This window comes from Jaculus jaculus, chromosome 2 (genome assembly GCF_020740685.1).
Source record: "Jaculus jaculus isolate mJacJac1 chromosome 2, mJacJac1.mat.Y.cur, whole genome shotgun sequence".
In the NCBI taxonomy this organism is placed as follows: domain Eukaryota; kingdom Metazoa; phylum Chordata; class Mammalia; order Rodentia; family Dipodidae; genus Jaculus; species Jaculus jaculus.
The window spans coordinates 156,103,961-156,176,049 of record NC_059103.1 but is presented as its reverse complement, the minus strand read 5'-3'; the positions used below and the strand labels follow the sequence as shown (position 1 = coordinate 156,176,049).

General features: G+C 40.0%; 1 long non-coding RNA gene across 1 annotated transcript; it reads right to left on the bottom strand.

Annotated features, from left to right (window-relative positions):
- Positions 1-42,831: 42,831 nt before the first annotated feature.
- On the bottom strand, positions 42,832-56,031 carry LOC123458831. The gene is made up of 4 exons (XR_006635800.1): positions 55,894-56,031; positions 48,685-48,768; positions 45,415-45,595; positions 42,832-43,409 (listed from the first exon to the last, which is right to left on the bottom strand). It is a non-coding gene; the product is annotated as an uncharacterized LOC123458831 (long non-coding RNA).
- Positions 56,032-72,089: the final 16,058 nt, after the last annotated feature.

Sequence of the window (72,089 nt, the reverse complement as noted above, 5' to 3'; positions counted from 1 at the left end):
ATATTTACATGACAAAATCGATTTTTTTTTCCTATTTGGGAAGAAAGAGTTTATATCAATTTATATTCTTGATGGGAAGTTTCATCATGGCAGGAAAGCATGGCAGAACAAATGTTGGGCATCACAACTTGCCACAGCAGCTGGGAGGTCGCAGAAAGAGTGAACTGAGCTCTGACAACAGAGAATTGAACTCTAGTACCCCAAAGCCCATCCCCAGCATCATACCTCCTCCAGCAAAGCTCTCCCTTCCAACTTGCCACCAGCTGGGGATTGAGTATGTGGCTTAATCACAAACACATGAGATTATGGCAAACATTTCACATTCAAACCACACCTGACATATACACTTTACAACTGTTTAATAAAATTGAGGATAGTTGTTGAATGTCTGTCCTTTATATAAATAATCATTTTGATATGAATTAAAATATGAAAAAGACATTCTCTATGTTTTCAACCTACAATATATTATGCTTTGGTTATGATTGCATACAATCTTGAAATAATTAGTTTTTGTTCTTATCTTTTTATGTTGGCATACATAGATTTTTGTTTTTAGTTGGTATACAGAGATTTAGGTATCATTCATACAAGCGTATTTCAAACGCACTCTGTTTTTGTTGAGCCCTGTCCCTCTTCCTCTCCTCAACCCTACTTCTGAGTTCCTAACCCCCTCCCCTGAGCATCTTACTCCCTCTGCTCTTTATGTTCACTTTGTTACAGTTCTCCATTTATAGATTTTTGTCTGCATTTGCCCCCTATATATACATACCTATATATATTACAAAATAAGACCCATATATCAAAGAAAACATACAGTCTTGGTCTTTCTGAGTTTGAATCATTTCACTTAATATGGTTTTTTTTTTTCCAGTTCTATCCATTTTACTGCAAATTTCACAATTTTATTTTCCACAATGATGAATAGAATTCCATTATGCATATGTACCATATTTTCATTATCCATTTGTCTGTTGCTAAACATATAGTGTGTTCTATTCCTTGCTACTGTGCAAGTATGTCTGTAGTAGAATAAGGAGTCCTTAGGATATAGGCTTAGGAGTGGTATCACGGGTCATACGTGAGTCAAATTTCTAAGTTTTTGAGATATCTTCATACTGATTTCCACAATGGCTATACTAGTTTGCAATAGTAGATGAGGGTTCCTCTTTCCCCACATTCTTGCCAGCATTTGTTGTCTGTTTTGGTTTTGATGGTAGCCATTCTGATGGGGTAAAATGATATCTCAAAGTTGGCAAAGCAAACATTTTAAATTACAAGTAATTACAGACTTCTTCCTATCAACAGAGAGAGCAAAGGGGAATTATACCCTTCAGGAATGAACATATTTTTCTACATAAAGGAGGGACATCTGAAGAAAGAGACAGGGAATGGGGTGAGAAGTGAATAGAGATTTATATGATCATGAAGATTTTATGAGAGAGAAAGAATGCACACTAAGCGTTTTTAAGTAGCTTAATTTATAACTTGCTGTTTAACATTGCTGCATCCTTCTTACTGAATAAGCCCCATGCTCCATTCCATTTTTGAATGTCTTCAAAACTAATACCATTTTTCATAGATTTTTGAACTTTTGAATGAATTTTGACATTGTATTTCTTTCTTTGAATATCATAACAGATACTGGTCTTAGAGTAGGAATGTTTCCACCAGTTTCACTAAGGATTGGAGAGCTACTGTGGAGTAAGAGAATGAGAAGGCAAGGAGTCAAGCTGTGGGTAAGTACTAGAAGGACCTGGAACTCTCTAGATGCCAAAAGGTGTGTCCTAATAGGTCAGCAAATATGTCTTAGCCAAAACCACTCCAGAAAATGAGTCATTTGGTCTTTTGTGTGTGGGTATGTGTTGGTGTGCCTGAGGGTTTGCATGTTCATATGTGTGTGGACACGTGTGTGCTTGTGTGTGGAGACCAGAGGTTAATGTCAGGTGTCTTCCTCAATCATTTTCCACTTGGTTTTAAGGAGACAGGTTCTCCTGCTTGAACACACAGCCTCCGCTGGGCTAGTCCAGCTGCCAGCTGCCTCAGGATCCCTTATCTCTATCCCCTGAGCATTGGGATTACATATGGGCTTCCATCCTACCAGACATTTACATTAAGCACAAGAATCCAAACTAGGGGCCTCACACTTGCATGGCAAGCTTTTTGTCCACTAAGCCATCTCCCAGTCTTTCTCTCTCTCTCTCCCTCTTTCTTTCCTTCTTTCTTTCTTCTCTTTATACATATATGTCTGTCTGTTTATCTATCTACATATCTGAACTTCTTTCTATATATTCTACTCAGCATTTTCTCTAGATCAACTTTTGGATGGCATTTTTTTAATATGTAAGTTCCCATACAAAAAAAAAAAAAAACCTACCCAAAATTGAAATAAGTGAGAAAATCAGAGATACAGCTCCCTCACTTGCTGACATATGACTCACCATCTCTCACCTTCATGACATACAAAGCCATGGGGTGAAAAAGCTAAGGATGGCTTCATCTTTAGCCAAGAAGGGGGAGAAAAGGCTTCTAAAAGTGGTTCATAATCATCCAAAATATACTATCAGAATCTTCTCTTAGTATTTTACTATTTTTGGTTCTCATTTATAAAATGGAATCACCCAGAAAGCAGCCAAATCTATCTTGTATTCCTAAAAAGAAATTACAGGCTTTCAGTATGAAGAAGTACTTCTGAACATGTCTTTAGCAAGGTTGCAATCTCTTGTGTAACAATATGTTGGAAAATTGGTGGATATTTGCCTAAAACTCACTGAGATTCCAAGTGACTGCTGGAGACTGTAACTGAGATTCCAAGTGACTTCCACTGTTGACTGAATCTAATCCAGACTAAAAGTTCACAGTATGTACAACAACACTTGGACTGTAATGGAACTGAGCTGATTTATAAGATACTAGCAAGTAATACTTATAAGACAATAAGATATGCCTTTAATCCCAGCAATACAAAGGCTAAGGTAGGAGGATCATCGAGAGTTCAAGGCCAGCCTGGGACTACATAGTAAATTCCAGGTCAGCCTACCTCAAAAAAAAAGAAAAAGAAATATGTAAATCTCATAAATAATTTAAACTTTTCAACAGCACCATCCAATAAAAATTTAAATGTTGGAAAATATAAAATGCCAGCTACAAGGTTATTTTAAAATTTTTTACAATATTAAAAAGTTGGCCATTAATCCCATGTGGTAGTACACACCTTTAATCTCAGCACTCAGGCGGCAGAGATAGGAGGATCACTGTGAGTTCAAGGCCAGCCTAGGACTACAGAGTGAGTTTCAGGTCAGCCTGAGCTAAAGTAAGACCCTACCTCAAAAACAAAAAAAAGTTTACAGAGTTAAAAATAATTTTATTAGCCACAGTAAAAAAAAAAAAAAAAAAAAAAAAAAATTAAAAAGCAGGCTGAAGAAGTAGCACAGCAGTTAAAGGCATTTGCTTGCAAAGGTTGATGACCAGAGTTCAATTCCTGAGTACTCACATAAAGCCAGGTGGATAGAGTGGCACATACATCTAGAGTTAGTTTGCAGGGGCAAGAGGCCCTAGTACACCCATTCTTACGTGTGCCACCACACACAGCATCACACTCGTTCTGTCTCTACTTCTTTCTCTCCTTGCAAATAAATAGTAACAATAAAAGTAAACAAAAAATAGAGCCAGGCATGGTGGCACACACCTTTAGTCCCAGCACTAGGGAGGTGGAGGTGGAGGTAGGATCACCATGAGTTTGAGGCCACTCTGAGTCTACATAGTGAATTCCAGGCCATCCTGGGCCAGGGTGAGACCCTACCTTCAAAAACCAAAATAAAAAATAAGTAAATAATAAACAGAATTAAGTAAATAATATACTTTAACCCAGTATATTTGCAGTCATGTTATTTCCACACATAATACAAAAGTTAGTGGAATTTTTTATTCTTATTTTTCTACTAAGTTTTAGATGTCAGAAATGCAGTTTACATTTAAAACACATCTCATGGGCTAGAGAGATAGCTCAGTTGTTAAGGTTCATGCCTGCAAAGCCTAATGACCTGGGTTCAATTCCCCAGTATCCACATAAAGTTGGATGTGCAAAGTAGTGTATGCATATGGAGTTTGCTTCCAGTGGCATGTCCATTCTCTACCTTTCTCTGTCTCTCTTGCTCTCTCATAAATAAAAAAATATATAAAACACATCTTAACTTATAACAGCTACAGGAACAAGCTAATGAAACTACAGAGTAAGACATGCATGCACACATATATGTATTCATATGTATGTATGAACATATATCACCTGTGATACCATATATCACTGATACAACAGTGTCTCAATATCCATGGGAAATTGGATATAGAACTTTCTGAGACTATAATAACCTGGGGATGTTCAAGTCACTTGACAAAATGCCATAGCACTTACATTGAACCTATGCATGTCCTTGGGAACCCATTCAGTCACTTCTGGGTTCCTCATACAATGTGACTATAGTGTAAAGACCAAATGAATAGTTGTTATGCTAGATTTTTAGGAAGTAATAAAAAGTCTTTACATGTTCAGGGTGGAGGCAACTTATTTTTCAAGTATTTTCAAAGTGCATTTTGATTGAATCTATAGATTTTGAACTTATGGCTATAGTGTTCCCAATTTATTTGTATCAATTATTTAATGTGTAATAAAAGAATATCAAGAGCAATAGGGACATAATTTAACACTTAATAGGTTGTATTGAAAATCTTGTTCAACATATGAACTATAGTCAATTATAAATAAACCTTATCTTTACTTCCAATAGCAACTAACACCAGGCTAATTTTAATCTTCCCAATTAATACAGTAAAACATATGTAGGGAACTATGTTTCTAACTTAGTGGCAAGAAAAACATATATACTTAAATAAAACTTTCAAGGTAAGTTAACATACCAACAAATTTGCTTAGATCAAAATTAGAAATCTCTCTCTTACAATTCCAGGCAAAGTTGCTGTGGAGGTTTGATTCAGGTGTCCCCCGTAAACTTAGGTGTTCTGAATGCTAGGTTCCCAGCTGATGGAGATATGGGAATTAATGCCTCCTGGAGGGAGTGTATTGTTGGGGGTGGGCTTATGGGCTTTACACCAGTTTCCCCATGCCAGTGTTTGGCACAGCCTCCTGTTGCTGTGGTCCACCTTATGTTGGCCAGGGGGTGATGTCCACCCTCTGCTCATGCCATCGTTTTCCCCTGCCATCATGGAGCTTCCCCTCAAGCCTATAAGCCAAAATAAATCTCTTTTTCCCAGAAGCTGCTCTAGGTTGGGTGATTTCTACCAGCAATGCGAACCGGACTGCAATAGTTGCCAAACAGTTGATAATATGGAAAGAATACCAATAATATTTAAAACTACCAAGAGATTTATATCTTAATAGTAAAATCTTTCAAGTCCAAAGAAAAAGAAAATGAATAAATACTAGACAAAAAAAAATCACAAAAAATGGAAAAGTAAATAGATACAAGGCAGTTTAGGGGTTAAAAGGGTACCCAGAAGTAAAAGGAAGGAGCATCCTTGAGCCCGAACTTGCAGTTTGTGCTATGGTAGTGGTTAGAGGAGGACTGGCTTCTCCTTATCTACTGCTGCCTAAAGGAGTTCCCTAGGTATGCTGTGCCTCAAATTCAATCTTGAGTCCCACCCTAGAAAGAAAAAATTCCTGAAGGATTAAGACTCCAGGAAGACACCTGATCCCCTAAGGTACAAAGCTGGCTACTGGGCTGGTTAGCTCAGCTCCGTTTCAGAACCTATAAGAGGCTCAAGTTTGGTCTCTATGTGGCTTTACCTTGTTCCTTCTTTTTCTTTGGTCATCTGTACTCTTTACTCCTTCCTTTTGTTAATCTAATAAAATATCTCTGAACTTTACTCTCTAGTTTGTGGATTTCAGTCCTTTGAATTTATAAGACAAGAATTGAGAGCAGCTCCAAAATTCCCATGTCATATCAGCTTGTTAGAATATCATACTGGTATATTGGCAGAGAACCCCAATTCCTGTATCAGGAAAGACATCCTAAAGTTCACTTGTAATTAGTAGAATCAGCAACATTGAGGTGACATATTAGAGTTTCCAAACCAAAACAAATTTGCAAATTTTGGATAATGTCCACTCATGCTGGAATATGAGTGAAATGGAAAGCTTATGCACCACCGACGAAAAGAACAGACTGAAATCCCTCAAGAACCATCTAACAACAAAACACCAAGGAAACTCATGAGCAAAGAGCTGTGGCCCAGCACACGCACTTGTGGGTGTAAATCTGAGAAATGCCTCACAGTCCATTCTGTAACATTTACAAGGATAGACACTGCAGGACATTTGTTTCCTGGAAACCGGAGTCAACTTACAGAACAAAATGCCACATTGTGCATCTAAAATTCTTACATATGCTGTAGAAAGGTACCTGCAAATCCAGAAAGTATGTGTCTATCAGAGAAGAGGATCAGAAATAAAGGGAATCAGAAAGGAATGAGAGATTGGCCTTATTGCACTGATAACAACGGGGTCATAACCAAGTATGTTGCTGAGGTTTAAAGTGAAAAGCTGTACTGGAGAGATGGCTTAGCAGTTTAGGTACTTGCCTGCAAAACTAAAGAGCCTAGGTTTGGTTCCCCAGGACCCATGTAAGCTAGATGCACAAGTTGGTGTGTGCATCTAGAACTCTTTTGCAGTAGCTAGAGGCCCATTCCCTCTCTCTTTATCTGCCTCTTTATCTCTTCCCTTCCCTCTCTCTTTCAAATAAATAAAATATTTTAAAGTGAAAAGCTTACTTGTATAACAAGGAATTAATAAAACCTAACTAACCAAGAATTATGCAGACATGCTAAAAAGTAATGTAGCAAAAATAAATATTGGTATGTTTAAGTGATAAATTGTTGGAAATTTTTTTCCTTTGTTGTTATGATGTGGTTAGTGGCTATAACAGTTTTCTTCACATACAAAACACACCAAGCAGTGAGCACAATTGGAGGCTGACCATAGCACTGAAGCTTTCATGAGTAGGAAACATGTTCCCGGGGGAGCAGATAGACAAAGTGGATATTTGTTGGAACCCCTTTAGTTGTTATTTGTTTCATATTTATTACTTGGGCTGTATCTACTGCCAAAATACTTTTTTTTTTTTTAATTCACCTACTTAGCAAATGTTGTTCAGATTTTGGGTGTAAGTAAAGTAATCCCAGTCGTGATCTTTGAAATTGTGATGGCTGGGCTCGGCTTGACCCAGGGACTGGCATAGCTCATGGTGTAAAGGTTTACCATCTTTTATGAAACTCTGTCACTAAAAGTTATCTCAACGCTTTCTGTTGATAAACCTCAAAACACAAACAGGCTTACTCAAATCTGCTACAACCTGTTTTCCTCATTCACCTGCGGAAGAGCAGGCCTGGCAGATTCAGCCACCGGTATCGGGAAGCCTTTGCCTCTCTCTACACGTCGTGATGTTTTGGTTGCTTCTCTGTGTCCCCTTTCTCCTCACCAACCTCGTGCCTGTACACGTAAATTTCTGTTTCCTAACGCACAGGGATGTCTTACTTTTAGAATGGCCTTTGGCTGCTCGCAAATAAAGAGTGTTCTCTTCTATGTGTGGGGGGAGGGGTGTGGCTCCACTTTGGTTATTTTTTATGCCAATGTCTTTCCAGAGTAACTAACCCTGACACAAAGTCCTGGAATCCAGTAACAAGCCACTGAAAGTATCAGACACAGTTTTATGAAGTCCTGGAGTCTACTTTAAGGACCCCTAGGTTTTAAGTGCCAACATGTCTTCAGTGCCTATATGGCTTACTTTTCTCTAAGCAATGACCACATACCTGACAAAAAGCAATTTCGGGGAAGAGAGATTATTTATGTTGATGAGCTGAGACAGCAAGTGCAGCATGGCAGGGAAGGCAGGCGTGGGGGTGGAGGGAGGAGGCTGCTCGCGCCAGTGCGGGCAGAGCAAGAAGCAGCGAGGCCGGGATGCTGGTGCTGGGCTGGCACAGCTGTCTGCTTCTCTCTTTTCATTCATTCTGGGATCCCATGGGACTGTGCTGCCCACATCCACCATGGGCCTTCTTTCCTCAGTAATACCACTCTGAAAATGCCCTCACTGACAAGAGGTATGTCTCCTAGGTGATTCCAAAGCCAGTCACATTAACAATGAACATTAACCATGGCAGTGTACCTAGCCAGTCTTGAGGATGAACATATTTCTTTTTTTCTTAGAAGGAAGGGGCTTATAGGACCATTGCTTCTCTCATTCCTTCACTCTCTTCATGTCTAAATGAATGGTTTAAGAGCTTAAAGTCAGATGGCTGAGTGTAATCCCGTCTCATCGCTCAGTACCAGGTTCCTCTTACATAAATTACTCACACCTCTCTGTCTTAGTTTCCTCAGAGGTAACTGTAGAATATTATAGTAGTAGTCTCATTCTTTTTATGTGAGTATTGAGAAACTTAGTAAACATTCAAGTTTTTTGCATGTGCATGTATATGTATGTATTCATAGTCTTTTGTATGGGCCACAATCCAGCTAGAGTAGCTAGCAGCAAGCTCTGGGATCCTCCTGTCACTACCCTCCCTTTCCCAGTGCTGGAATTACAGCTGGATGCCATCTACTCCCAGGATCCCTTATGTCTCCACTGTCTTTAAGTTCATCAGTTAGTGCCAAACATTTCAAACATTCCTGATTTTTAATCTCTTATTTCTCTCTCTCTTTTTAATTTGTCTGGCTCCAGAGACTTGATCTTTTATCCTCCAGTATGCTCACCCTCAATAAGGAATTGCACTGGAGCATATGAGAGAGGGCACCTATGAGAATTTGAATCTAGTTTTAAGACCAAAAAATAAAAAGCAAAAATGGTATCCGTCTAGACTGTAATGGTAAATCATCAACTGTAATTGTTACTAGAATCTTCTTGATCAGATTGATGTTAGTGTGTCAGTGAAGAAAGATAAATATAGTGTCATGAATGGAGAGTGAGAATATTCTATGAGATATTCCAAAACTACATTTGGTTCAAGTATAGCTGAAAAGCAGGCAGTCTAACTGGTGTGTCCATAATGTGTAACCAAGGCTCTGTTGAGCTCAGAAATATCCAGGCATAAATCTGCTACCACATGATAAAACTAAACAATACCATGGCATTATTGATTTTTATATAATAGGTTCGTAACAGATGAGAGAGGCAGAAAGAGAAGTCACTGAGTAATTTCAGTGAAGATTGCATTATGGCAAAGGGTGATGATGTAATGCCTTCTGGAATGATGAAAATAAACCTCAGAGGCAGAATATTACCACATCAACTCAAATGGACCTTACACATCTGCTGATATCCACCCCTTGAAAACCACACAGGCAGGTGTAATGTTCAAGAAAGAGGTTGTGTTTGTGTGCTTAAGCCGAGTAAACAAGTTACCTTAATCAAGACTTTGAAATTTGGAGTTTGGATCTCTTGGAGGTCTACTATTTTGCTCTCCTAAACACCTTGTTTGTAAAACTACTTTTCCTTGACAATCTTGTACCTAAAATGCCAACCATTGGCAGTGGCATTTGCTACCAGATGTCAAAAACCGATGAAATATGTAATTTTATATTACATTATGGTGAGGGTGAGTATTCATATAAACCAGCAGCATGACTTATCCTCAGAAGAAAAATACTGGGGTTCTGGGATAAGAATGGAGTTTCACTAGCCCAAGCCCAGAAACAAATTCTAGCTCAAATGAAAGGCAGTCACTATTAGTTCATTCTAGAATCAAGCAGGTAGGTAGAACCTGTGGGATGAGAGAGGCTCAAACTATATAATTCATCTCTTCTATTAATGTAGTAATACTGTCTGGGGTGAGAGATTCGTTTTCTCTGCTGTTTAAAAAAAAATTTTAAAGGGAGGCTAGGGAGATGGCTAAGCAGTTAAGCCACTTGCTTGCAAAGACTTCCATCCTGAGTATAGTTCCCCAGTATCCACACAAAGCCAGTTGGACAAAGTGGCACATGTGATTGGAATTTGTTTGCAGTGGTGGGAGGCCTTGGTACAGCCAGACTCTTCCTTCTTCTCTGCTCACAAATTAATAAATAAAATTTTTTTTAAAGGCAGGAAAGTGTTTAAAAATAAAGCTTATTTATTTTAGAGTAAGAAGGAAAGAAAAAAGAAAGACCAGCTGGGTGGGTAGAGCACACTTTTAATCCTAGCACTAGGGCGGCAGAAGTAGGAAGATGACTGTGAGTTTGAGGCCGGCCAAAGTCTAACTACACAGTGAATTCCAGGCCAGCCTTGGCTTGAGTGAGAGTACATCGGTGCAAAACCAAAAAATAAAAATAAATAAGTAAAAAGAAAGCAGAAAAAAGCAGGCTCCTCCCAGGAAGAGAGATTTCCAGAAGTCAGAATATTCACGGTCCTGATGGGAACTAAACTTTTATTGAATGGGGGAAGCTTGCTCATCCAGAGTCCATGATTGGTCAGCTACAATGAAGGGAAGACACTGGTTGCTCCCTGGTACATCTAGTACTGTGCAGGAGCTCACTACCAAGCCAATGATTTGTTGGGAAAATTCACCCAGTCCAAGAAGGAGGAAGTAGAATCACCTCCTTCATCCTCTGGGTTCACTTACTGAAGGCTTTCTCCTTGTCTGTCTGCCCAGGGACATTGTCTCGCTCCTGTGGCATTTCAGCAGTCCTAGTAGCTGAGAGTTGTCCATGGATGCTGGGGTCTCACCTGAAGTCTGGATTGTCAGAAGTTCATGTACATACATACTGTGCTTAAATATGCTACTCAACCCATAGGCAAGCCAACATAATAGATTTCAGTGTTTAGAACTAACCTGTTCAGATATATGTACGTAATGGGCATGCACTAATACTCAAACATTTACTCATTAATATATTAATAAATTGCAAAGTCCAGAGTTCCTGTATAGTGACTCTGTTTACTTGGAAAGATGCCAAGACAAAGCTACAACCTCCTACTGTGCTACTTTACATTATTGAACAACTTGGTCATGATTTTAAGTTCAAGAACTGTGACCTTTTCTCCCAAGACTAATGCCTTTTTATTGACTTAAATATTTACTACAACAGGTAAACAAGCCTGGAGGATATAATTACACATCCCTGTAAAAGATCAATAAAAGACAGGCAAAGACTTCCATCTAGGTTCCATCTTGCCAAAAGAAATAGCACTAATCCAACCTAGTTGTACTGAAAGGGAGGGGATTTAAATCAGCTAAGAAAATGCTTTGAAGGTTGAAGTATTAAATATGTATGTTGCATGAATGGATCCAGTTTTCAAAATCCTTTCACATTTTAAAATAAAATTCTGCATCTCACTCTATGATTTTATTATATTTTCTCTTTCTCTTGGTTCCATTCATCCAACATTTCTTTTGCCACAACTCTTTTCCCAAAACCCACAGTAACAAAAGCAAATCCATGTCCTCCCTGCCACCCACCCTGGTATGTCACAGTCTACTAAAGACAGATTGGGAAATTTCTTTTGGAGACAGATTCTCACTGTGTAGTCCAGGCCGGTCTCCAAATCCCCATCTTCCTGACTCAGCTTCCTGAGCACTGGGATAACAGGTGTGCACAGCCACACCTGGTTTGGAGATTATGCAATTTTACAGGATCAGATTTTGTTCCTCTTAAATGGTAACTGAGTTGATATGGAAATATATCAGGTATTCACTCTTTAAAATCATTTCCAATTCTCCAAGATAGGGAAGAGTAAAGGTTCAATAAATCTTATTTGAACAGAAAAGTTTGGGCTGGAGAGATGGCTTAGCAGTTAAGCGCTTGCCTGTGAAGCCTAAAGACCCTGGTTTGAGGGTTAATTCCCCAGGACCCACTTTAGCCAGATGCTCAAAGGGGTGCACGCGTCTGGAGTTCGTTTGCAGTGGCTGGAGGCCCTGGAGCACCCATCCTCTCTCTCTCTCTCTCTCTCTCTCTCTCTCCCTCTTTCTCTCTGTTGCTCTCAAATAAATAAATAAAAATAAACAAAAAAATTAAAATAAACAAATAAATAAACAGAAAAGTTTATGACCAACAAAATGCAAACAAAACAAAATATACAACCACCACCAAAGCCCGTGATTCTATGGGTTGTAATCTTACCTCAAGATAACTACATATTTTTAATTATGTTGATAGTTTTTCAACTCTCCTTTTATTTTATTTTTTATTATTTTTAAAAAAAAATTTATTAATTGTTTTGTTAATTTTTATTTATTTATTTGAGAGCAACAAACAGAGAGAGAAAGAGGCAGATAGAGAGAGAATGGGCCCGCCAGGGCCTCCATCCACTGCAAATGAACTCCAGACAGGTGCACCCCCTTGTGCATCTGGCTAACGTGGGTCCTAGGGAATCAAGCCTTGAGCCAGGGTCCTTAGGCTTCACAGGCAAGCGTTTAACCGCTAAGCCATCTCCCCAGCCCTAATTTTTTTTTTGAAGTTGAATCTCACTCTAGCCAAGGTCAACCTGGAAGTCACTTTGTAGTCCCAAACTGGCCTTGATCCTCCTACCTCTTCCTCCAGGAATGCTGCGCCACCAGGCCCAGCTCATGATGTTAATAGTTTTAAGTGTGCTGAAGTGCAATAGAATATGTAGAAAGTGTGTCCATCTGTAAGGAGGCCCTGTGTTTCGCAATAGCAGCTTAAGCGGAAATGAAACCGCCCTCCCATGCAGCAGCATGACCTTTTAGACTGTGCCAATGTTGACCAAATCAGGGAACTCTCGACAATCTAGGTAGGACAAATAAATCAGAAGCTCCAAGAAAGCCAGGTGTGGTGGCTCATGCCTTTAACCCCAGCACTTGGAAGGAAGAGGTAGGAATTCCAGGCCAGCCTAAGACTACAGAGTGAGTGCCAGGTCAGCCTGGGCTAGAGTAAGATCCTACCTTGAAAAAAAAAAAAAATACAAAACAATGACAACAAAAAGAGACACCAAGACATCATACTACGCATTTGAGTTGATTAAACTAAGTTTATTTATATCCTTTCTAAATCTGTGAATTAAAAATCATAATTTTTTATGAAATGTCTTTTTCAACTTTTTTATTGGCAATGGAAATATATTGAAGAGTTAATTTTGTGTTTGATCTCTTGAAGTTGTTTTATGCTCTTTTTAGGAGCTCACCAAGGTTTGTAATTATCTCAACTAGTTCTTTCACAAACATGCATTAAACCTGCTTAGCATTAAAATGTTCTTTGTGTTGACTATGTGTTTGCTTGGATAGAACTGTGCGTAAGTACACTTGAGAATGTATATGCAGGTGGGTACATATGTATGTATTACTGCATGTTTCTTTGCTTGATATATTTATATAAAATACTCAAAAATAAAGTCAACAAATTTAAATACAAAAGAGCCAAGCCACATGCCTGTGTAAGGCAAATTAAATGCAGACTCCCACAGAGCTGATGTTAATGCTGCACAGCTCAAAGTCTCCTCTACAGTGTGTTTAGTTGAATGAAGGCCGCAGGAGCAGAATCCTGTGACTGCTGGGTGCATTTCCTTATCAGCACAGCTTTGAGCGTGACTAATCCTAGGCTCAGTATTTGGATTTGCCCTCTATGAGCTTTCTCTCAGCCTCTCTCCAGGTGTTTGCTGCATTTGTTCTAGCAGCCTAGATGCTACGTGCTACACGTGATTTAAGAAGCAGCCAAGGGTTAACGTGATTTAAACTCTCCAGCAGGATTCAACCTTGTGGGCCACATAATAAAAGAAACTGAAGAAAGTCAGTGTGCCATAAATATTTTATATTTGTGAAAAAAATGGTAGAAGATTTTGGCTCTGTCTGAGTTTTTTCTAAAAGGTTGAGGTTTTAAATGAGAACCATTTTATGTCTCTAATTTTAATTGAAAGTTTACGGGTCTTGATGTTCTACACCGTACTCTTGCGAGTATGTAATTACTACTGAAATTCCTAGGTAAAGGGCCTCGCTTGCCTCTGCCACTTAAAAGTGTCCTGAAGTCCACTTCTGTCTCTGGCAAGGTCGACTTGACAGCTCAGCAGCACATACTCCAGCACTTCACGACAATTCGCTTGTGTTCAAGGAAGAGTACTTTAAAGACATGATGGAAGTAAGGAATTGCCTGCATTTGAAGGAGAATAATTAGCTCTCAACTATTTGGAAAAATTAAGATAGCATACAAAGCTAAGTGTCAGGCTTTAAAATTTCAAAAGAGGGAATGCTTAGGACCCTGGATGCCAGCCAGGTTTTGGTTCTTCCATGAGCTACCTCCTTGTTCAATGCATGTGCACCCTCGTCATTATCATTCCTTTATACCCTTTATACTGTAGTAACAGTTTTTAATGTGAGATCTACTTTTCCAGTAAATTTAAACATACAATGCGTCATTGCTAATTACAGGTGTGATGTTGAACAGCTGATCTGAGGAACCTGCTTGCTTTACTGAAACTTTAGATTCATTGTTTGCTGAGTCCCCAGAAGCCACTAGTCTGCTCTCTCCTTCTATGAGGCCTCTTGTTTTATAGACCACACAGAAATGAAGTGACATTTTACTTGTCATTTTTTATTTCTTTTTTTAATAAAGTTTTACTCTTGTGTATATTTACTTGTTTTAGTTTTTTAAATTTTATTTATTTATGTGCAATCAGAGAGAGAGAGAGAGAGAAGGGGCATGCCAGGGCCTCTAACCACTGCAAACAAACTCTAGATGCATGTGCCCCTTGTGCATCTGGCTTATGTGGGTCCTGGGAAATCAAACCTGGGTCCTTTGGCTTCGCAGGCAAGCATCTTAAAGGCTAAGCCATTTCTCCAGCTCTATTTCTTTCTTTTTTTTTAAAAAAAGAAATGTTATTTGAGAAAGAGGTAGAGAGACAGGGAGAGGCAGGGAGGGAGAGAATGGGCACACTAGGGTCTTCAGCTATTGTAAATGAACTCCAGATGATGTGCCACCTTGTACATCTGGCTTAAGTGGGTCCTGGGGAATTGAACCTGGGTCCTTTGGTTTCATAGGCAAATGCCTTAACTGCTAAACCACCCCTCCAGCCTTATTTGCCCTTTTTGCTGGCTCATTTCACTTAGAAATGTCCCCAAGTTTTATCCACGTTGTCACACATTCCTTTTCCTTTTCTTAAATTTCCTTTTCTAAACAATCTGAAATATATACATATACAGTCATATTTTTATCCATTTATCTATTGATGTACACTTGTGTCCATGTTTTAGCTACTGTGGATACAGTTGTAATAAATATTGGAGTATAGATATTTCTTTAAGATCCTGATTTTTAAAAAATATTTTTGCTTATTTTTAATTATTTGGGAAAGAGACAAAGAGAGAGAGAGAGAGAGAGAATGGGCATTCTAGAGCCTCTAGCCACTGCAAATGAATTCCAGATGCATAAGGCACCTTGTACATCTGCCTTACATGGATACTGGGAAATAAAACCTGGGTCCTTAGGGTTCTTAGGTAAGCACCTTAACAGCTAAGCCATCTCTCTAGCCCAAGATCCTGATTTTAATTATGATGGATAAATTAACGGAAGGGAGATTGCTGGAGCACATGGTCCTTAATTTTACACCTACTTTCACCTTCATCTGAAAAATCCTACTCAATCACTAGGTCTCACCTTTGCTGTCATTTGCCACAGAAATCTTCCTGACTGTATTGCCTACTATAAGGTTTGGGAGTGACCAAGACCACGCAAACCACTCTGAGGCAAAATGAAAATTTTATTCAGGAAAAGCATGCGCTGCCAGGGCTGACTCACAGGAGAGGAGCACAGCCAGCCTGAGTTTTCAATTAGTGGGCTTTATAGGACTTGTTCATTTGGGGGAAGATGAGGAAGGGAAAAAAAATAGAAAAGTTCCTTTAGGGGAGATCATTACATTAACCATTTAAAATAGCTAGGGTGTGACACCAGAACAGTGACCATGTGACTTACCAGATAAGGGGGCAGGAAACCATGACCTGGGATATTGTTAGACAAGGACGGGATAATAACCAGGTTGTCTCTTGAGGAACGTGGCTAATCTACTTTCCCATGCCTCTGTCACCATTCTGCTGACCATGGTGACTCCATTTTGAGAGCTCATCTGGACCTAACACATCCCAGAGGGTCACAGACTGTTCAAAGTCATCATGCTCAGGACTCAGCACACTCTACCCAACCAGTGTGTCCTTCTCTTTGGTCCCCATTACAGGCATCTGTGCAGTAGCCCAAAGCAGCAAGTACATTTTTGGTTCTCCTACCCTCATTTCCAACATCAGAGTGGTCACCAGAATTCTTGATCAACCCCATCCAATTCTTACCATCCCTACCCGGATACTTACGATTTGAGTCGCTGTTGCAGTCAGGTTCATATTGCTGGTAGAAAACACCAGACCAAGAGTAGCTTGTGGGAAAAAAAAGTTTATTTTTCTTACTGACTCAAGGGGAGGCTCCATGATGGCAGGGGAAAATGATGGCATGAGCAGAGAGTGTAAATCTGGCCAACATCAGGTGAACAATAACAGCAGGAGAGTATGACAAACACTGGCAGGAGGAAGCTGGTAATAACATCCATAAACTCACCCCCAACAATACACTGCCTCCAGGATGGTTTAATTCCCAAATTACCATCAGTTAGGGACATGGCATTCAGAACACTTAAAGTTTATTTAGGGACACCTGAATCAAACTACCATATTCCTCCCCTGACCCCCATAAACTTATAGCCATACAAGATACAAAATACAATGCATTTAATCCAACTTTAAAAGTCCCTATAGTTTTTATCTATCCCATGATGTTCAAAATCCTCATAGTCCAAGGTTCTTTAACTGAGCCATAATACAAAACAACAGCAACAACAACAACAAAAAACTCCTCAAAAAACCCATAATGGCACAGAATAAACACCTTGCAAAAGATGGTATTGGGTATAGCAAAGAAATATTCAACCAATACAAGATTTAAACAGGGTAAACATCAAACTCTGTAGGTCCAGGTCCAGCAACTGTAGCTAATGACAAGGCTCCAAGTCTAACCAGCAATAAGTCTCTGGAGTTCCCATTCTGCCCCTCCAGTTAGGCTACTCAAAGTCCTGGAAAATTTCATCTGTGGCCTGCAGACCTACTTAGTAGCCTTCTCATGATCCTGGCATCTCCACTGGGTCTCTACTGCAACCCAGAGTCCATCCTCACCGCTCCATCGGGTCTCCATGTAGGCAATCCAACAAACCTGTTTCACACTGTCTCATAGTCCATAATACCAGGTGGGGTGCCAACTTGTTAATCTAAAGGAATAAAGCAGACTTTGAAGAATAGGATACTCCATCAACATTCAGACCCCTTCAAAAGACTCTGCATTCCTTCTGTTGTTCCAATACAGGTCAGCTGGCCCAATCTCAATGGTTGTAATCTCTCATATAATTTCAGCTGAACAGGTAGAAGCTTCAGCCCAAAAATTTCTTCCTGTGCCATATCCCTCTGCACATACCAGTCCATTTGTATGCAATTCAACCCTGCACAAGTTCTCAGGACACAGGCATAACAATAAGCCTTTTACATAAACTGTTTCTAGCCCAAAAGCAAAGCTTTTTCTCACCTTACAAGCCAAACTTCACAGTCCATAGAATTTACTGCCTTCAGGTTGTTCAGTATGACCAGAGTAGTCCATTAAGCTGTACTTATAGCACTGCAAAGCACCTTTTAGGCCAAGGTTTCAAATCCTTCCATATTTCTCTCAAAAATCATCTCCAAAGGGCCAAAAGTCATATGCTCAGGTGCCTAGCAGCAATGACATCACTTCTTGGTACTATCTTTATTGTTGTAGTCAGGTTCACATTGCTGGCAATATGACCAAAACCAAGAGAGGATTGTGGGAAAGAATGTTTGTTTTGGCTTACAAACTTGATAGGAAGCTCCATGATGGTAGGGGGAAATGATGGCATGAGCAGAGGGTGGATATCACCTCCTGCCCAACTTAGATGGACAACAGCAACAGGAGAGTATGCCAAACACTGACAAGAGGAAGCTGGCTAAAACAACCATAAATCTGTTCCCAAAAATATACTGCCTCCAGTTGGGTTTAATTTAAAGTTGCCATAACTTGGGTCATGGCATTCAGAACACCTAAGTTTATGGGGGACACCTGAATCAAGCCACCACATTCACCATCATCTTTCACTTGCTTAACAGCCCCATCCTTGTCTCCATGGTGTCTATCTCTCCCTCTATTTCTAGTCATTTTCCTCACATGAATAATCAGTTATTCTTCAGGTTTACACTCTTCACCTATCAACATTGTCTTCAGGATATCAACCAATCTCCATATAACTCATAAAGCCATTCACAATCCATTTACCTTTTACAACTGCCTCTGAGTAATTCCACTCTGCAAATTGTATATGATCAAATTAATTCTCAGTGATGTTGAAAGCTCTATTTAGAGTCTTATAGCCATGAAATTATGGTATTAGAACTAAATTCATTCCACAAGTATGAATAAAGTTCCAGAAATGTAATTCACATATAGAAGTTTAAAGTCATTCTAGAAAGGTATGGATCCTGGAGTCCCAGAAAACATTTCTGATTTTATTTGCAGCATAGTATAGTTCAATTCCACTAGAAGAATATTTGTATTAGTACTGACTATCTCCACCTGTTTTCTTAGCTGAGTTCTGAAAACAGGGCCTAAAAAAGGCCTTGCAAGTAGGCAGCTTATGTTGCAGCTGATTCCAGGAAGAAGAGAATCAACAGAAGGGTGTGCTATAAGCTGAACATTATGGCAACAGGAGTCAATTCTTTGAGAACTTCTGAGAAGTCTACTTGATGTCTCCTAGAATTGCTACCTGAGGGGTGAGAGATGAGGACTCTGACCATATGGGTTGGTAGTTTTCCTCGGGGATGTTAATTTCTTAAAAGTTCTCCATTGTCCATGTGTACCAACTGAACAAGATCTGTCAGCATCTGAGAGCTATAGAGGAAGAAGTATGTTCTGTGAGTTAAAGCTTGTATAGATAGGCCTAGTATAGCCTCTATTATGCCTACAGCCAGTATTACAGATGATGGCCTCAATAATGAATGTAGACCAAAAAAAAAAAAAAAAATGAATCTGGACACCTTAGCCATCTAAGCCATCCCTTCTCAGGAACTGAATGATTTATGAATAAAATGCTATTCATTAGGTATTGTAGACTTGCAAAAATAATTAAAAGGAATGGATTATGGATGAGCACAAATACTTTTTACACTGATTTTTCTCCTCTAAGGAAAACAAAGATAATTGAATTATGTGTAGCTGACCTCATTAAGTGACTCTTTTTTTTATTTTAATAGTTCTAAGCATACTGAGAAAACTAGGGCTTAGTCATTAGATTATTCTCTCTGGAAAAGGAGAAAAGTCCTCAATTTCTATAATAGTCCATTTATAGAAGAATTAACTATTTAAAACTCCGTCCCCAAGATTAATAACATGGAAAGGAATGCAAGCCTTTTGTTAGAACCTTAAGTATTATATACATGATGGGCAGTTCACTGCGCTTTACCTAATGCTAGTGCTCAGACTCTGGTTGAATTATCAAGGCATCATGCAATATGTCAGGATAATCTATAACCTTCAAAACTAAAATCCTTCACACAAAAAGACATGAACTCTTCTCTACTTTATTTCATTTGAATATAGGTTAGTTGATCTATAACCTTAAGGTAGGGATAGGGTGACTAACAATAATTATGAATGAATGCTGAGATTAGAAGGATTTTAAGTTTCTTACTTGTATTATTTACAATTTTCTGAGTGTTTACTAGTTCTTATACATAATTTTTGTGATTAAGACAATCCTATACTATAAATTTCTGAGTTAAATGAAAGTACAATACTTTGATACTATTTTTAACCCAAATGTGGCTTATGATACTTTTCGGGAACACTTGCCACAGCATACCTCATGTGTGTAGAAAATTTTTCATCACAAGAAAATGAAGTCAACCCTCTGTTAGTTAGTTTCTTTCCCATTTTCCAGAGATGTTAATACTTTGGTTTGGGGAACAAAGGTTTCAAGGCAAAAAATGGTCCAAGAACTGGTGAGTAATCAGTGAAATCAGTGTACAGAAAGAAGCACCGGAGGGAGAAAAGATCTTACCTCTTTTGCCCAAAGCTAGACTGGAGGAGGTCCAGCTGGGCGGAAATATGGGAAGGATCACAATATCCTGCTGAACTTTACTCTGACCACACAGGGAGAAACAGAGCATCATATTACTTCTGGTTTCATGTCCTGTCTTTCTACATTGGTGATGACCTTGTAGTTTTTAGATAGATTTATAGCATAGTCTCCTGTTAGGTATGTTTGCCCTATTATTTCTCAGTATCTCTCTTCCTTTTCAGATGGAGAGTTCCAGAAAGGTACGGGAAATATTTCACTTGAGCGAGTTGGCAAATGTATTAATTGTTAACTGCTACAGACTCACCAAACCAGCTGGTGAAAAAGGAAGCCTGCAGGCCTGCTGAGCTGACAGTTCCCTTAGGCTCACTGCTTGCCACTGGACAAACCCAGGTTGATCTTCGTTAGTTCTGGATCATATTCCAGGCCTTTCTTTTTTCCAGAAGCTCCTGAAAAAACTTTAGAACCACAGCTCCACGCCCTGCTCTTCTCCAGGACAGCTATGCAGGGGACTCAGCCTTTCTCTGATGCTGGGGTAAACAGCTAAGGGTTCAGTTTGTTTTGCATCAAGAACTCAACATGACTGAACAATCAAGAATGAAGTTGGGTGTCTGATCATCACGGTCATGGCACTACAGTGCTGATTGTGTCAAGACATTGGAAGAACTTCTCTGGATGATTGACCCATCCCTAGTGAAGATTGAAAGTAACTGGTCTAGAGAATTTAATAAACTCATAGGTCATTGTTTGCATGGCTATAAGTAGTCACTGTGTCTTTGGCGGCACTAGCATAAGGACCATCTCTGTTCAAAAGTGTGTTCAACTTCTCTTCTTTACACATTGTAGACACATACTAAATACATATGACTTGATTAGTAAATATATGCTGTAGCTTTCTTTATGATTGCTACCATAATTCTGAAGGAATTAGTGTCTATATCATACCTTATGAGGAAAATGAATATTCTGGGTATGCAAAAAATGACATATACAAACAAATGTTATTTAAATGACATTTGGGGAGACATAAAGACAACTTTTTTTTTTTTTTTTTTGAGGTAGGGTCTCTCTCTAGCCCAAGCTGACCTGGAATTCACTATGTAGTCCCAGGGTGGCTTTAAAGTCATGGTGATCCTCCTACCTCTGCTTTCCAAGTGCTGGAATTAAAGGCATGCACCACCATGCCCAGCTGAGACAACTTTTTTATTTATGTGGGAAAATTTATATGTATAAAACCAACATGGTTCAGGGAAATTCATGCAAGAGGGGGCGGACAGATTTTTAGAGCCACAAGTTGGGTCATTATACACAGAGACATCTCCTGGCCCCATAACTGATGGCCACCCCTACAATGCAACACCCATAGTCTGTTGGGGGGCCAGTGGAGTCAGGGAGAAGGCTAATGATGATACCACCATGGCTGCATACATAACTAATAATAATTTTTAAAAAAAACCTTTAAAGTTTCTTCAAAATTTCTTAAGGGCTGGAGAGGTGGCTTAGTGGTTAAGGTTCTTGCCTGCAAAACCTAAAAACCAAATTTGAGACCTTAGTACCCACATAAAACAGATGCACAAGGTGGCACATGTGTCTGGAGTTCATTTGCAGTGGCTAGAGACCCTAGCATGCCCATTCTCTCTCCTCTACCTGCCTCTTTCTTTCTCTCAAATAAAAACAATTAAATTTAAGAAATTTTCTTTAAACTCTGTTATTCCATGAGTTATGTGCAAATGTAGTTTAATACTGATGTTAACTTAATACCAATGTCAGAATGATGATTTAATTTTCTTATATTTTATTTTTATTTATTTACTAGAGAGGCAGAATGGGCATGTCAGGTCCTCCAGCCACTGGAAAAGAACTCCAAACATATGCGCCCCTTGTGCCTCGGGCGTACATGGGTACTGGGGAATTGAACCAGGGTCCTTAGGGTTCTGCACCTTAACCACTAAGCCATCTCTCTAGCCTTATTTGTAAAATTTTAATTGAAAAAGTTAAATGCAAATTTATTCACTCTAAAATATATTAAGACTTTAAAATAAGCAGGTAAATTCCTCTAACTTTCGATAATTTTTCTAGTACCCCCTACAGTTTAAAGTGATTGTTTTAGGCTTTATGCATTTATATATTTATTTATTTATAAATATATCTATATACATTTACTCTATCTTTAAATATTTTACCCAAATGTGTATATATATTTATTTTAAAATATTTTACTGAAATATGCATATATTTACTTTATTTTAAAATATTTCACTTAAATATTTATTTCTTGTAACTTGTTTCTCTTACCTAACAATATTTCCAGGACCCATGTAACTTTAGGTCATTCTTTTTACCTGGTACATTCTAGTTCATAATATGAACCTGGTAACTTTTTAAACAATAAAAGTAAGTATTAAGATAATAATTACTGACAGTGGTTACCAATACCCCTCAAGAGCAGTATGATTTGAGGCCACCAACATTTTGACATGGAGGAGGAGAAAAAGAAACAGAAAACAAAGCAGGGAAAGAGGAGAGTCTTCGGGGTTGGGGGGAGGAGGCAAAAAAAACAGATAAAGGACTGAAAAAATGATCAATTACTGTGTGTTCAAATATTAACTTTCTCAATTTAATAAATAAATGCAATATTAATGACAGTATCTTCCTCATGCACATACTTCCTAGCCCTTGCTCCCTTCAGTGAATAGCCCCCATTACCTCAGAAATGAAATAAATGAAACTTAAGTATCAAAGTGAGCTCAAAAATTATAACAAAAACATAATCAAGAGGGACTTTGTTAGTTTCATAAAGAGAAAATACTTTTTAAAATTTTAGTTTGGGGCTGGAGAGATGGCTTGGCAGTTAGTCAGATGCACAAAGGGGTATATGCGTCTGGAGTTCGTTTGCAGTGGCTGGAATCCCTGGCACACCCATTCTCTCTCTCTCTCTCTCCTTCCCTCCTTCTCTCTGTATGTTGCTCTCAAATAAATAAATTTAAAAAATAATAAAATTTTAGTTTGGAAAATCAAAAGTAAAAATTGATCAGAGCTTAGCAAAATGGGGAGAAGAGGCTATAAAGACTAGTTTGGAAATAGAATAGCCAAAAAAAAAAAAAAAGAAAGAAAAGAAAAAGACATTTATGGGAGAAAGAAGTTCACCAAAGTCCCCTGAGGGCCACCTTGTGACTTTTAGAATACTGTCCATTTCCATCTCCACCCTAAAGCACTCAAGTTAGAGCTACTGGTAGATGCTAGAATGGTGTTGAGGGTCACAGATGCTCGTAGGTGTCCAGGAAGAGAACACTTTGACCAGGGGCCACCAGATTAATGATGGAGGCTCCATATGCTAGTATAGTCTAAAAAATGACCACAAACCTTTTATGGCTTAAAACAAAAACAACCATTTTATAATCTCTCACAGTTTCTGTGAAGCAGGAATTTAATGGACTTGGCTGGAATGTCCTGATTTGAGAAAGCCAGCATATTTACTAACCATGTGTGAGAGTGTCATCAAACCCTCAGTAGACACCAGTGGGAGCCAACATACAGAAGCAACAATGACCCACCCTAAGACTGGTGTTCCCTGCAAATAGAAGGTCTTACATTACGTCTCAGGAACAAAAGAGAAAAGTCATGAGCCAGATTTTGTTTTCCTCCATCTGATCAAATGAGAGTTCAACATATAATCTCTACCTGGTATCACAGAAATTTAATGTAACCCATTTTGCTATTAGTCTTCAAAACTCAAGGGTAGTAGACACTGTTCCTCATCCAGTTTGCACTATGAAAATTATGTTTCAATGATAATAAGTACAAGCCTGTTTCTTTAGAAAAAGAGTATGAAGTAGCATATAAGATTCTTTTATACAAGAAATTATCCCACCAGACTATTCATTGCATTGGTAAAGTGAGCTACTTAGGAACAAGGATATTTGTTCTGTATTTCATTCCACAATAAGTCCTAATTGAACAAAAAATTCATATCTGTATGCCTAAATCTCTGCTTTCTTTTAGTACATTTATCATTGATAAAAATCTCATGAGCCACCTGCGCTCAGAGAGCTCCATGTTTTCTGTATAAAATTAGTCCCAGAAGTATTCTTATGAACCCTGTAGTAGGCTGAGTGGGAATTTAAAACAGGTGAGAACATAAGCTCTGTCACTTACAATTTTACAGCCTAATTTTGAGAGGTCTTGCAGAGGTATGAACCTTTACTAAGCACAGGTGCTGTCTGTGTTAATGAACTTGTATTGTGAACTTGATTGACAGGATCAAAGAAGGCCCATATTTTTTTTTAAATTTTTATTTATTTATTTGAGAGCAACAGACACAGAGAGAAAGACAGATAGAGGGAGAGAGAGAGAGAATGGGCACGCCAGGGCTTCCAGCCTCTGCAAATGAACTCCAATGCGTGCGCCCCCTTGTGCATCTGGCTAATGTGGGACCTGGGGAACTGAGCCTTGAACCGGGGTCCTTAGGCTTCACAGGCAAGCGCTTAACTGCTAAGCCATCTCTCTAGCCCAGAAGGCCCATCTTAATTCAGGCTTAGAGAACTAAGAAGGCCAGAGGGAAGAAAGGACAGCAAAGACATGAGTCCTCTAATTTCAGTTTAATAGGCCTATCCTGGATGGAATGAGAGGTGACAAAAGTCATACTTTGAGCTTCATTTGTTTCAGTTACAGTTCATTTGTCAGTAACACTCATTCTTTGTCATTCAGGTTGTCCCTCACCACTTATCCCAGGTGACAGAAGTCAAGCAGATAAATGTTACAGAAACTTATACTTGATATTTTAAGAGTGACACATTATTAGGCTTCAGTAAGAGTCAAGCAATGTCAAGATGTTGCCATTGAAATGTTGACTTTGTCAGTTAATTTTTTTTGTTTTTCATCCTGGACAACAGTGTTGACCTCCTTGGTCATAGCATCTACAATGTGGAAACTTTGTTTTAAAATTCCCAAACAAATGACTTAACAGCAACAAAGAAATGCTGACCATGCTCCTCACACCTGCCTAGACATATTAAAATTCCAGATTATTTGATCAGTGAGGTTAGATTTAAACTTTAAAATAAATATATTTATGAAACATGTACATCTGGAAGAAAAGATAGGTATGGGGGAAAAGGGAATTAACAAAGTGCCCTCAAGGCTGAGCGTTAGAATTTTAGGATTATACAAAGCATTATGTTCTGTTTCTGTCAATAAATAAACAGAAAATTTCTTAGCAAAGTATTTTCAGAGGAAAAAAACAGCAGGCTTAATGAGATAAATCAAAGAAAAATGCATATGAAAACAAATTGTTTTCATTCCTATTTCACATTTAAAAAAAACCTTTTTTGTTTATTTTTACTTGTTTATTTGAGAGCAACAGAAAAAGAGGCAGATAGAGAGAGAGAGAGAGAGAGAATGGGTGTGCCCGGGCTTCCAGCCACTGCAAACGAACACCAGACATGTGCACCCCCCTGTGCATCTGGCTAATGTGGGTCCTGGGGAATTGAGCCTCGAACCAGGGTCATTAGGCTTCACAGGCAAGTGCTTAACCCCTAAACTATCTCTCCAGCCCCCTATTTCACTTTTTAAAAAATGTATTTATTTGAGAGAAACGGGGAGAGAGAGAGGAAGACAAAGAGTGAGTATGGGCATGTCAGGGCTTCCTAACACTGCAAACTTCAGATACATGTACTACCTAATGTGTTTGGCTTTACATGGGTACTGAGAAATCAAACTCAGGTCCTTAGGCTTTGCAGACAAGTGCCTTAACCACTGAGCCATCTATCTAGCAACAGTTTGATGTTTTCCCTGTTTACATCTTGCATTGGTTGAATATTTCTTTGCTATGCCCAATGCCATCTTTTGCAGTGTAAATGTTTATTCTGTGCCATCATGGGTTTTTTTGAGGTTAGTTTTTGGTATTATGGCTCAGTTGACCTTGGATCATGGGGATGTTTGAACATCATTAAGATTGATAAAAATTATGGACACTTTTATAGTTGGACTAAATGCATTGCATTTTATATCATGGATGGTTATCGGTTTGTCAGGGTCAGTGGTGGAATGTGGTGATTTGGTTCAGGTGTCCCCTATAAACTTAAGCATTTGGATGCTAGGTTTCCTGCTAATGGAGATTTGGGAATTAACACCTCCTAGAGGTAGTGTATTGTTGGGTGCAGGCTTATGGGTATTATAGCTACTTTCCCATTGCCAGTGTTTGGCACACTCTCCTGTTCCTATTGTCCACTTTATGTTGGCCAGGGTGTGATGTCTACTCTCTACTCATGTCATCATTCTCCTCTGCTATCATGGAGCTTCCCTTTGAGTCTGTAAGCCAAAATAAACCTTTTTTCCCCACAAGCTGCTCTTGGTTGAATGATTTGTGCCAGCAATGTGAACCTAACTGCAACACCTTTCTCTTTCACTTTTATCCACCAGCTAGGCAACAGCAAGTGTATATATAATACACTGACAGGCTAGGAATTTAATTTCTTTTTCTCTAGGTTTGGGCCATAGGTGTATTTTTAGTGAAGGATGTTCTTAGCATTTAAAAGGTTATTATTAGCTTATGTGTACTAATTTGAAGAGACTCTCTGTTCTTAGGACTCAGGCAGAGATGTTGTTTTGGTTAGGTAGAGGCCACTAAAGAACTATGGAACATCAGTGCACTCAGTGCATTTACCATGTGCCTCATAATTTACAAGGCTGTTACTTTCCTTTCCTAACATTTGACTTAGACACCAATATTGCTTAATTTCAGCACAGAGGAGGATGCTGAAGCTCATCATGCTAAAGTCATATGGTCTTAGCTATTCATGTGTATAGGACTAAAATGTAGATAGTCTTGCACCAAGGATTATGCTTAAGTATAATATAGTTAATCCACATGTTTAAAACTATTCATATGGGCAACTATGGGTGCTAGGGCTTCCCTTAGCCTTCAACTTTAAAAATATTCCTGACACTGACTATTTGATTGCCTATTTCTCAAGTAAATTGAAAGCATGAATTTATTTTTAGTAATAGATATATTGCTAGGGACATAGAACAGAAGAAGAAACATTTTGAATGAATAATTTTTCTTCAAATGATTATAAAAGTAAAAACTTCTCAGAAATAGGACACCAGTGTTCCAACTTCCTTGCTGATACTTAGTGTTTTGTGATCATAGGAAAGTCACTGATCTTTTGTCACTTGTCCTAAGACATAACTATAATTCCTGCTTTGTGGGATCTCTGTACAGATTAAGGGCTAGAAAGGGAGAGGCTAAAACTTTGTTTGGATCACAGAGAACAACTTCCATAAGTATAGGGCATGATTGTACCATGATCAGAACCACCCTACCTTTTCCTCCTCCCACCCACCCCTCTGCCTTGAATCCCTTCTTCTTTCCATATAATCTCTCTCCTATTTTGATTCATCATTTTCTTCCTATTATTCAGGTTCTGTGTTGGTAACATCAGCCATAGTGAGGTCATGAACATCAAGGCTACTTTGTCTGTGGATGAAAGCATTGCAAGTAGTCCAATCCTTCCTTTTGCTCTTACATTCTTCCCACCACCTCTTCTGCAATGGATCTTGACCACTGGGGATGTGATAGAGGTGTCTCATAGTGATGAACAGCTCACTGTCACTTTTTATGACCACTATGGTGACTTTTGAGTCACCCTAGTAGATCATACCATCTAAAAAGAGAAGCTTTTCTAATCAAAAGTGGAAGTTTCATTAATATATGGCCATAAACATAAGTGTTTGGAGGGTAATTTGGTGGGCATAATATATGTGCTTCACCATACATCAGCAGTTGTTACTCTCCTAGGGCTTATGGCCTCCCCTGGCTTTTTACCAGGGTTTCAGTATCAGGCATGTAATCCCTCCCATGGACTGGACTTCCAGTCCAGTCAGTGAGAAGTTGGCTTCCCCCATAAAAGGCATGCTTTACTTGGCACATTTGACCTGACTGGCTAGACACAAGGCTTGCAGAGTCCACTGACAGATCAACTTCTTGAATGAAGTCAAGACACTAACACTAAAGAAATATAAGTCTCATCAATCAAAGGCTTGATGAGATTCCAAGGAAGATCACTGATGAATGATAGACAAGAAGGACACCTTACACTACAGGTGAACATTTTTTGTGGGGGGTTGGGGGCTCAAGGTAGGGTCCCGCTATAGCCCAAGCTGACCTGGAATTCACTATGTAGTCTCAGGCTGGCCTCGAACTCATGGTGATCCTCCTACCTCTGCCTCCCCAGTGCTGGGATTAAAGGCATGTGCCACCATGCCCAGCCATGTGAACATTTTTCACCATCTAGCTATTGGCAGACTCTTACATAGGTGGCTGTGCTTTGTGGCTTAGGAATATGCTTAATGCCATCACACACCAAAAAAAACCTGCCTTGAGTAAATTTCAGAGCATGTACTAAAAGCTTCTGAACTAAAATTATAACTTCTGACTATTTTTTACATGTACACATTTCCTGGTCTTACCCCAGAAACTCCAGTTTTTTAGAGTTAGCATTTGGTAACCTGATGAGTCCAGAAGCTGCACTATGCTCCCTTCTTAAACTGACTTTTGGAGGAATTCCAGCAAAAAATCAGACCACAGCTGACAGATCACCCTCTATCAAGTTGGTCCTGGGTTTCACTCACACTGTTGCTCTTGTCCTCTTTGGGAACTCCAAATGATCATGACTAGCCCCTTCTATTGGACTAGTCCTTTCTGTTGAGGGTTTTGAAATATTAAAGATTTTTAAAAATACTTTATGAGAAATATTTTAATAACCCATTACTGTATTTGGCCAGTAATTAAATCTATGTTTAAAATGATTAACTCAAACCATGCCTATTGATGAACACTGAAAAAGTCAAGTAAGGTATTCACATCTGCTAGTCCATGGAAATAAACATTCACTGAGCAGCTTCTCTGTCTCTCCCTCTTTTAGACACAGCCTTACTTTTCCCTGTGTCAGATCTTTTATTCTTCATAATAACTCTGTGAAGCATCATCATTTTACCATAAATCAAGTTATGAAACTTACCCACAGGGAAGGTGAAAAACTTGTTCAAATTCTCATGACCAGTCAAAGGTTGAGCTTGGGATCATACCTACACTTCCACAGCCCTATTCAGAGCCTGATGAAAAATTTCTTTAGCTATCATATTATCAATTTATCATAACACAGTTGGTAACCCTACATTTTCCACTATCAGTCTTTTCTGTTAGAAGCATTCCACAGCCCCACAGTGAGTAGGCAGGGAAATTGGCAGCACAGGCCAGAGTTGAATTAGTCAAACATCAATCTACTTGTAAAAGTCCTTGGAAAACAAAAATGTCTTTAATACTTTGCCAAGTGGTGGAGGAGAGTTGCCATGCAACTTGTGTGAACTTTCTCTTTACATAGTGTTTATGGAGTGTGTGTGTGTTCATATGTGTGAGTGCAGGTGCAAGCATGTTACAGTGCCCATGTAGAAGGCAGAGGACAGCATCAGGTGTCAGTCCCTGCCTTCTACCTTGAGGCAGGGTCTCCTGTAGTTTCCTGGCTTCTTGTACTCAGGCTATCTGTTATGCAGGCTTCTAGTGACCCTCTTGTCTCTGCCTGTCACCTCAATGTAGAGACACTGGGATTATAGGCACAGGCCACTATGTCTAACTTCATGTGGGTTTTGTGAATCCAAACTCAGCCTGTTATGCATGTGCAGTAAGTGAGTCATGTCCTCAGCCCTTGTTTGGTCATTTTTAATGCACTTAGAAATGTGTATTCACCAGAGTACACACAGACTGGCTGGGTGGCCCTATGGGAGTCTAGAGTGGCATGTCTGTCATGTTAGGCTTCCCATCTAGCCCAGATTTTGGTGTGTCCCTGTAGCTTTTGTGACAGCCAGTGCTACCCTTACTGGCTCTGGCCTTTATGTCTTTCCTCATTTAAAGTCTTTGCCACAGTCCTCTTGGCAAGATGGAAATTCTCAAAATGAGAGACAAGTATTTCTGATCCATGAAAAAAAAAAAAAATCTAGGTAGGGATGAAGGGGCTTCATGCCCAGGGTCATTTTCAGCTTTATTCTGTTTCACTGATTCATTCATTCACTTTTCACTGCATGTTTTCCAAGAGCAGATATGTGCCAAGCACTCCATGAATTCTGGAGCTCTCTGCACCAAGCAGCCAGCCAAGAGAAGATTCATGACAGAAGCCTGCAAAAGGTAGTGGGAATGCCCCAGCACGCAGGCTTGTGTATGCAGTCTTGCAGTGCGGGGAAAGGAGTAGGCTGAGAGTGGGTGAGGGAAAGCTTCCTGGAGAGGTTAGATGTAAGATGGGGGAGGTGGTGGTTTGGGATTAGACCAGGAATACTCTAGATAATAGAGATATCTGAAGAGAGGCTTTGAACAATAAAAATGAATGTGTGTGTGCTGAGCATATGCAGGGATGTGAATGTGAGTGGTAATGTTTGCTAGGGAGGAAGGAAGGCTATGTTCTACATACTTGGAGTGAAGAGGATGAGGTGGGAAGTAGAAGATGAAATCTGAAATGTGGGAGTAAGGGCACTTCAGCATTCCAGATAAGGTGAATAAAGTCAGTTCATTGTGTCATCAGGTAGCAGAGCAGGGAAGTTTGGAATAAGACTACACTCAGGGCTGTTTTTTACTCCTTTCTTTAGACTGATCAGAAGCCTTACTTTCTTGCTTATATGACATGGTTTAAGGAAAACTAAGTGTCTGGGAGGAAGAGATCTAAAGGGAGAAATAAGAGAGGGTAATGAAAGAGAAAAAGAAAGATGAATGTTTTCTTTCATATATAGAATGTAGATTTAAATACATTTATTTATATACATAATATATGTGGGCATGGAATGAGAGGTGGGAGAGGGATGAGAGAGGACAAGGCACACAAATATGAGCAAAGTACAGTGACATTTATGTATGAAAATGTCATAATGAAACATTATTTTGTATACCAATAAGAAAAAAATAGAAAGAAATAATTTCTTATTTTTTGAAAGAGAGAGAAAGGGGTTGGAGAGATGACTTAACAGGTACAGTGCTTGCCTGCAATGTTGAAGGACCCAGCCTCAATTCTCCAAACCCACATAAGCCAGATGCACAAGGTGGTGCATGTGTCTGGAGTTCACTTGCAGTGGCTGGAGGCACTGGCATGCCCATTCTCTTTCTATCTGCCTCTCTCTCTCTCTCTCTCTCTCATAAATAAATAAATATTTAAAAAGAAAGAGAGAGAAAGGAAAAAAGAAAGGGAGGGAGGGAGGAGGAAGGAAGGGAGGAAGGAAGGGAAAGAGGAAGGAAGAGAAAGAGGAAGGAAGGAAGGAAGGAAGGAAGGAAGGAAGGAAGGAAGGAAGGAAGGAAGGAAGGAAGGAAGGAAGGAAAGAAAGAAATCCAATTCTGGGCTTAATAAAGATCTAGAGCCAGGACTTTGGGGACTGGGCCCTCTCAACGTGCTCTACAGCATGTAGCAAAGGCTCCACTGTCCTTTAGTTTCCAAAGTGTAACATGAACAGCTGGACTAGGGTGGGGGAGGGAGAGATTGGGCCTAAGGGTTAAGAGATGGATAGATTGAGTCTAAATCCTGATTCCAGTGGCAATTTCTGTAAGCTGAGAGCAATTACTGGAGAATTCTGTCCAGTTTCATGTTTATCAAATAGGGTAGAAAGTGGATTTATGTGTGTGTGTGTGTGTGTGTGTGTGCGAGCGCGCACGCGTGCGCGTGTGTTATCTTGCACATTGAATATTCATTTTAAAAACTACAGTCTTTCTTTGCACAAAAGAAGCCTTCAGAGAGTTGTAATTACTATAAATGTTTGTCCTAAATCTGATTGTTTATGATTGTTTATGATCTTAGATATTTACTACTCAGTTTATACTATGAAACACCTAAGCATGTTCAGAGAAAGAAACAAAGAAGCTAGCATGCCCTAACCTGTCATACATAGCTATGGAGGAACTCGGGGCCTCAGTTTTCTCATAATGAAATGTAATTTGTGATACTGATGTTCATACAGTTGCTTCAGTTTAAAATGAAAAGTATTTAAGGCCCTGGAACTCACTGTATAGAGAACTGATATGCATACCAGATCAAGCCCCCTTTCATGCATATGTTTACTATTTAAAAGGGAATAGTAAAATGAAGCACAATTAACTTTTTAAACTTGTATCAATTTATTTTAGTGTTTTAGAGAGATAGAGAGAGAAAAGGACAGAAAGAGAAAAAGAGAAAGAGAGAGAATGGGTGCACCAGGCCCTGCAGCCATTGTAAATGAATTCCAAATGCATGTGCCATTTTGTTCATCTGGCTTATGTGGGTACTGAGGAATTGAATGTGAGTCCTTAGGCTTCACAAGTAGGTGCCTTAACCACTAAGCAATCTCTCCAGCCTTCATTTAACTTTTTGATGAGAAGAAATATAAAATTAATAAACATTTCATCAGAAGCAACTTAAGTGGAAGTACTCTTCTAACCACTTTAGAAACTGGGGGCTTTGCTAGCCACAGAGCTATATTTAATGAATGGTGGGCATCTATATCATTTTCCCATTGTTAAACAAAATACTTGGGAGTTGGTTGGTAATTTATAAAGAAAATTGTTTATTATACCACATCTACTCTGAGTCTTCTGAGCTATCCAAAATCATGGAGAAAATGAGAGGGAGAGAGCCGAGAGTGAGGCAGGAAGCCAGGGAACCATACTGTACTGTCTGAAGAATGATTCGGGAATCCCATGGAACGCTCTGAACCCTTATGGAAGCCAGTGCCCTCAGTGACCCAATAACCCCCCATTAGGCCACAGCCCATAAAAGTTTACTCCTTAACATCACCAAGCTTATCACCAAGCTTCCAAACCACTGCCCTGAGAAAATCAAGATGTGTACCTAGAGTGTGGAGAGAAAAATCTTCTCTCTACCTAAGGAATGGATGAAAAGAAGAGTGATCAAGAAGAGGTGCTGAGACATTCAAGTAGCAATCACCACACAATAAATATCTTAGAATGCCATGGAGGTCTCCATTCATCCCAACCAAGGTATACATCCATGCAAATCTAAAGCAGGGGCTGCACAGGAGGAAGCACTGAAAGAACCCTTCCCCCTCCTGCTACTAACATTCATGTTGATGACAAGAGCAAGGGGCTCATGTCCTAAGCCCTTTCTATTTCAGTGTCTCTGTTTTCTCTCAAGCCAAACATTTATTTTTATTCATTCTTGAACTTAAATCTTATTTTCAAGACACTTGCACCCAAGCATACTAAATAACCATCTCAGTCTGCTTCACATGAAGACAGCTTCCAATCCCACTTTCAGCCACATTAATGGGGAACTTTCTACTTAACTAATATAAAACTCACGCTATCAGTCAATAAATACTTGCTACCTTTCCAAGCAGTGTAGTTCTGTCCTGGACCTTTATCACTATTACCTTTAAGCCATCCAACATGCTCATTTAGATCCCACCAACCCCTTACCACTTTGAAGATACCTAGAAGTCTTCAGATGTGACTGGAAAAGGAGACGAAAAATAGCAATTAGTAAGAAAGGTAAGAAAGTCTCCTTTCTGTTGCTTCCCTCTTACCTCAAACAGCTTTCTGAAATGTCACATAAGGTAACCACAGCAATGTGGACCCACACAGCCCTGTGTTGCCTGTCCAACCCAGCAGCCATCACAGGGATATTCAGGAATTTAGCATTGGGTTTCTTGCTCTCTTCTTATTTCTGTGGTGAATATTTTCTAGTGATTGCTGCAAGATCTAGCTACACACAGCCTTTGAGTCCACATTAACTATTGCTTTTCATTTGTTTCTCCAAGGAAAATAAATCTCTTCAAGAGACTCAACACTTTTTTTTAAAAGATCAGGTTACCTGAATCATGTCTGTGTAACCAAATTAGTTCTTAAGGGCCATTATATGGTTTTTAAATCATGACTTTAAAGTAAATTAATTACAACTCAATGTGTTCTGTTCTGAGACTGTTTCCATATTCATTAAAACTAATTCCTGCTCTGGGTCAAGTGTGTGCTTGCTTTGTATTTGCTGAAGTTAACACTTCAGACTTCACAAATTATTTTTGAGTCTTTTTTCTCCCTAAATTTCTAAAAGAAAATTCTCTAAAAGAGTTTCTTGCTTCACCTTAGCATTGAGATTCGATGAAACTGTGTATCACATACTCCCCTCATCCATTTAACTAAGTCTGGACCAATTCTAGATATGGAGCTATACTACAGATCAATAAAAATGTTTGGTTTCCCCCCGCCCCCAATGAGAGACAAGAGTCATAAATTTATGGCTATGGGAATGGGTGGGGGGGACCAATAAATAGTATGATGATGTGGCCCCAAGTCAAAGAGCTCCTTCTCTAGAAGACGCTGCACCAGCTCCCCAGCCCTTCTTTTTGTTCTTTCTTTCTTCTCCTTCCTTCCTTTCTTCCTTCCTTCTTTCTTTTTATACTCTTTGTGTTTTTGAGGCAGTACCTCATTCTAACCCAGGCTGAGCTAGCGCTCTCTGTGCATCCCACATTGGCCTCAAACTCATGGTGATCCTTCTATTTTGCCCTCTGCGGTGCTGAAATTACAGACATGAGCCATCACAGCTGGCTTGCTTCATTCTTTTTTATTGCCCAATTCCCAAACTGAGATTAGTTTCAACAGCCCAGGATGGCTATTTTTTAGTTGTTCATCTGTTAAAGAAGCCTTTTTACATTACCTTGTTGTGATTTACCCTATTTATGAATCATCCCAAGAGCTGTTTGGTGAGAAAAATCTCCTTTCAGACAGGTCCTGGCTGGAAACAGAGGCGAGCACCCATTGGTAAGCTGTTATAGTAGGGAGCTTGTCCTTCTGGAAAGTATGGGCATGATGTGCAGTTTGCACAGGGTAGTCCAGCAACTGAGGACAGGTGGGAGCAGGAGGTTCTTGCCTGGGAGGCAAGGGAGCAGAGCAGTGACTAGACCCCAGGGGAGGGCTTTGAAGAGCCAGCTGGATGGCAGGAGGCGATGAGCTGAGGGCCAGGAAGGCAGGGCCTGGCACTGCTGCACCACCAGAGTGATGCTGCAGCAGGACGGGAAGGGACACCAGGAGGGTATTTCCTGTAGACCCATATGTCCAGAGAGAAGGCTTGGCAAGCTGGGCAGGGCAGTGAGTGAGCCAGGGAGATCAGTGGATGTCATTCAGTTCCCGTAGTGCTGCCCACAGACTAGTAAGTTGCGAACACCAGGATACCCTTGCTCAGAGGATCTGCCCCATTTTTCTTTATCATGGAAACTAAAAGACTAATCTAAGAGATCAGTTTTGTACTATAGAAATACAAAGATGAAAATCATATCAGAAACTCAGAAATCATAAGAGAGACTTCTCATTTTCCTAACTCATTCGGATCTCCAAGGAACCAAGAGGCCACAGTGACATCCACTGTGGCCTGTATCCACTTACATCTGGAAATGGGGAGCCTATCCTTTTAGGTGGAAATATCATAATAGGATGAAGTGGCCTTAAATGTGTTTTCCATGGTCCTTACTATCTCATTGCCTCTAATGAGATCATTTTTAAAATATGTATCTTGGACTGGAGGGGGATTGCTTAGTGGTTAAAGCGTTTGCCTGCAAAACCAAAGGACCCAGGTTCGATTCCTCAGGACCCACGTTAGCCAGATACACAAGGGGACACATGCATCTGGAGTTCGTTTACAGTGGCTGGAGGCCCCGGCGCACCCATCTCCTCTCTCCCTCTTTCTCTGCCAAATAAATTAATAAATAAAAATTAAAAATATGTATCTCATGACTTCTTATTCAATATTTTATTTTTTTCTCTTGTTTGGTTACTAATGTGCCATAATATTTCTTTTTTTTAATTCTTATTCATTGTGATGGAACAGTACCACAATTATATTGTTATTTTAAATTTTGTTTATTTATTCATTTATTTATTTATTTAAGAGCGACAGACAGAGCGAGAAAGAGGCAGAGAGAGAGACATACAGAGAGAATGGGAGCACCAGGGTCTCCAGCCACTGCAAATAAACTCCAGACGCACATGCCCCTTTGTGCATCTGGCTAATGTGGGTCCTGGGGAGTTGAGCCTTGAATCAGGGTCCTTAGGCTTCACAGGCAAGCGCTTAACCGCTAAGCCATCTCTCCAGGCTCCTATATTGTTATTTTAGAAAACCACAACTTTCATATTTTCTCTTAGAAATGTGCACTTTAAAATTTTCAAGACAAACTTTTATGATGTACTCATGTAGATTGGACCTGTTGATTTTAACATAAAAAAGAAATAAAATACAGATAAAAACATCTTTTCATAGAAAGAGAAATAAATTAGCAAAGACACCAGTCAGTGGGAGACTTGTAGGTGATGCTGATCTAAAGGAAAATGTACTGTATCAAATGAAGACAGCATAGTAGTTCAAACATGCATCAGTGAATTGCGAAGATCATGTTTTTCAGCAAATCATTGAGACAAACTAAATAAAGAGATTTTTACAACCAACCAAAGTGAGGCAGGCCAAGTCCACAGTTACAGTTGCTCCGAATGGAGAGAGGTTCCAACTAAATCCAAGGCACTTGCCCCCTCCCAGTTCTCTAGCACAGTCTTCCCAATCTTAAAGATTTTATAATAACAAGATCACATGCAAATGAAATAGCCTTCTTTGGAGCTGGAGAGATGGCTTAGCGGTTAAGCGCTTGCCTGTGAACCTAAGGATCCCGGTTCGAGGCTCAACTCCCCAGGATCCACGTTAGCCAGATTCACAAGGGGGCTCACACATCTGGAGTTCGTTTGCAGTGGCTGGAGGCCCTGGAGCGCCCATTCTCTCTCTCTCTCTGTCTGTTTGCCTCTTTCTCTCTCTGTCTCTTGCTCTCAAATAAATAAATAAACAATAAAAAAAATTAAAAAAAAAGAAATAGCCTTCTTTGGATTAAGGTCTAGGGAGGAGAATGTGAAAAGTGAAGGATGAGATCTAGCTCAAATGTTTCTTTTTCTGTTTGTTTGCTTTTCCAAGGTAGGGTCTCACTATAGCCCAGGCTAACCAGGAACTCAGTCAATAGCTCCAAACTGGCCTTAGGCTCACAACAAGCCTCCCAAGGCTTCCTCCCAGGTGCTGGGATTAAAGCATGCACCACCCCACCCCATATAGTTCTTGCAAAGTGTTTATGATAGCACTCTACAGTTTTTTCCATTAATTTGCATATACATCCCCTGGAAGGCAGATGCCAATTCAGTAGGTATAGGGAGATATCTTAGATTCTACATTTCTAAAAGAAAATTCATGGTCCATGAATTGAGTGCTTACCCTGGACCAATGGCTCAGTCTGACATTTTTATCAGTGAATCAGATGTTCATGAATCCCTCTTAACCACACTGTCAAGCAGCACAGCTATGTGGAGGAAGCCTGGTGAAAGCCAGCATTGGACTCTTTCTCATTGTGATTTATGAATTTGACTGTAAAATGTGGCCACTTCTATCTTGACTAATGTCTCCACTTTTATGACACCATTCATCCAAATGTATTAGAAAATCCATAGTCACCAAGGCCGCTGGAAAGATTATTAAGTGAAAAACAATTCATACATCAACCCTCCTCAACTAACAAGACAAGTAAAAAAGGAAAAAAAAAAAAAAAGCCAGAAACTGAGGGGCAAAACCAAACTGTGAACGCTGGTTTTTTATTTTGTTTTGTTTTGTTTTGTTTTCTTTAAAGCTGGAGGAAAATTTATTAGCTATTAGAGAAAAACCATAGGGCAGGAAGGCTGCAAGTCTCAACAGCTGCTGGGAGGAAGGCAAGGGATAGCAGGGAAGAGAAAAATCACTCTGCGTTAGGGTCTAGAAATTAGGCAGGTTTCACAATGGAGTTGCCAAGCAGGAGGTCTTCAAAGAAGCAGTGAGAAAATTCACGGTACATGAGAAAGCATGCTTAGGATTTTGGCTAGGATCCAAAGAAGAAATAGAAAGGGAGAAAAGAAAAAGTTCATACACACACACACACACACACACATATACACACGTTGGAACTCAGAAAAACAGACAGGCTTAGCACTGAGGATCTGCAAGCAAATGCCAACACTTATAAAGTGATACTTACTGTTTCCTTCATTCCATGTATTTTAGTCTTAAAGTCTGAATATTTCACTTTATTCTTTTAAAATAATTATTTTTTATTAGTTTTCTATTCAGCAAATACAGGCAGTTTGGTAGCATTATTAGGCTCATCCATGACCTAACCCCTCCCCATTGGCCCCTCCTTGTTGAGGTATATGGGTCATGCCTTGTAGAGTTAGCCCACAGTTATTGGTACGATAAATGTCTCTGCATATCCTGACCCAGCATGTGGCTTTGACATTCTTTCCGCCCCCTCTTCCACAAAATTTCCCTGAGCCATGTTGGGTTCATTTTTGGTCTGCTTCAGTGATGAGGTGTTGGGGGCCTCGGAGGCTCTGGCTCTCTGATTTGGTAGGAGTTGATTTTTCTCTGTGTTGGTTTCCTTCCCCCTTGTGCTGGTATCTGGTTCATCAGGAAAAGAGCACCGTTGCTTGTTTCATTAATTTTCCTTAGTTTCTGCAGGGGCTTTTTTTTTTTTTTTGGTTTTTCAAGGTAGGGTCTCACTCTGGTCCAGGCTGACCTGGAAGTAACTCTGTAGTCTCAGGGTGGCCTTGAACTCACGGTGATCCTCCTACCTCTGCCTCCCGAGTGCTGGGATTAAAGGAGTGCGCCACCACGCCCGGCTAGCAGGGGCTTTTTTGATGGGGTGGCTCTCTCCTTACGATCTGCATCTATCTGAAAAAGAGAAGCAGATTCTCCAACGGAAAGTAAGTTAGTTCCAGGACAAATGAAATAACCCGTACTTTTTTTTAGAGAGAGATTAATAGGTGTAGGCCCTCTTGTAGCCCATGATTGATGGTAGCTTGATATTGGAGAGAGGGCTTATGTTTGGATATGCTTCTGACTTATTTCCCAGCTCCAGCTATGGGTCCCATACCACTGAGGGGATCAGTTAGCCAAATCAAGAGCAGTTGGTTCCCCACCATGGCTGTGTGCCACTATTGCACTTGTGTGGGCATCACAACCGGTTATTTGTTGCTAAGTAGGTTAGACCATGAGTTGCTTGGAGAGATATTGGTTATTTCCCCCAGTCGCCCCTGTAGCACCTTCTGGCACTAGACACGCTGACTGTCTGGGGACTGACTCTCTCCTGGCTTCCAGCCATGCCGTTCCATTTTATGTGTCAGCTGCATATGGAGTCTTCAGCAATAGAGTCTTACCACTAACGTTTGGTAGGTCATCAAGTACTCTGACAGAAATCTGTCATTCTTTTAGGAAACCTTGTAGGTTTCTCTGATCAAAAGCTCATTGTGGATGATTATTTTTAAAAATATTTTCATTTATTTATTTATTTACAAGAAGAGAGCAATAGAAGAGGGGGAGATATAATGGGCACAGCAAGGCCTCCAGCTACAGCAAATGAATTCCAGATGCATGTATCACTTTGTGCATCTGGCTTTACATAGGTACTAGGGAATCAAATCTGAGTCTTGGTTTTGCAGGCAAGTGCCTTAACCACTGACCCATCTCTCCAGCCCCCAATTTAATTATTTTTAATTATGAGCAAAACACTAGCATCAGGATATTCTTGGAGTCTTAAGTAATTAGGACATATTTGTAATAATCTCATCAGAGAGAATTTGTGACTTAATATTAATACTTAATGTTGCATATGGTGGGAGTTTATGTTGTGAATTATTTCATTGGCCACATAGCAAATGGTATAATACAGTAACTATTGGTCAACACATTGAAACAGCTTTCAAGTTTTCTGAGGAGGAATTTTACCGTTGTCGCTACCCACCTTTTATTGTGAGCTGGCCAGTCTTCCTACAAATGTGCTAAGGGGAGTCTTACACAGCCTGTGGGCTCCTTCATCAGTCAGTGGCTGACTTAGCTTCTGGGCAACTTTAATTGCCTCTTACACAGTCCTCCCACCTCCTCACCCCACCCCAGGAGAGCTGCCTCAGTAGAAATGCCTGCAGGATATGATGCTCTTCTCATCTCCCAAAGAAAGTCACCATCCTTGGAGCACTCTGTCAATTGGCTCTGCCAACATTTACCTAGTCCTGTGCTTATAACAGCATCCCATGAACCCATGAGTTACCTTTGCTTTGCAGATGAGGCCAGCAGGAGTGGTTCTGGGGCAGACATCCTGTGGTTAGTAAGTAGACTAGTATTCACTTCAGTGTGCCTGGTCCCAAAGTGAGTCCCATTGTCATGACAGTTAAATGTTCCCTGTCAGAGAATTGCATGTGTAAATTGCACTACTTCACACCATCAGGAAGTATTTTGCTTAAATATGGCTTAGTCTAATTTTGCCACATGGTATTGTAGAGTGCTTCAAGAAATATCCATATCACACTGGTAATGCTGACAATAGTTGTGGTATACATGAAGACCCAGGACATGGTCCCTGGGAATGCCAGTCAAGAAAGCACAAGATACTTCTGAATAACCACTTTTGTTTGGTTTCAAGGTCACTGAACACTATGCAATTGATTTTGTTTTCTCTTTTGCTTGGGCAAAACAGTGATAATTGATGCTAACCTCTAGCATTTATACACCAATGTTGTGTTTGCCATTTTCTTTCCAATACTTTCTTTGTTTTATTAATCTCATTTACTTATGTTAGTTTTTTATTGTAAATATATATACATGAAATATTTTTACTTATGTATTTTCACACAGAGAAAGAGAGAAAGAACAAGGTAAAGACTAGGTATGCCAGGGCCTCTAGGCACTGTGAGAAAACAAATGCATGTGCCACTTTGTGCATCTGATTTTACATGGGTACTGAAGAATCGAACCCAGGTCACTAGGCTTTGCAGGCAAGTACCTTAACTGCTGAGTCATCTCTCCAGACCCCTGTTTATATAGATTTTTCTGTCTAAATTAGAATTTTTTTTACTTGCAAGCAGAGAGAGAGAGAAAAAGAGGTAGAGAGAGAGGAAGAGAGAATGGGTGAACTAGAGCCTCTTGCCATTGCAAATGAACTTCAGATGCATGCACCACTTTGTGCATCTGGCCTTTACATGGGCACTGTGGAGTCAAACCCAAGCTATCAGAACTGAAACATCAGGCTTTGAAAACAAGTGTGCCTTTAGCCACTGAACCATGTCTCTCTAGACTCCTGTATATATTTTTCAAACTGACTCAAGTCCTTGGTGGAAATGGACAGACCATATCAAAGAAGTCAATACAATATATTCAATGTAATCCTAATTATTTATCAATAATTATTAAAGGCTTAGTTTATTATCAGATGTATTTCCAATATTCCAGATGTATTGAAACCACAAAAATTAAAAGAAAAGAATGCATTCTATATTATTAGTTACTTTTTAATTTTTTTATTTATTTAATTGAGAGCAACAGAGAGAGAAAGAGGGAGAGAGAGAGAAAGAGAAAGAGAGAGAATGGGTGCGCCAGGGCCTCCAGCCACTGCAAGCAAACTCCAGACACGTGTGCCCCCTTGTGCATCTGGCTAACGTGGGTCCTGGGGAATCAAGCCTCAAACCGGGGTCCTTAGGCTTCACAAGCAAGCTCTTAACTGCTAAGCCATCTCTCCAGCCCTTATTAGTTACTTTTATCACTGCAATGACTGAATACTTGAGGACCAGCAACTTGAGGGAGGAAGGGTTTATTTTAGCTTAGTGTGAGACCTTGCATACAGTCCATCCTGGAAGGGAAGTCATGGCAGCAGGCGTGTGAGACCACTGGTCATGTCGCACCACCTTCAGGAAGCAAAGAGAGGTGAGCTCTGCTTCTCAGATCACTCTTCCTTTCCGTGGTGCTTTGATTCAGGTGTCCCCCTAAACTTAGGTGTTCTGAATGCTAGGTTCCCAGCTGATGGCGATTTGGAAATTAAAGCCTTCCCCATCCCCCCCCCCCCCAGGCAGTGTATTATTGAGGGTGGGCTTATGGGTGTTATAATCAGCTTCTCCTTACAGTGTTTGTCACACTCTCCTGTTGCTGTTGTTCATCTGATGTTGGCCAGGACGTGATGTCCACCCTCTGCTCATGCCATCATTTTGCCCTGCCATCATGGAGCTGCCCCTCTTGTCTATAAGCCAAACTAAATCTTTTTCCCACAAGCTACCCTTGGTTGGGAGTTTTCTGCCTGCAATGTGAACCTGACTACAACACCTTCTCACTCAGTCCCCAGGCCATCAATTTTGCTGCTCATATTAAGTGATTTCTCCCTTTCAGTTTTACCTTTCTGGAACCACTGCCATAGATACATCCAAGAGATGTGTTTTCATGGTAATTCTAAATCCAATCAGGGACTGGAGAAATGGCCTAGTGGTTAAGACTTGCCTGTGAAGCCTAAGGACCCATGTTCTACTCTCCAGATCCTGCATTAGCCAAATGCACAAAGGTGAGGCAAGCACAAGGTCACATGCCTACTAGGTGGCACAAACATCTGCAGTTTGATTACAGTGGCTGACCAATTCTCTCTCTTTCTCTAAAATAAAATTTTTTAAAAGAATAAATTAAATCCAATCAAGCTTACAAAGAATATTAACTATTTTATCTATTTTTCAATCTAATTTTTAAAATAAAACTTTTTTTTTTCTACTCCTTACTTTACTGCCTAGGCAGTATCTGGCCAAAAAATATCAAATGAAGATTTGTAAGAACATCCTGACTCTGAGATTCTGCTTTCTTATGTCATAACATACAAAGACCTTTTGATAATACATTTTCCACATGAAATAATATCAGTTCACACAGTTTATTGAAGAAGACATGCAGATCTGTTAGAGCCAAGTCACAATGGTGAAGTCACAGTGAAACAAAGAACCAGCATTGTCCCTACCATCTGTACAGTCATTAATTAATCTTCAAAATTTTTCAGCTAAATAATGAGCTAACATGTCTAGGCCCGAAAAGGGGAATGTACTCGACATTATACATGTAACCTTTTCCAAGCACTGATAGAACCCAAATTCAAGATGGAGATTTTGTCATGACTGCTAGTTCTATTCTGCAGAGAAACCACCAGATGAGCCAAGGGATTAAGTCAAGATTACACAAAACAGCGATGTGTAATTCAATTTTGTTATCCTTAGTCAGAGTCTGTCTCACCCACTGAGTGTGCTGGCCACCTCTGAGGAGGTGAATTAATTATTAAGCAATTTCTGTGAAACGACTTAAGTCAGCTTCTTTCCACCTTCAGAGAAGTGATGCAAACAGATGCTGTAGCGTGGGGTGCAATTAAAGACTCAATTGATTTCAACCATCGACCACTTCAGCAACCTTGTGGGCTTGAGGCTCATTTCCCCAGGTAACTGATTTCCTGTAAAAAGTGCAGAAGAGTCTTAAACTTTTTGACTATGTCCTTGAGACGTGTTTCAATGCACTTTCCAAAACCACAGTAGTGATTATTCACCATTCTCCCACAAACAGAAAGCTTGCTAATACACGTTGTTCATAGTTAGCTCAAGAAAGTATTATTGTTTCAGTCTATAAAGAGGGAACATAGTTTCCAAATGCTTTGAAGAAAGGAAAGTGGAAGTAAAAAGCTAATATTAGAATTATTGATCTTCTCTGGAATATGTTCAATAATGTTTTTAGTGTTTTAACCATTTGTGCTTGCCTGGTAAAATAACCTTAGAATTACATAAGCTGTATCTCATTAATATTAATAAGAAACTCTAGATCCACTTACAAGAGGAATCCGATTGGAATGTTTTCTTGATGTGCGGAAGTCTGTGTCAAGTTTTCAAATATTCCGTGACCCTGCTATGCATATTTAAGGTGGGGCTTATGCTTCAGACCAGTGAGTTTTTGTGTGTGTCATTTGTACAATGCTTTTGATTGGTGTTGCTGGCAAATAAAAACTTAAAAGTATGGATCTTTCTTTCTTTCTTTCTTCCCTTCCTTCCTTCCTTCCTTCCTTCCTTCTTTCTTTCCCTTTCTTTCCTTCTTTCTTTCTTTCTTTCTTTCTTTCTTTCTTTCTTTCTTTCTTTCTTTCTTTCTTTCTTTCTTTCTGAGGTAGGATTTTGCTCTAGCCCAGGCTGATTTGAAATTCACTATGTAGTCTCAGAGTGGCCTCGAAATTAGAGCAACACTCCTACCTACTCAGCATTAGGTGCGTAAGCTTTTCCAAGCACTGACAGAACCCAAATGCAAGCACTGGAATTACTACAGATGTGTTCCACCATGCCCAGCTCCCTTTCTTTCTTTTGAGGGAGGGCTCACTATGTAGCCCAGGTTGGCCTAGAACCTGGAATTATAGGTGTGTGCCTACAGCTGAAATAGGTATCTTAATCTCAATGGTGCATGTGCTGCTGTGGGTCACTAACAACTTCCCACAGTGGCTTATGCAGTGACAGAGGATTGACAGGCTTGCATGCTGATATCTACAGGAGTCAATGGTGTCAGTGTTCCTGTTCCTTCTTGTGTTACCTTCAGCTGTGTCCTCCCATGGAACCCCTATGTGGAGGCAAAACAGCTCCCACTTTCTGGGAATGGCATCAAGGTACCACCCAGTTAGGAAGAGATTTCTCTGAGTAGCTTTCCCAAAAATCAAGCAAGCCCTTTCCTACACGAAGCACACAGCCATTAGATTCAATAGGGTCATATACCCAGAGGGTTGAGACTGAGGGCTTGGACCAACCATGGATCCACAACACTCATGGAAGAATGAATCCCATGAGGCCACAGGTGCTACACAGAGCAAAACCCAAGGTGGCACATTTAGAAGCTACAAGGATGGCTTCAATTCCTAAACTCTTTCTCAGTAATTTTGTTCCACTTTATCCATAGTTGAAGTATCATGCGTGTGGTGGGGCAGGGGGTGAAGTAGTTGAATAATGTGAAACACAAATATACACAAAATAATCTAAAACAGCTGTCATAGACAGAAGCTTACAACTCATTGTGGATCCCAACTTTCCACTTGTGAGATTGTAAATCCAAACATTGAAACTTACTTAACTCTTTTTAATTTTTTTTTTTTACTTATTTGAGAGAAATAGAAAGAAAAAGAGAAAGAGAAGAGAGAGAATGGAAACATCAAGGCCTCCAACCACTGCAAACAAACTCCAGAAGCATGCACCACTTTATGCATTAGGCTTACATGGGTCCTGCAGAATTAAAGCTGGATCCTGAAATTTTGCATGCAATTGTTTTAACCACTAAGCCATTTCTCCAGCCCTACCTAACCCTTGATCAAAACAAATGACACTTTTGCCGTATATTTTCATGATTGTTCAAAGACATTTTGCTAACAAGACTGTTTCAAACAGCCTGGTAATTGACTCTTGTCTGGGGAAACTTACAGACCTGAGGATACCTACTTTCTTGACAGCTTCCTGAGAGGCCCCAGCTTTTCAGCACTCTCTTCACTGTGTTAGAAGGGCAAAGAGGTGGTGAGACAAGCTAAAGCCTCCACTGTGGCCCAGAGTTTGGTAATACATCCTTGTCTCAGCCATGGAGACAAAGATCTGCTGAGGCAGCATCTCTCCCTCTTCAACAGCCCTGGAAAATAGAAAGATGAGGAAGAGCCAACTGAACAAAGCAAGTACTGTCTCATGAGTCCAGAGGGGTGGATCACTTCTGGTCAGTCTATAGTACCACTTATTTGATCAGTACCTCTTACATCTTTAATGACTATTTGAAAAGACAGTAACAGATTATCAGCTCTTGACTTCTTCTATTTTTGAGGACCTCTTCATTCTTTCCTTCTCTTAAGCTATATATTTTCTCTGCTTGACTTTCAAACAAGAAAAGAGAAAGCAAAAAGGAAAGAATAGCAATGGTATCCAAGCATCTCATATGTTTCATAAACATGTTGCTGTAAACATGTTGCTGTGTCTTAATTCATTGCACAACTCACCTATTTGCTTATTCTTTGTATATTCTGTGTCCCATGACTAATATGTAGATTTCATGAGAAAAGAGGCTTTATTCACCATTGTCTCCCAGAGGCTGAAACAGTGACTGACAATGGCAGGACTTCAATACTTCAGAGAAATAATTAAATACTAACTCCACCGGACACCTGAATGGAGCAGATACCCTACAGGCAGTGCTGGTATAGTCATTCAGACTTATATCTTATATCAGCATCAAATCATCTCTCTCATGTCTAATGGAAATTAAGTAAGAGAGAATCATTAACGATTTTTACAACTCCAGATGTTCTTTTCAGAACCATAATTATAAAGTTGACAAGAGCAAAGGAATGAGATAGTAGCCAAATAGGACAAAGCAGGAGCTTTATTTTTTGCTTAATGACGTTTGATGAACTTAGACTAGGATGATGTAAATTAAAAGACAGCAAACTCAGCATAAGGGAATATAATTTTCTGTGTGATTGTGCTAATAAAAAACTTAAGACTGGGGCTGGAGAGATTGCTTAATGGTTAAGGTGTTTGCCTGCAAAACCAAAATATCAATTCTCTAGGACCCATGTAAGCCAGATGCACAAGGGGCACATGCATCTGTAATTCATTTACAGTGGCTGGAGGCCCTAGCGTACCCATTCTCTCTCTCTCTCTCTCTCTCTCTCTCTCTCTCTCTCTCTCTCTCTCTCTCTCTCCCTCCCTCCCTCCCTCCCTCCCTCCCTCCCTCTTCCCTCTTTCTCTCTCAAATAAATAAATAAAATATATTAAAAAAAATAAAACTTAAGACTTATTTCCCTGCCAGTAGAATCCATTTTCACAAATCTCCACTGCTACAGCCATTCTTTTGCTTAAGATTTGCATGACGTTCCCTTGTCAGTTCTGTGGCTGCCTGTCCAACTCTCAACTCCACAATGTTTTTCAATGCTCTTCACCTTCAGCTGGGCAAGTATTTCTGAAGCTCAGCTCTGAGCATAATAAAATCCTCCAGTCTGATAAAGACCTCTTTGGCATGACTTAGGTGAACATTTGAAAACTGACTACAACTTGCCTCTCTGCCATCGCAGTCTCAAATTCGTGGCCTGGTCTGAAATGATTATCCAAAGTGCTCCCTTCATTGCACACTGACTCCCCTCCATCTATTTATTCTCCACATTATCCCTTCATTTGGGGGCTTGAGATGTCACCTGTGTGAAATGCCCCTCTGCTGTCCAACTCTGACTATGCTGTGCTGTAAACTTTCTGATTAAAAATTTTGTCACATTTCCCAGCCAGTTCCCAAAGTCAAGTCCAGAACTATCTCTCTCTTCTGTGTTTCCCACAGCTTGGCATCCACTAACTTGTGGAAAAAAATGGTGAAGTGATGGATAAAATATACACAATTCTGCCTTTTGTTGTTGTTGTTTAGTTTTTTGAGGTAGCATTTCACTCTAGCACAGGCTGACGTGGAATACATTATGTAGTCTCAGGGTGGCCTGGAACTCATGGTGATTCTCCTACCTCTGCCTCCTGAGTGCTGGGATGAAAGGTGTGTGTCATTGCCTGGCTCAATTCTACCATTTTTTAGTCAAAGAATTTTGCCCAAAAAGGAAGAACTATCATTTGGAATATAATTTACTACAATAAACATTAAAGTCATAATTTACTTCTAGTCAAGTGATTCTAAGTGTAGTTCTTAAATACAGCTGCTTCAGATCTATGATTTTAAAATCACATTATTCATGGATATTAGATCTTCACTGATATGCTAGTACACATGAGCCAAGTAGGAGTCCTGTGCCCTCTCATATCATGGGGGCTTATGTTCTCAGTACCCACAACCTGAGTAACTCTGGGTTGCAGACAAGAAAACTGGGATTGTTGAGAGGAAGCCAGATGGGTCTGTTTGTCGTCAAGAAAGCAAATTATCCCCAGAAAATGATAAGAATGGGTAACTTGGGGTTTTTATCTTATTTATTGATTTATTTGTGTTGTGTTTGATCTTAATTACAAATTTAAACCATGTGTATTTTATACCATCTCATGTCCATGTGTAAAAAGATTGGAATAAGTTTAAGATAAGTAAGGGTGTAACACATACTAGGAAACATGCTGATCTATTTGTTTCATAGTCATAAGATTAAATTGATTTTGCTACCTGCAATATCAATAAACTTTCTTTTCATTTACAAGAGATTCAAAGCTTGTTACTTAAAGGTTAAATGACATTATGACTAATTGATTCACTTAACAGCTCTGATATGAACCAAGTGCATAGCAGAGAAGTATAATTGAAAATGTATACCTCTTCTAAGATCTGGAGAATATAAAATTTTCTTAGATACTTTTAAAAATATATTTTTATTTTTATTTATTTATTTGATACAGAGAGAGGGAGAGAGTGAGTGAGAATGGGCATGCCAGAGCTCTAGCCACCCTGCAAATGAACTCCAGATGCATGCACCACCATGTGAATCTGCCTTACATGGGACCTGGAGAATCAAACCAGGGTCCTTGGGCTTTGCAGGTATGCTCCTTAAGCTATCTCTCCAGCCCTCAGATACTTTTTAAAATAGTTTAAGCCTTAAATGTCGCAATTCAAATTACAATTTCTTTTTACTGTCAGTGTTTTTTTTTTTGTTTTTTTTTTGGCTTTTCAAGACAGGGTTTCACTCTCGTCCAGGCTGACTTGGAATTCACTATATAGGCTCAGGGTGGCCTCATACTCATGGTTGATCCTCCTACCTCTGCCTCTTGAGTGCTGGGATTAAAGGTGTGTGCCATGATGTCCAGATACTGTCAATGTTTTAGCATTTCCTTACTGCAAGTCTGAAAAAAAAAGAAACAGAGTTGGCATCTCTAACAATACATGTTTTTGATGAAATAATAAAAGACCTTTCAGCTCTAAAGGACATAAGACTTTGTAAAGTTATCTTGTGTTTGTTATTTTAAGAATAAAGGGAAAAATATAAGCTTCAGGTTCTGTAGGTGTCTATTTAAAAATAGTACATGCAGCCACTGGGCCACGAGCTTTCTGCTGAGGTCTCATTTGCTTTCTATGACAATGTGGAAAAAATGTGTTACTTACTTTTTGTTGCTAGAACAAACACCCAACCTGAAGTACCTTATGGGAAGAAAGGGTTTATTTCAGGCTTACAGAATCCAGGGAAACACCATCAGTGGTGGAAGAAGGTATCTCACTTCAGCATCCACAACAGAGACAGAAAAACCAAACCAGCCAGCAAGCACCAATAGCCAGAGCTCAGACTGGCTCTGAACATGCCTTTAGAGCTGGACTACAAGGCCCACTCTCAGTGACACCTCCTCCAGCAAGCTGCTGGAGACTTAAGTGGGAAGTTTAGCCTTAATCAAAACTCAGGTTATGAGGGACATACATTCACATTCAAACTACCACAAAAGGTGTTTTTATGAGCTCTGATTTATGGATGGGCAACTGAGACAACATGTGTATAAGCAAATTGCTTACTGTTGTTTGGGCTTTCAGATGTTCCCTAATGGTACTTGTGTTAGTCTTGGTTCCGAGCCTGTAGTAAAATCTTTAAAAGGGATACAGGGTGGAGTGGGAGAGCCTTAGGTCATTGGGCGTATGCCCTCAGAAAAGGATTCTAGAATTCCAGTCTATTTTCCTTCCTTTTTCCCCCCATCCTGGCTATGAGAGAAATAGCTTTGTTCTTCCATACTCTCCCCACAATGTTCTGCCTTGCTGTTGACCCAAAAGCAAGGAGGCCAGTCTAAGGGTTAAAGCCTCCAAAACTGAGTCTAAAAAACTTCTCTTTATGAGGTGATTGTCTTCAGTATTTGTTACAGTGACAAAAAGCTGACTGAAACACTTAATGTCACATATGCAGAATGGAAACGTGCCACAGGAAACAAAGTGCAATATCTGTGTCTTGAATCAGATGAACAATTACTTGATGCAGACAAATGCCTTTACACACAGAAAGGCAAACATGGCCAAATGGCTCATAACTGACATTTGGCCGTGCATGCACCTCTTGACTGGCATCTGCCCGCAACCATGTATTTTTACTGGTTAGTATGTACAGAAATGCAACAGTTAAGAATTGTGAATCCTAATTTTCACTGTGTTTATGTATTGGACTGTAACTTGACTTTAACCTCTTACTTGTTTAGACTTTCTCCTGCTCATAAAAAGGAAATTGCTCAGGTGTCTGTACTAAAATGGTATTTGTTTTCTATAAAATAGCACACTGAAATAAAAAAGCTTATGGGAAGAAGAGACATCAGACAGATTGCAGCAAAGTCAGGGAACTTTTCATCAAGAGTGTCAGGGAGAACAATAAATAATTCTGAGGGAAACAGGGCAACAGCTAAACCCCCACTGCTATTTAAATCAGTGTCCTGTGTTCCTTAGCTGTGTGCCCCTGCTTCTTCTCTGAGATAGGAATCCTGAGAGCTCTCTGTTCTTCTTATTATAATTAGGGCATATTCACTAGACAAAAGCATTAGTTTCATTATGACTTTTTTATAAGTGTGTGCATATGGGTGTGTGCATCTGCATCAGTGCACATGTGTGCACATGCATATAGAGGTCAAAAGACAACTTCCAGTAGAATTCCACAGAAACACTGTTCACTTTTTTTGTTGGTTTTTGTTTTTTGGTTTTTGAGGTAGGGTCTCACTCTGGCTCAGGCTGACCTGGAATTAACTATGTAGTCTCAGGATGGCCTTGAACTCATGGTGATACTTCTACCTCTGCTACCCAAGTGCTGGGATTAAAGGCATGTGCCACCACACCCGGCACACCGTCACTTTTTTTCTTTCTTTTTTGAAACAAGTTCTCTCATTGGTCTAGAACTCACCAATTAGGTCAGACTAGAAGGCAAGCAATGCCTAAGAATCCTTCTGTCTTTGCCTCCCCAGATCTGGGATTATGAATGCATACTATCAATTAAACTTGGAATTTTTATGTGTTTTCTAAAGATCAAACTCAGGTCCATGTACTTTGAAGGCAAGCATTTTTCTGAGTTATCTCCTCAGTGCTCATTCTGACTTTTCATACTGGGACATATATTTTGCTTAAAGTTACTCCCCTTTATCCTTTTTGCACCATGCCTCCCTTCTGTTGGGCCCTTTCCTCTTTTATGTCACATATATTTTCAGTCTGGATTCTGCAGTTGAAAGAAAATATAAGGAAGCTGCTTATTTCTCTTAGCATTTTTATCTCTGTGTCCATCCATTCTCCTTTAACTGACATCAGTTAATTCTTCTTTACGGCTGAATAAAATGCCATTGTGCATATACACCACATTTTCTGTATCTATTCACCTGCTGATGGATATGGGTACCTTCTTCTATTAGAACATTTGCTGAGGGGAAAAAAAAGGATCCAGAGGAAGCATTGTAAATTTGCCCTATTGTTTTAAAACAAGGTTAGTGTTTTTTCAGCTTCTTCATCTATAACACTGATGGTGGTAATAGTGATTGTCAGCTTGGCAGGATCTAGAATCACCTAGAAGACAAATCTCTGAGCATGTCTGTGAGGGAGTTGCAGTGAGGTTAACTGAGTTGAAAAGGCCCACCAGCACCATCCCAGGAGCTAAAGTCCTTCACTGAATAAAACGGACAAAGAGCTGAGCATCAGCATTCATCCCTCTCAGCTTTCTGACTGCAGATGAAATGTTCCCAAGTATCTAAGCTTCTGCTGCCAGGCCTTCCCCACCATAATGCCCTGTATCCTCAAACTGTAAGCCCAAACACACTCTGCCTTCCTTAATCCTCACAAATAACAATTTTTGTCACCATTTTCTCCCCTTCCTTCTTTCCTTTCTTTCTTTCTCTTCCTTCCTTCCTTTCTTTCTTTCTTTCTTTCTTTCTTTCTTTCTTTCTTTCTTTCTTTCCCTCTCTCTCTCTCTCTCTCTCTCTCTTTCTCTCTCTCTCTTTCTTTCTTTCTTTCTTTCTTTCTTTCTTTCTTTCTTTCTTTCTATTTTGGTATACCTTTCTGGAAGATAACTAGGGAGACTTTTCAAAACAAACAGTAAATTTCTTTCAATGTAGAAGAGGAAATGATGAAAGGAATTTACTGTCGGTTGTGGGAAGTCTCTGTAGCTACCTTCCAGAAAGGTGTATGCTAAGTATGTCAAGGTAAAAATGAGGCGTGCTTAATCTTTACTGGTGGAGTCCTTTTGTTCTTTTTCAATAAATACCAGGCTGACTGCATGATTTATAGAATGCAGTTCTAAACATGGCAGCTGAAACTGCTTCCTAAGTAGACTATCATTTTTTCCCCTCTGGGACAACATCTAGAGTGTTCCACCATTTTATTCCTTTTGAACTGAGAATCAGAGTGGTTGGTCATTGCATTCCCTCTGAGATGAGGATATCTAAGAACCACTGGAAAAGACCTACAAAGTTAACAATACTTTCTATACTTAAAAAGCTGACTCAAAAACGTGTAACATTAACAAGAGTGATACTGGAGTACATTATTTTCCTTAAGTGAAAATTGAAAATTATTTTCCTTAAGTGTCCCATATCAGAGTGAAACTTTAATTTTTTTTTTCTTTTTTAATCTCAAACTCTGTTGTTCTTCTGTAAAGTGGACTGGAAGTACTTTAGAAAGACCCTTTGTGGAACTACTGTTTCAAAATATGTATGTAAAATCTTACCGTGGCTTTGTCCTAGCTCAGTCCTATGTGTTTATAATCCATCTCCTCAAAGATCTGCAGGTTAGAATACATTGTACCTTAACAATTCATTAAGAGCAGCTCCCTTGCCTGAGGCTTCTGAGGCCTGCTTTGGGCCTCTTGGGTTTCTTCCTCTCTCCTCTCAAGTTCAGGCTAGACAGGCATCAGAAGTAGATTTTATCACGTAGGCATGCTGCAGCAACTAGTTCTGTTTGGATGGACAGCCTGAGGATGTCCCACTACCCTAGAGAGCCAGGATATAAGCCTGTTCCAACACTGGGCACAGCTCCTTCCCTTCCTGGAAAGGCTTGGAGCAGAGCTGCGAGAAGGCCTGTTGGGGCCCACGTCACATACGCAGCCTGGAAGCCAGTGCACGTGTTTTTCTGGATCACAGGGAACCCAGGTACCCGCAGAAGATGACAACCAGGCCATGGACTCAGAAGACATGGGGTTTTTTTTGTTTTTGTTTTATTTTTTTTTTGTCTCTGGCCTTACTGTCTGACCTGACTCACCTGGAGGACATTGAAGTGTGGCCGTTAAAGGAGATACTAGCCCACAACTTATCAAATACAAAGGTTGCTGGAAGAAGGAGGAGGACCACCACAGCTTTACAAGGAACAGGAAAGACTCCAGCACCTGGCTGCTGTGTGGCAATGAAGATCAAAGTGGGAGAGCACTGTCGTCTTGTCAGCATGAAATCTGCATGGACTCACACATTCACACGTTCACTGTGTTCTCCTAGAATGTGACCACGTGGTGACCAAGTGTGGCACACACAGAAATGAATGTCCTGTCTCCCCATAGTATGTGGTAGTGTACATATTCGGGTTCTGAAGGTCTGCTCTGGCTTATCCAGTGCCTTACCGAATAGCCCAAGATGTCTGCACTCAGCAACAGCCAGTGGAGAAAAACAGGCTTTTGGAAGAAACTAGCAATGTTTTCAAGAACAAAGCAAGCAAAGAAGCCTGGCATGCTTTCTTGCGTGGGGGTTCACCTCTTGGCTGGCAGAGATCCCATGACTGACAGCCTGTTTCTGTGATCATGGGGTGATAATAACTGATGAACAGAGAACTTTCCAGAACCTGGGCCATGTTTTGTTTCTTTCTCTGAGAGTCTTATATTCCACGCATCCTGTACACTGTTGGTGCCCTGGACATGCTTGCCTCCATTTTGTCTTGCTAGACTTTTTTTTTTTTTTAATTTTTTTGGTTCAGTTTTTATTTATTTATTTGAGAGCAACAGACATAGAGAGAAAGACAGATAGAGGGAGAGAGAGAGAATGGGCTCGCCAGGGCCTCCAGCCACTGCAAATGAACTCCAGACACGTGCACCCCTTGTGCATCTGGCTAAGGTGGGACCTGGAGAACCGAGCCTCGAACCGGGGTCCTTAGGCTTCACAGGCAGGCGCTTAACTGCTAAGCCATCTCTCCAGCCCTCTTGCTAGACTTTTGCTAGCAGTCCTCTTCCACACATTTGGATTTAATTGCCTGGTCTTTCTGGCTCTCTGTGTTTTGTCATGCCTTTAAGTCCTCTGTTACATGGCCTAAAATCCATTTGCTTCTTCTGTAGACCAAAAATAGGTGTTTATCATACCAATAGTAGTCCTTAGAACAGAATTTGGATCAGTAAACTTATCTCTGGTGAGATGAAACAGAAGTGCTATTAAAAAAAAAAACAACTCAGCATTGTTAGGAGTCATCTCTGTAAGAATCCTGATCTAAGCCTGGGAGCCAACCTAGAACTCTGGTCCCTGACTGCTCCAGGTGCAGTTTGTAGGAAGCTGTGCTACTTCTTTGGGGACTTTACTTTGCACCGTCCTTAAGTTGAGATTGTGATCAAAGAGAAAACGTAAGTGGAAGCAGTGTTCTGCTCGTCTTTGGATTCTGATCCTACATTTCTTCCCTAAGCCCTTTCATTGAATTTTCCCCTTCCCACTTTGATTTTTAAAGTTGGTCCCAAGAAAAGCAGACAGATGTATGCAAAGCACCTTACTTTTCTCTGGCATGACTTCTCATGATATTCCCAGAGAACAGACTTGTAAGATAAAGTGCCTAGGAGGCTATGGGAAGTGTTGTATAAAGTTGAATTCTGACATGACAGCTACTTCCATTTCCTTTCTCTGCCTATTGATATGGGGGCAGGTCAGGGTGAAGCATTTTCTAGTTCCATTAATCATGGGTGATTTTTTTGGCCTCTAAGGTCTTCACATCACTGGAATGGCTGAGAGGTTTGAATCACGTTCACTGGAGAAGCCCAAAGCATGTGCGCTGTCAGAAGAGCAGCATGACCCATGTAATCCCTAAATACTAGACACTTTGACTGACTCTGATAGCCCACTCTGAGCACAAGAAGAACCAGTTATGACTCAGGAAGTTAGAGGAAAACCTCTGAGGAGACCTAGTAGAGCTTCATATGCAATCCCTCCATCATCTACCACTAAATACTTTCACAGAAATTCAGTAATTTTATTAAGCAGCTGTTAGTGGAACCCTGGGCCACTTACCTCTATGTTATACCAATTCCAGATGATGCCTGGTTGCAGCCTTGGTGGAACTTGGGTGATGAGATTCTCCTGTGAAGACTACCTTTCCCCTTTCTGCTAGATAGCAAGCAAGTACTATAGCTTACAGAACCAGTCAGATTTAACAAAGGCTTGCTGATTCTGCTACTCCTTGGTCCCACTGGGAAACAGGCATGCCAATGCAGCTCAGTAAGATCTACCAATCACTTCACAACACAAACCTGCTCTCCCTCTTTCCCACTTCCTCTCTGTTGCAGCCTTACCTCCTAACTTCTTCCCAGATAAGAATTGAAAATATGCAGACGTTAGTAACCTAAGTAAAAACGTAATGTGACTTTAAAGTATAACATCTGGTAAAGTTTGCATTTTGGAAAGGAAGAGACACCAAACAGCCCAGATCTCTTTGTGGCATAGTTATTATACCTGATAAAAGGAGTGCCAGATTCCTTTCTAGTTAACAACTAATTTGGGTAGAAAACCCAATTTATTTATTTTTAATCCTTGAGCCCCCTCTGTCCCTTATGGATCCTTGGTCTTAATTATCATGAAAACATCTAATTCTTCCAATTATTCTGTGGAATTTTGCTGTGCTGGCACACAGAAAAATGTAAATGTCTTACCATTTAAAAATATTCCTTATAACTTGTTTTTCTTTGGGGATGGAGGCAGGAAGAAATTATATGCCAGGAAAAAAAATAAAAGTAATAATATATCTTTTGATATATATTAAACTTTGAGAAGTAAATTACCCCATATAAAAATTACCTAATCCAGTCAGGGAGCCTCAGAGGAGACAACTGCCCATCTTGAGTCAATTTGATTAAGCTTATTGTCTATTGATGCCGATTACATGGAAGATGCTGCATTATCTCTCCAGATACAAAGGCAAGGAAGAGAGGCAAACATGACAGCATTTGTCCTTGAAATCAGCCTGAAATTACTCTGAGCCCTTGCTCTGATATTTATTAACTTATTAATAATTTAATTATTAGCTTATTAACTAATTTTAACCTTGGCAAATACTTAACCCCCTCCCCGACTTTCAGGTTTATTAGCCTACGAAACTAGACAATGTTGCTTGCCTTGTAAACTTTCTTTAAAAAATTGGAGAAAAAGCTGAGTGCAGTGGCGCATGCCTTTAATCCCAGCACTTGGGAGGCAGAGGTAGGAGGATCACTGTGAGTTCGAGGCCACCCTGAGTCTCCATAGTGAATTCAAGGTGAGCCTGAGCTGGAGTGAGACCCTACCTCCAAAAAAAAAAAAAAAAAAATTGGAGAAAAATAATCCACCCTCGTGTATGCAGTTGCACCAAGGGTCTCCATATTTACCTGTCCTGGATCTGGAGCCCAAGGAGCTCATAACACAGCAGGAATATGTGAACTGCCATGCACATGCTTACAGAAATATGCTGGGAGTATAAAAGCACACAAGTATGAATCTATGCTTCTGATGAAAAAATACCAAATGATGGAAAATGAGGAGAAAGCATTTGATGGCAAAAAAAAAAAAAGCTAGGAGATTCCTGGAAGTGACAATAGCAAGGGGTTGGTGATGAAAATATTTAGGGCACTTTTATCATTAACAGAATATAACTAAAATGGTAGAACATAGACTACTTGGGCATAGTTCACCTATTTACCTATTTAATTGCAAATTTGAAATTTTAATGAGCTAGCTTCATTAAGCCAGAGTGCAAAAGGACAAGTCTAGGGCTGGGAATATAGCTCAGTGATCAAACACTGTCTGATATGCATGAGGCCCTGGGTTCAATCCCTACTAAACAAAGAGAATGACACACAGAGACCAGCAGGAGGGACCTGATGCTGAAGTATCAGTTGTGCACAGAAGCTCTGCTGCTGAGAAGTCCACAAAATGTCCAATGTTTATTCACTAAATATGTGAATGAATGGATGAATTTTGAAAAAGTTGAGTAGTTAACTGAGATATTGAACAGAAAAACAGTAGGGTTGTATAAACACTTTATATAAAGCAATTGTGAAGCCATCTGGCAAATGAATTGATAGGCAGGAAGGAAGAAAGATATCAACATGTGGTAGCAGTCAGGGTACTTTTACAAGAGCATAATACTAGAAAATCTGAAACTAGAGTTTAGGATAGTGGTGAGGAGAGGCAGGTTTGAATGGGAGTGACAGCTAGCTTGATTTCCTAGCAGTAACAGTTATTTTTCATCCAAGTAGCTGAAAGTGTGTTATTTCAGAACTTGAACTTTATTTTGCAGAAAACAGATAGGTTATGAAGACTTGCTGATTGGAATTTATGTTACATAGATCATGTAAGTGACAGTATGGAAGATAAATTTAAAAGCTCCCAAGAAGTAAAGGAAAGGAGAAAGCTATTATAATTCTCTCATGAAAAATAATGAGTAAGTAAGATTAGTGAGAATTAAGCAAAGGTAGGAGGCTATTGTAATATTCAGGGTGAGAAAAACAATGAGAAAATGAATGAGGGAAGTATTATCAGATTTATAAAAGGAACATTGACTCAAATTACTTAGGGGATAGAAGAGTCTATGATTATTCAAATATGTAGAGAGGGAGGAAGAGGAGGAGGATTTTAGGATGATTCATAAGTCCTTGACTGGGATGACTGAGCCATGAAATGAGCAAGAAATCTGGGAGGAGTATCAGATTAGGATGATAAAGGTAAATCAGGGGCTGGCCAATGGCTCAGCAGCTAAGAGGGCTTGCCACACAAGCCTGAGGGTCTAGTCTAAGAGAGCCTGGGACTGTTGGAGTTCAATTCCCCACACAAACAACTGGGTGTGGCTGTACATGCCTATTAATCCAGTCCTTGCCTAAAAAGTCTAAGGACCTGAGTTAGATTTCCAGTGGCCATGTAAAGCCAGATGCATAAGGTGTCACATATGTCTGGAGTTTGTTTGCAGTGGCTAGAGGCCCTGGTATGCCCCCTTTCTTTCTTTCTTTCTTTCTTTCTTTCTTTCTTTCTTTCTTTCTTTCTTTCTTTCTTTCTTTCTCTCTCTCTCTCTCTCTCTCTCTCTCTCTCTCTCTCTCTCTCTCTCTCTCCCTCACTCGCTCTCAAATAGATAATAAATTCATAAAATATTTTTAAAATCTTTTGTGATTGAGAAGTGACTAGAAGATCAGTGAGACAACTTACATGAAGACTGTGAGCATTTGCACCCCCACTGTTGATGTTACTGTTGTCTCTCAACTGAGTCTTTTTATCCTAAAATTCATGAGGCTCCTATGGCCTATGAACTTAGTTATGAAGTGAAAGGAACAGATGAAAGATGGGTTACAGACAGGAAGTTTGAAGAAGAATAGGTTGAGATAAGAGAAGTCCAATGACTCTCCAGGCTGGTATTTGGGGAGACTGAGAATTACTTCAGACTCCCATAACTTGGAAGACATGGAAGACTAGTGAGAGTAAAACCATTTTAATGTGACCCTTTTATGGATCCTATACTTAATAGCTACAGACTTTCTCCCAGACTCAATATGCAAAGTTATACCCCAACAAAGGGTAAGAAGTAGTTCTACATGGAGACAGAGAGATTTGCCATTAGAGAGGATAGCTGCTGAGAAGGTAAGCTTTGCACTGAGCCCTTCTGGAGAGATAGTGGGGTATAAGTAGTTCGGAGGCCTGGTGTGAAAGGATTGTACATACAGTGTGCCATGGAGGAGGAAATGTCATGTGGGATGCAAAACACAGGAACACATGAAAACTTGGCAAAGAGAACTGGAGCTCAACATGGCAAGCCTGAGAGACAACATGGAAGCTCAGTTAAGGGTATGTTTTATTTCCTTAACTCTCCCTGCAAGGCGGGGATGAGAAGTCAAAACATATCCTTTGGCTGACAGATCAGTTAGCAAGAACAGAGAAGAAACAAACTTATCTTTGCTCCATTGAAAGGGTCTGCGGTTTCTCACAATGGCAGTCACTTCTTCAGAAGGACTCCACCACCATCCTGTGTGGATGTGAACCAGACATGCAGGTCAGGTCATCACAGGACAAGTCTTTGTAGAGTACCGCTATCCCCACCCTGCTTCCTGCCCTCTTCCCCTCTGTGGGGGAAAACAAAAAACAAAATACAAAAAGCAAAAAAACCTCTCTGGCAATGGGCTGGAAAACAAATTAGAAGAAGACAGAAATGCAAGGTGCCACTGGCTGATGTGCTTCAGGAAAATGGTGTGCATAAATCAGATTGCTGAAGGTAAATAAGGAAGTGGGGTGGTCAGCCACATGGTTATTTCTAAAATAGCTGTAGAGGAAGAGAGATGAGAATGAACCTTGAATAGAGATAAGAGTAAAGGAAACATATTTGTACATGTGAGGTATTTTTGAACACATTTTAGAAGATAAACATTGAAAATTCATAGTAGTGTAGCAAGATGAATCAAAACAATTATCATCAATGTCATTGTCACTTTCACTATCATTCTTTCCATTGTTTCATTTTTCCAAAGTATTTTATGGCTATAATATTTCATCAGATTTAATCTCTGTATTCTTCCTATGTGTTACTGAATTGCATACTTTACTTATACATGTTTAGGCCATTACTATATCTCCAATGTTTTGTATTTTCAATAAAACTACTCAGTTTCTCTACTTGCATTTATAAAATAATGAAAGTTAGTACTAAAGCCTCCCTGGGTAGGTTTCATTTGTTTTAGTGAAGAGCTGGGGTGTGTCAGAGGAGTAAAGGGAAGAGGTTAAAAAGAAGGTAAGAGGGCTGGAGAGATGACTTAGCAGTTAAGGTGCTTGCCTGCAAAGCCTGAGGACCCTGGTTTGATTTTCCAGAACCCACATAAGCCAGATGCACAAGGTGGCCCATGCACCTGGAGTTCATTTGCAGTGGCTACAGGCCCTAGTGTGCCCATTCTCTTTCTCTCCCCCATCAAATAAATAAATAAATAAAATATATTTTTTAAAAAAGGTAAAGTGGCTGGAAAGATTGTTCAGTGGTTAATGTGCTTGCTTGCAAAACCTAACAACCTGAGTTGAATTTCCCAGTACCCACATAAAGCCAGATGCTCATGGTGGCACATGTGTCTGGAGTTTATTTTCAGTGGCTGAAGGCCCTGATGTGCCCCCTTTCTCTCTCTCTCTATCTCTCTCTCTCTTTATTTTATTTTATTTTATTTATTTGAGAGAGAGAGAGAAAAGGATAATGGGCACTCCAGGGCCTTCATCCACTGGAAATGATCTCCAAACACATTTGCCACCTTGTGAATCTGGTTTACATGGGTCCTAGGGAATTGAACCTGGGTCCTATAGATTTGGAGACAAGAACCTTAACTGCTAAGCCATCTCCCCAGCCCTCCCTCTCTCTCTTTCCCAGGCACAATGGTGCACACCTTTAATCCCAGCACTCAGGTGACAGAGGTGGGAGGATCAATGTGAATTCAAGGTCAGCCTAATACTACACAGTAAATTCCATGTCAGCATGAGCTACAGTGAGACCCTACCTCAACAAATATAACACACGCACACAGAAAGAGAGAGAGAGAGAAGGGAAGGAAGAATGATTAATGGAAATCAATTTGGGGTAAAGTTACAGAAGTTAGCATTTGGCTGTAAGTGGGATTTGCTTACTGAGTAACAAAAGTCAAATGAGTAAAAACATTGGCAAATTGTGAACTTGTGACAGGAATGATACTCAAAATAGAAATTAATCTTTGACATGGGTACAATCACATGGAATGAATTAGTGAGAACAACCTGTGTGTAAACTGCTGCTTAGATCAGATTCACTCTTATTCTTTTGACATAAAAGTGAACTAGAAATCTAATTTACTCAAGATTAGTGTGTATGCTTTCGTTTTGTGTCATATATTCATAGTAACAACATAAATAATTAACAAAGTTTGGGCCAGGTGTGGTGGAGGTGGGGTGATCGTTGTGAATTTGAGGACACCCAGAGACTAGATAGTAAATTCCAGATCAGCCTGGTCTTACCTCAAAAAACCAAAATAAAAAAAATAGTAAGTTTGAGAATTAGAGAAAACAAGTAAGCCAAAGAACTATAAGTGTTTCTACCACTTTTTCTTTCTTTTATGACTTATTTATTTAGGTTTTTTGAGGTAGGGTTGCCATCTAATCCAGGCTGACCTGGAATTCACTATGCAGTCTCAGGCTGGCCTTGAACTCATGGTAATCCTCTATCTCTGCTGGGATTAAAGGCATGCACCACCATGCCCAGCTTCTTCTGGCTTAAAAAAAATTAATATTTATTTATTTGAGAGTGAACTCCAGCTGCATGCACCATCTTGTGCATCTGGGTTATGAGGGTCTTAATTGAATTTGGGTCCTTTGCCTTTGCAGGCAAGAACCTTAAACCACTAAGCTATCTTTCTATCCCATCTTCTGACGTTTTTGTTCATTATTTATTTATTTATTTATTTAAGAGTGACAGAGACAGAAAAAGGCAGAGAGAGAGAGAGAGAGAGAGAGAGAGAGAGAGAGAGAGAGAGAGAGAGAATGGGCACACCAGGGCTTCCAGCCACTGCAAATGAACTCCAGATGCATGCGCCCCCTTGTGTATCTGGCTAATGTGGGTCCTGGAGAATCGAGCCTCGAACCAGGCTCCTTAGGCTTCACAGGCAAGCAGTTAACCGCTAAGCCATCTCTCCAGCCCTGACTTTTTAAATAGATATTTTTGAGAGGCCAAAACTTCTCATGGTACAAAATTGCATAAGTTTTTACTTTAAGATTATGCATTTAAATTTTGATATTAAGGCATATTTCATAAACATGTTATATCTATTACCCCATTGAAGCTACTTCTACATATAAATATAATTAATGAAGAATGAATTTTTTGCTGTTTATATTCTGAAAAAAATTACATATTATAAAATTAGTGTAGTGACGTACACATTCTCACGCACTGCTTGTGAAAATATCATTCCTGGTCTAGAGAGATGAACCAGTATTTAAGAACACTTCTTGTGCAAGCATTAAGTCTTGAGGAGGCCTGAGAGATCATATTCACAAGACCTGTAAAACATGGGGCCCATCCATATTTTGTCATGGATGGTGGAAGAGGGTATACCAAATAATAATAATAATAAAGAAATAAAAAGAAAAAAATATATCAAAGTTGAGGAGGAACTATTTGAAAGTCAGAGTTCAGTGGAAGGGTGATGGGGAGGGGAGACAAGATTAGGTAACAGAAGGAAACTGTGATCAAAATAAACTGAATACAGGTATGAAAATTTTCAACAAAATGAAATTTTTATATCAAGAAAAGAATTTGAAATTTGGGGGCAGCTGGGTCATAGTGCTGACCTAACATTTATGAAGCCCTGGGTTGGACCTCATGCGAGAAATAAATGAAAGCCTTCAGTATACAAATGTAAGACTTAAAGCTGATATCCCAGATCACCTAGTTAACTAAAGGAGAAGCAATGAGAAATTCTGTGGGATCTCCAGCAAGAGGAGACCAGGCAGACCAACACGTGTCAACCATGATGCTAATGTGAAATAGATAGCAACTGGTCCTAAATCAGAAAGGAGAGCTGACCCACTGCATCAGATACATGCCACATCAAAGAAGAGGAGGAGGAGGGAGAGCTTGCTTCCTTTATATCTCTGTGACCAGTTAGCACTGGTCTTGTGCAAACAGAGTGCTGACAAAAGTGAGCCACTGAGGAAGAGAATGAGGAAGTGAAGACGGCAAGTCTGGACTGCATTCTTGAGATTTGCCTGGAAGACATGGATTTACAGTTTATCTGGCTGACTTCAATGAGGTAACTTGGCCAGGTGTGCATAGTGCACAAGGCTTTAGATCAGTTCTTCAGCCTCAAATTTTCTAACCAGCTCTTAACCAACTGTGCTTGTCTGATATGTAGCTACACAACATTTTCTAAGTTTTTACTTAACGTCATATCATCTATTTTCAGAAAACAATAATGCCAGTCGTTTGTACAAGTTGCCTGTCTTTGACAAAATGTCAGAACCAAGTCTAGGGGAAGCAGCCAGAGAGCACCAGTTAACTGGGAGGGCAGGTATGACTGAGAAAGCATGACATTGGCTGGCGCTCATGAGATACATGTCTGTCACAACAAAGAATTGCACACTGTACAGTTTAAGGCCCCATGTCCAGAAAAGAAATACTTCCATTGTCCTAATTGCATACCTTACTGTAGAAAAAGTAAAGCTGAAAGAGATTTCATCATACTTCATCTGAAAGCCAGTGTCTGGCACACCAAGGAATGATTTCTCTTTGGCTTATGTTACACAATGCAAGAAGGGAATGTCACAGGAAGAAGTGACTCAGGATATTAAATCACATTGCCATTTAGGTTTTGGGATGTGGTTCTTAATGTAAAACTGAAAGTAGACTTTAAGACCAAAAGTGAATTTACTGATAACAAGAACGAAAGCAGAGTAGCACAATGCCAAGCAATTTAAAAAGCATATAATCTTTTTCATTTCTCACAAAAGGTCTTCTGAAGTTATTTCTACCTTTTCCAATATGGCTAAAGTGAGACTCTGGGAGGTTAGTTCCCTAAATTAGAATTTACAGTTATCAATGCATGGGGAAGCCAAATTCCAGTTACAATGAAGTATATAATATGATCATCATGCTGGCCAAACCATTAACAGTAGGTTATAACATGGAAATAATTTGTATACAGTAATACAACCAAAGATAGAAAGGTCCTATCATCTCTAGGGACCAGCTGCTCCCTGATTTCCTTAGTGCTTCCTGAGCTGAGTCTTACAGGCTCTGGGTGCAATTTTGATTTCTCTGTGTATGAGCCAGTCTTCTCTGTTTGTCTAACATGTAAAGATGACTGCCAAACAGCCTCCCATGTTCACTGACAGTTTTTTAGGGAATCAGTTTTTATCCCAATACACTTTCTGGTTGACATTTGGGTTGAGTCTTTTCCCAGTGCAATAAGTGGACAGAGTTCTGCTTCCTGCACTGGGAACCATGGAGAGTGAGCTGGAGGGACCTGGCTGGGCACCCGTGGCCGCCTTGTTCTCTGATCTTGAACCTCAGGACTGGATTTAATTTGTACCAAAAACGTGGAGTTTGGCTAACTCTTTCCAGTACAAGGTTAACACATTGAGTTTTCTGCCCTCAGAGCAAGGGATACTATATGAAGTGTTGACTCAGAATTCTTTTGAAAGTAAGCCTAGTAATTGAGGTTCAGGTGTTCTGGCATATCCAGCTTTCAAGAAGAAAGTTAAAAGTGGATTGTTTCTGCTCCTGGATTCAATAAGTTGGCACAAATCCAAATTCATGTTGACTTTATGTTTTTACCAATGAATGAGACTATCATGTCTTCATTTTATGAAATGTTCAAAGAAATTTCACACTCTGGTAGCTAGCATCAAGTCATACTCGGCATGTTATAGAAATAGCTTTACCCTCACTATGAAAGAAACCTGTTTTCCATCTGTATGTCTAAGATGAAAGACATGCTGGTGAGGCACAGGCAGGCAGGAGACATATTGCTTTGCATGAAATGAAAATTTTTAGCAAAAATATTTAAAGAGATGAGGGACATGAGAATAGCTTAATAAGTTTTTATTATTATTTCCATTGGCAGCTACACAAATATTCTGTTGGAAAATTCTGACTGAGTTTGTACAACATAAGCACACAGGGCTGTCTATCGTGCATTTTTCTTTTTAAATATTTTTCCATATTCATCCTCCTACCTCTGCCCTCCACTGAGTGCTGGGATTGAAGGAGCTACCATGCCTAGTTTCATTTTAAATTTTATACTTAATACTTTGGTTTCTTTTCAGAGCATATAAATCTTTCACCTTTTTAAAAATTTTATACTTGATTTCTGTTGTAGTGATTAAAAGTTACTTTATATAATCTAAAAAAAATCCACTGGCAAATATAGCAAATAAAGTATAGGCAAAAATATGAGTGTTCATGAATTATTGAAGACTATAACTCACTTTTTCATGTTACACAACCCATAGGAACAATATTTTGGACAATATTAAGAGTTGAATGGTATTCCTCCTATTAAGAAATAAAGATAATACTAGAGGCTTAATTGCCAATACCTGAAAATGTGACCTTATTTGGAAACAGGGTCACTACGATGTAATTTGTCCACATTAGCTCAAATGAGTAGGTGGGGTCCTGAGTCCAATATATGAAGGTTGGAATTAGGCTGTCACAGACAAAACAGCAGCCAGAAGCCAGAAGCCATATCTGGAAAGGAACTTCCCTCACTTCCTTCAGAGGTCTGGCTAACACCTTGTGGCTTACTAATAATTACTTTTTAAATTTTTATTATTTTGCTTTTTCAAGGTAGGGTCTCACACTAGCCCAGGCTGACCTGAAATTCACTATGTACTGTCAGGGTGGCATTGAACTCATGATGATCCTCCTACCTCTGTTTCCCAAGTGCTGTGATTAAAGGTGTGCACCACCATGCCACACTTAATATTTTATTTTTATTTACTCTTTTGAGAGAGAAAAAGAGGCGGAGAGAGAGAGAGAGAATGAATGTGCTAGAGCCTCTAGCCACGGAAAATGAACTCCAAACACATGAGCTATCATGGGGAATCAAACCTTGATCCTTTGGCTTTACAGGAACCACTGTAACTACTAAGCCATCGCTCATCCCTTACTAATTATTACTAATCACTCAGTTGTGATACTTTGAAGCCCTCACCAGCTAGTACAGAACCATTGCTGGTGAGTGGATTTAGGAATCTTCTCTCATCCAGCGAGGCCTTGCTTTTGTGTCTGTTAAAGTTAATTGGGATTTATAACAGCTGAAAATATTCTGGCCTATGGAAAAAGACATAGAAACACTGGCCTCATTGGGATTCAAGTCTATCAAAACAGGAAAATTGGGCTAGCATGTGATTAAAATCAGAATGCATCATGAAATGGAAAGAACCATGAGGGAGTCTGGATCTAAGCTACACAGATTGTGAAGACCCAATGGGGGTGTCATGGTGACCATGACCGTGCATGAGTGGGTGTGTGTTCAAAAAAAGTGGAACTGCAGCATTTTGGAGCACACACAGTTCCAAGCCAGAATGCAAGACAGTGAGAGAGAGGGGCCGGGGGGGGGGGGGGCGGCATGTGTGAGAAATATGGCCACACTACCCTTTGTCAAGGGCATCGCAACTTGAGTGAGAATGGAGATACCTAAGAAGACCATGAAGCTGTTAGGATACAGATAGAAGCTGTAAGGTCCACAGTGTTTCCAGAAATAGCCCGTGGCTTGTCATCCCCAGTTGTAATGGCAGATATTCCAATCCCCTTGTTGGTAGCAGGAGAGATGGGAGCACCCAGAATCAGAGACAGTGCAGCAATCTATCACCTATGGATTTTGCCCACAGGGAGTGTCTTTTTTTCTGCTTGTTAATAAGCAAAAATAATGTTGAATTGTGGCCAAGGAATGTTGTTTAGATGAATGTACACATGTTACACATCTAAAGAATTTTTGGAGAAGACTTTTATAGACCAAACATCCTGAGATCCTATCAGATAGGAGCAAAGCACCAAAAATTCAAACATTGACATCAGTGTTTTCTTATCTACATGCAAAATTGAATATAGCAAACACCATGGATTTTAAGTCAATTCAAAATATAAGTATTAATGTAAAATTATTTCTTAAATAATCTTTTTCTTTTGATTTTGTTTTATTTTTTAAAATTTTTTTATTTATTTATTTGAGAGTGACAGACACAGAGAGAAGGACAGATAGAGGGAGAGAGAGAATGAGCGCACCAGGGCTTCCAGCCTCTGCAAACGAACTCCAGATGCGTGCTCCCCCTTGTGCATCTGGCTAACGTGGGACCTGGGGAACCGAGCCTCGAACCGGGGTCCTTAGGCTTTGCAGGCAAGCGTTTAACCGCTAAGCCATCTCTCCAGCCCTGATTTTGTTTTATTTTAAACATTTATTTTATTTTTTTTTTTATTTGAGAGAGAGAAAGAGAATGGGCACACCAGGGCCCTCAGCTACTGCAAATGAACTCCAGACAAATGTGCTACTTTATACATCTGGCTTACGTGGATCCAGGGGAATTGAACCTAGGTCCTTTGGCTTTGCAGTTAAGTGCCTTAACCACTTACCCAACTATCCAGTCCAATATAAAATTATTTTAAGTACAATGGCACTTAAAACAGAATGCATTGTAAACTCAAGGCTATAACCACTATTTAATAACTGCTCAGTAAAATCATTAAAAGATAAAGGAAATGAAAATTCACTAGTAAATTCACTAAATGCTCTCCTACCGGTTTGGTAGTCAGGGCTATGAAAATGCATGGGAATACCCCAACAAAAGTTCTAACCACTGCAAACAAACTCCAGACACATGCACCCCCTTGTGCATTTGGCTTACATGGGTCCTGGAGAGCTGAACTGGGATCCTTAACAGCTAAGCCATTTCTCTAGCCCTCCATTGTCTTAATGTAAAGCTGTTGGTCATCTTTAAGATTGCTAACGTATTTGACAATAGCAGATTCAGTAACATAAAATCAATCTCAGTGCCAGTAAATTTTAAACTTGCTTGAATTTTTCCAACTTAAAATCTTAGATCTATCAGTCCTATAAATTTAACCTAGCACATCAGTCCATTAGAAATTTAACCTTCACCAAACTCTTTGGGCCTGGGCAACAGATTGCAGCCATCTCTTATGCTAGTAGCCCAGTTCCAACAAAATTTTCTGCAGTCTTTCTTTCCCCTTAGAAAGTTCATAAGCCAAACCTCCAAACACAATCCTCTGCACTTAGCATTCTCAAATTTTCATCAGAATGGTCCATAAAACTTGGCTTACTGCTCAAGAAGGCATCCTCAGTTGCAAGCACCAAGTTTCCATTCCTCGAAAATAAAGTTTCAAAAGACCAAAATCCAGATGATAGTATGCATGTCAGCCACACCCCACGTTCTGATTCTATGGTAGTCAGCTTCAGGTCACTGGAATGAAGTTCTAAATCAAGCATAGAAGTAGAGGAAGGGATATTTATTGAAGCTTACAAATCCATGGGAAGTTCTAAAATGGCAGAAGAAACTGTCCCACTTTTATAGGTCCATGTTGAGACAGAAAAGCCACCACTAAAACCAAAAGCAAGCATGCTCCTCAAACGGGTAAAGCTCAGGCATTTTGCATATCTTTGGACTAGAATTCCAAATCTACCCCCTCACCTTAGGGCTGGACCATCCACCCACAGTGACACCTCCTCCAGCTAGGTGGCTATAGATCTAAATTACAAACTTCAGTAAAATTCCAAATATATTTGGGGCCATCCATTCAAACTATCACAAATGCCAAACTGAAATTAGCCTATGGTGATTTCAATGAAACATCACCAACCCATGTATTTTGAGTACTTGTCCTTTAGTGCAGTTGACAGAAAGCAGTGCAATAGGGAAATAATTGAATTTTATTTTCTATTTGCATACAGACATTCTGGACTTTGTGAGAGATGTGATGCCACAGTACATGTGTGTAAGTTAGAGGAAAACTTTGATACTTTCATGTTAATCCTCATCTCATTTGAGGCAGTGTTTTTTTTTAAACTTATTTAAGAGAGAGGCAGGTGTGACACAGAGAGAGAGAGAAAGAAAGCTAGATAATGGGTACATCAGGGCCTCCTATCACTGCAAATGCAAATTATTTTAAACATGCTCCCTTTGTGCAACTGGCTTTACGCGAGTACTAGGAAACTGAATCCAGGTCGTTAGGCTTTGCAGGCATGCGCCTTAACTGCTGAGCCCCTTCTATCTCTAAAGCCCCTCCCTTCTCTGGATTCTTGCTTTGCTGGTCTTTGTGGAATTCCCACCACTAGCTTCAAGAAAACTCTACCTTTCATTTGCATCAGCTTCAGCATAAGAAAGCTGGGATTACAAAAACCTGGCATGACTTCTGGCTTTTCTTTGGGGGATTTTGTTTTATGTGAGATTTGGGCATTGAAGTCAGACACTCTAGCTTGAGTGAAAAGCGCTCTATCCACTGAGCAATCTCTCTAGCCCTATACCTGAGGATATTTAAGAGAGTGTTCAGGCATGAAGTCTTGCACCATCTAAGAGTGGAGTATCAAAGGCGTTCTGAGACCCAGGAGGAGAGGAGGGAAGGTTATGCAGAGTCAACCAGAGCTTCACACAAGCAGCAGCTGCTTTGGGTTAGACTAATCCTGAAAGCTTTCCATTCTCAGTGACTTTTGAAGCTTTACTAATCATGGCTGACATTTTTTGAGGTCTTTTTAAATGTGATAGTATGTCTTTTTCAGGGATTAACTCAGAATCTTATGTTCCAGCTAGTATTTATAATCCCCCTTTGCTGAAGAGGAGAGTTAATTTAAGAGATTAAATAATTGGTCCCAGCACATGCAGTGGAGAGACAAAGAACCAACCTATCCCAGAGTCCATGTGAGACCAGCCATCTCAACTTGCTTATTGCCCCATCTTTGAAAATACATTTGTAAATATGTTGGTTGTTTTTTTTTTTTCCCAAAATATGCATCTTTTCAACAGATAGGAAAGAAGGGAATAATGAAAGTGACCATAAAATTGATTAACACTTGCATTTTTTTAAAGTTACACTGGAAAACATTAATACCAGCTATATCATTTTAGTCATTTTTAAGGTAACAGTTTGGTAGTGCTAGCTGCATCCACATTGTTGTACAGTCATCATCAGCACCTATCTCAAGAACCCTTCCCCTTGCCTCTGACTGGAAAAACCGTTCACCTCAATATTCACCCAATAATACCCATCCAGGTCTTCTTGAACCTTTCCTCTGAGTCATACACCGTGCTGGTCAAGTCTGGCCCTCTTCACATTCTCAAATTCTCTTTGCCAAGCTGGCCAGCCCAACCTGTTAAGCCCTATTCCTTTTGGTTTAACTGCCAAAGCGAGCTGCTTAGAGAAGGGATAAGGATGAGCCTGCCATCGGCCCATGAACTATGAGGAAGGATGGATGCTAACGCCTGGGCACGCACCTTCCATGTTTTCTGTAACACACGTTGCATTTGTAAAATGGAATTATTTTTGCTTTATTATATTGCATATATGACAGATTGTAGATGTGTGGTAGAAGAAATGAAAACGATTAATGACAAGTATTTGTAGTTACTCAGCAACCTATATGAAGGGTAGACCTTGAAACTGGAGTAACTTTTGTTTTCTAGTGTTTAGCATGCTTGAATATAGAGCTGTATGGAGAGATGGGTAAACAGAGGCACATGTGTGCTTGTTTCCTGCACACATAGGTCTAAATGTATGAGTCCAGAACAGAGCAGTACAGGATACATGTGACATGGGTGACAGGCAGCTGGACAGGAAGAATTAAATTGTTATGTATTAAAAAGATTTTTTTTAAATGAGGCCAAAAAGAAGTTCTGAAAGGGAACTAGTTAGCTTTATTATTAGGTAGCCAGTTAGGGTAAGGCCAACAAAAAGCAAGGATACCCAAAAGATATTGTGCTGCTGGCAGGCTACAGCAGATCTGAAACTCAGTGTCTGGTCCAGGCCCATCCAGTCATCTCCGTCTCTCTCACCCAACCCCTTCCAGGGCCCATAGCCAGTCTTCCAGAGCGAGGTGTGCCACCTCTTCCTAAGTCAGCCCCGTAGCCCAAATAGAGATTTATGCTGCAGCAACTTCCTCTATTTCCTTCCCAGCTGATCATCTCTCTGTGCCTGAACCCTGGGGGTCTCAGCACCAGTAAGACCATGTCCTTCCCCACTCTGGCAGTCTGCCACAGTGAGAAAGGATATTCTTTCTCTGGTTATTTCAGGGTATTTTAGTTTTATAAGCACTAACCTCTTAATATCTCCCTGAGAAACCCCATTTCACATTTTCCCCAGGTGCATGTTCAGCATTCACATGAGATCTCAGACCAAGCAGGTGCATCCAGACCCTTCCCTGCCTACCCCTGACTCTCCTGAATAAGTGCAGTAGTTTATAATCTATCTTCAGTCTATTTCAATTCTTTGTTAACAACAGATAAAAACCCAGGGTTTGGAGTTTAATAACTTTCTCGGAACCTTGCAAACCCCATTGCAGTTCCAAGGACAGGAGTCTGCAGTGAAGGGAGAGTCAAGAGTTTTGGGGAAGAAAGAGGGCTGGCCATTGGTGAGTGAGGTTTGGGCCATGAAAGGCTGTGCATGTGTTTAGAAAAGTATGCTCTTATTCTAATACCTTTAGCCCACATTGTTTTGAAATATACTGATCTTGTTTTAAGGTGGATGAATGGTAAGTGACATAGATATAACACTAAATCCTGCTACATTATTGCCTTCTGAAGGAACCAACTGGCTCACTGCATAAAATATGAAGACACTCTGCCAGCCATGGTGTGAGTGCATAACATCATTTTGAAATTCTCTATGTGCCCAAGCACAGGTTTCAGAGTGGAAAAGCATCACTAGCCCTGTGGAAGGAACTTTCTGCAGGTAGACTGACTGTACGCCACACATACACACACATACTTGAAAGGTTTCAGGAAGTGGAAACAAGTGGATAAAGAGAGATTGAATGGCAGAGGAGTAACAAAGCATTGGACAGACCTTCCCTGCAACAGTTACCTCTGCGAAGCAAACCAGAACTGTATTCTATAAATCAGCCCCCATGTCTTCTCTAACATGGTGACGACATTCCTTCCAAACACCGATATATGCAGGTAAACTTCTGGTATCTGTGGCCTCAGTCCTTGCACAAGGGCTTTTTTCATTCCTAATCCTCCTTCCAGGTTTCTTCCAATGGCTGGGGCAAGTTCTTATCAGTGGCATACCATGCTGCTCTCCAAAATGTCACTCCATCAGGAGTACCCAATGCAGCCTTAAGCCAGAACCCTCTGCCCTTTGAGAGTTCTCTTTTCTCTCACTCCATAAAAAATTCCTCTTAGATGAACAGCAATGATGCTACCTGTTAGATAGCATTGCATCACCATGACAAAATGTCTGTGAGAAAATCAACTCAACAAGAGGAACAGTTGGGCATGAGGAGCCTGAGACCATTGAAGCCATGAAA